Source organism: Pinus tabuliformis, chromosome X, assembly GCF_031772625.1.
Source record: "Pinus tabuliformis cultivar Carrire ecotype Pingquan chromosome X, CPIR1, whole genome shotgun sequence".
In the NCBI taxonomy this organism is placed as follows: Eukaryota; Viridiplantae; Streptophyta; class Pinopsida; order Pinales; family Pinaceae; genus Pinus; species Pinus tabuliformis.
In genome coordinates, this window is record NC_142308.1 from 585,415,722 (window position 1) to 585,487,810 (window position 72,089).

At 37.4% G+C, this 72,089-nt stretch overlaps 1 pseudogene; it reads right to left on the reverse strand.

Annotated features, from left to right (window-relative positions):
• Positions 1-21,261: 21,261 nt before the first annotated feature.
• Positions 21,262-37,170, reverse strand: LOC149141369 (alpha carbonic anhydrase 7-like; annotated as a pseudogene).
• Positions 37,171-72,089: the final 34,919 nt, after the last annotated feature.

The window sequence follows — 72,089 nt, forward strand, 5'->3', positions numbered from 1 at the left end:
TGGTCAAATAAATTCATTAAGAGAATAAAATGGTGAACTACTTTATTAACTATTTTATAAAGTTCTCAACACACAAATTACTATGTTATATTCATAAAAGACTAAGAAAACTAATGAAAGGATAAGGAAACAGAGTAAGAAAATGTGTCAATTCTGGAGCCCAACATCTCCCCCTTGCTTACCTGTTTGCATGACCTCATGCAAACAAATGATTAACATGAAGAGAAGTTAAAGAGTAAGTTGGGTGAGATTCCTCTCCATAATTTCAGAAACCATTCCTACTTCGGACTTCCTAGAGAGCGACATACTTACCTGCTTCAGTCAATTCATACTCAACCTTATAGTAATTTTGAGGGCACCAAATTATTAGATACCTGTATCTACATCCTATCCAATTAGGACCCTCCTCTAATACCATATGGGTGTAATCCTCTGCCCTATCCATTGCAGCTTCAAAATTTCGATGATTGAAGGGATCCCTATTTTTTATTTCCACGGTTGAGGCCTTCCACCTCTGTTTGGCTCCCTGTAGAGCCTCAGACTTAATATCCAATAAATATTCTAACCCTAACTTCAGTACATCATTATGAATGGGTGCTAAAGCTTTGACAACTCTAGTCTGCTCCATGAATATCTTGTGATGGATGAGTGTGCGTAAAGGACTTTGTGGTTCCCCTCTAACCTAGAGGTCGAGGCCAAGTTCTCTTCTCTAGAACATGTTGTAAGTTTTTTCCCATTTAATCTGATTTTTGGAAAATGATATGAAATCTTGAAATTGTACATCCCCTATGAAAGGGGTAGGGTTCTCATCTCTTTGATATTCGATAAATAAATTATGCATATATAGTTCACAAAGGAAATATCATGTGTTATCATCTTGTTTATGAAAGGAGTCAATGAACTCTGAAACATTACTAAATTCATAAGGTTTCCCCGACCAGATAGCTTTGACCTTGAGCAACAAGTATCGCTCCAACAAGAATAAAGCATAGTTCCTAGCTGGGGACCTGCATGCCAAGGCGTCTGGGTATAGAGAACAAACCTCTTTTGTTTGTTCTATAGATTTTTCAAGTTCTTTTTCCAGAGTTTTAATCTTCCCCTTTGCTACTCACAATTTGGCATATGTTTCATCTTCTGTGACTGTTAATGCCTTAAATTTTTCCAATAACTCATGATCTTCTTTCTGGGGAACTACCTCCCTCTGATACCATGTTATGGTTTCTCGTTGTTCCTCTATTTTCCTATTCAAGACTTGGATTGTGGCCTCCACAATCACAGGAGTATATGGAGGGACATGTTTGTTTTTATTTCTCTTGTAGTAGAAGTTTGTGTCTTTGTCTAGGTTCCCACTTCAATAGTAGGCATTTCTGGCTCAATTTGGGTCCCTACAGTGGAGGAAACAACAAGATTCCCATTCTCAGTTTGGGTCCCAATTTCTTGAATTTCTTGATTCCTTTTCCTCTTCTCATACTGCCTCTGAATTTTACCATTTCGCAACCATATTTTGATTTGTCAGACCCTTTTCTTCAATTTCTTATTTTCTTTCTTCAACCACTCCATTTCTTCAATAATCTTGTCTTCTCGTTTGTTCCTTAGCCCACTATTAATTATTTGTGTAAAGTTTCTAGCTAAGGTAGCTAGAAGAGAGGGAACGACAACAATGGTTGTTGGTTTTTCAATCACTAATTCCTCAACGGGATCAATTATATTCTCAAACATGGGTTCAACAAGGCTTCTACCATCCTGGGATCCCCTGAGAGTCATTATTGGTTTTTTGTTCCCTGTTTTCCTGAGGAGACTGTATCTCTATGGAAGGGGAGGGTTCCAAAATGGTTGCGGACGAATCCACATAATGTTCTTTAATATTTTTAGGCTCTCAAAAAGGTTCCAAAATAACAGTAGAAATGGAATCAGTAGGAGAGGTTGGAGGTACAGGTGATGTCATTTGTTTAGGAGAGTCCTTTGAACAACCTGCAATAGCTTCTAGGTCTATTAAATTCAAAAAGCTTTCCAAGACCTCCAAGACGTGGGTTGCTTCTACTTCATGTTCTTGAGGGGGATATTACTTGTGAGTTTGAGGTTCAACACCTTCCAACAACTATTCTACAACTTTTATGGAGTCCCGGGGTTTGGCCAACCTTGCTGACCTTCTTTTTTAGGGAAAAGAGACCAAAATAAAGGTCGCCCTCTTTTCTGCCCTTGTGAATTATTGAGAAGCAAGGGTATTTGGAGTTTCTTCCATCTTGAAATCCTCAGTTTCTTCAAGTTCTCCTGATTTCTTATCATCAACTAAGATATGTTAGGGTTCTTCGTTGGGTGCTTCTTCTCTTCGAAAAGTTTCTAGGATTCCCAAGAATTCCTCCCAATTTAACTGTGATTGGTTCAGGTTTTTGACAATTATCAATTTTATCAGTCCATGGTGGCTTACCATCGAAGGCTGATCCTTGGACCTTCTAAGTCTCACAATAATTTCATGTAGAAGTGAACTCAGAAAATAGGGCAAGTTCAAAGTTACCTTTTGTCTTAATGTTGTCAAAAACTTTAGGTTTCGCCCCCTTACCATATCGTAGCGTTTGTGGCATGTGATATATCTTTGGACCACTCCTACTAGTTCCTTCCATGGTTCCATCAATGAAGTAGGGTTGTAGCCCTTTCCTTTTCTTACTAACTCTTCCCCATAGTTTAGAAATAGAGATGTTGCACTCTATAATGGAGTGTGCATTTCAAACCATTTCTCACCTTCCGAAGGTAGGCCTGTTGCTTCAGCTAGTAATTTTACATTCACCTGAATTTGTCTGCCTTTGATTGTCGTCATTCCATCGTTCAAGTTCCTTATGAATTCTAAGGCCACTTCACCATCAAAACTCTGCAATCGGAGGAAGTATTATGTCCATCCCACCTGATCCAAAATGTTTCGTGCCTGTTCTGAAACCCGCAATTGTATAGGTTCGCTGCGAATTGAGTGACGACCCATTTTCATCATCTCTGCAAGGAGAAATCTTGGAATAAACTAGAGACAACAGGCTTTAACAAATCCAGGGTCAAAACACTGTGAAGTGAAACTTCAAAATACCATAATATGCAATGATTATTTCAGAGTTTACAAATAGCTGTTATATTTTTAATATTTTAACCAACACCCCCCACCCCCCGAGGTAATTAAAGGTCATCCTCGACCATTTATTATAATTGGTTTGGAAAATAATCGACATGACTTATGGAGATAGGATCACATTTATTTAACATGATTAACCACCAGGAAAAAAGAAATAATGGTGAGGCATGCGACTCACTTATTGGAGGGATTAATCACAAATTTTGCTGATGAAATGGGATATTTGTGACACCCAAGGTATATAGAAAAAAATGAAATAGTGTGTGGAAGATACCTTTAAGCTCTAACCATGGGTAAAATGAGTTTACAGAAAGACCACCTTTGGAAGAAAAAGGTAAAAGAGATTTAAATTTTTTCATTGAAAGATTGCCTTTAGTGGAAACACAAAAAGGGATTCAAAGTAGATTTTTCTACTTCCTAAAGATTTATATTCCTAATATGTAGAATAAGAAGTAATTATTGATACACATTCATCGTTACCACCTTTCGAGAAAAGAAATAAGCTCCTTTAGTAATTCAGTTATTTCCTATGTTATGATTAAGTGAAAGAAAAATGGCTTGTTTTCCTTAATGGTAATTTGAAATGTACTCCAATACCACAGGCATGTCCTCTACTACTAGTAGGCATCTATAGCCTTGACATGGTTTCCTTTTAACCCAATTATTTTCCATTATCCCATTTCACCTCTTGAAAAAAAATTCACGTAATTTTAGTGTTTCTTTAATTATTGACAAAAGGCCATTATTTTGGCATGGTAACCAGCTGATAACATGCCATTCACTAGAAATAATGGGATGAACAAGCCAACTCGTGATGATACCTCTTGTCCTATGATCTAATGATCAAAGGCCATTGCCATGGCTTGGTGACCAGAGTGGTAATGTCGCCACATTAGATCCTATGATCATGGTAGGTCGGCTCGCGATGAGACCTCCTATCCTTTGTCCATTTTATTCCTTTATTGCCTTAAGATGATAAGAGATTAGTAAATGGGGTGGATTATCAAGTCCTTAAGAGTTAAGGACAGTGTAAAAAGTATCACAATGATTACCTTCTTAGTTTTCCATTTTGCTTCCCAAAATTTATTTTTAAGGAGATCAAAGAGTTACAGGAAATTTTGAAAAAAAAAATCTTCTGATGATATTTTGAAGAAGTGTAGGGTAAATATCTTTATAGACTTAAAATATCAGGATTGTTTGAGAGGTTTGGAATTTTTTCGAAATATATTTGAAAATTTTCTTAAAATATATTTTCTAATGGCAATCGTTCAATAAAGTTATTGATTTTACCATAATTCAAAAGAGGGATTCAAAAATGAAGGAAAGAATTCTAAAGAAAACAACTAAGTAGTTAAAAAATGGTTAAAACTAGAGGGAACAACAATATTGGTCAAAGAAACAACAATTGTAATAAAAGAATAGTAACTGTGACTAAGGGAACAATTGTTATGACTAAGGGAACAACAGTTCTGACAGGGGAACAACGGTTGCGACCAAGGGAACAAAAACTGAGATTGAGGGAACATCGGTTATGACTAAGGGAGAAACAACTACAACCTAAGGGAACATTAGCCATGACAAGCGAATAATGACTGCAACCAAGGGAACAACAATTGAGACTAAGGGAACAATGGCTACGACTAAGGGAACAACAACTGCGACCTAAGGGAACAACAACTGCGACCTAAGGGAACAACAACTGCGACCTAAGGGAACAAAAATTGTGACTGAAGGGAACAACAAATACGACCTAAGGCAACAATAAATTCAACTAAGGGAATGACAACTGTGGCCTAAGGGAACAAAAACTATGACCTAAGGGAACAACAACTGCGACTAAGTGAACAACGACTGCGACCTAAGGGAACAACAACTGCAACCTGAGGGAACAATAACTGCGACCTAAGGGAACAACAACTGTGACCTAAGGGAAAAACAAATGTGACCTAAGGGAACAACAGCTGTGACCTGAAGGAAAAGCAGCTGTGTCCTAAGGTAAAAAAAACAATGACTTAAGAGAACAAAATTCCCCCATATTTTATTACATTTATTTATTTATTATTAAAAAAAATAGCAAATATATATATTATGTACAAAATGAAAAAAATTTCAAAAAAGGATGCTTTAGTGGGTTGTAGCTGTGGGGTTACTTCCCCAGTCAGCTAAAACCTACAAATTGAAATCATTATTTACCTCATGAAGAAAAGACTCTCGCATAAGCAACTAGTGATATAGGCGTAATCGGTGTCCATTAGTAAGGAGAGATATGCCAAATCCATCAATGGTAATAAGGCTCACTATGCCATTGTCATGAACTTTGGTGACGTAATATGATCCTAGCCATCTAGCCTGAAGTGTCCTCGGGAAATCTTGGAATCTGGAATCGTACAATAGTGCCCAATTTCATTTTTGGAAAGCTTTCTTTTTGATGAGGAAATCATGCCATTTGGCCCTTTTGTTGTTGAACAATAGTTGTACGTTGTAAGGATGCCACATGTATTTCATCTAATTCAATAAGCTATTGTAAGCAGTTTTTTGTGCCTCTGTCAAATCCAGTCTAACTTCCCTTATGACTTTGAGAGTCTTAATTTCAAATTCTATGGGGAAATGGGTTCCTTCCTAAAAATGAGTTGGTATGGTGAGTTACTAGTAGTATTCTGCCACGTTGTTCGATAGGCCCATAAGGCCTCAGGAAGCTTGGCGGCCCAATTCCAGTGATTGGTGGATACATTTTTTGTGAGGATCGCCTCTAGAACTTTATTAATACTTCCACCTGCCCATTTTCTTGTGGATGGTAGGAGGAAGTAACCCTATGTTTTATGTGATACCTTTTCGTTGTAGCAGAAATATTATGGGCAGTGAATTGTGAACCCCCATCTGTGATGATCTCCCTGAGAAACCCATATCACATGAATAGTTCAAACATGAAGCCAATAACTATCTCTTATGTGGCTTTTGAGAGAGCTACTGATTCCACCCATTTGGTCACATAATCTGTGTAGACCAAAATATATGTCTTTTGGTTTGAAGGTAGGTTAAAGGGGCCCACAAAATCTAATGCCCATCTCTCAAAGGGTTCAATTACAACTTGATTCTATAGGGGCATTTCCTTAACTAGAATGGGACGACCCACCCTCTCACAGTTATTGCAGTTGTAGACATATTTGTTTACGTCTTTAAATATCATGGGCCAGTAGTAGCCCATCTGCAATACTTTATGCCCAATCCTTCGATCAACAAAATTCCCTCCACATGGTTCATCATGGAAAGCCTTAAGGATATCGTAAATATCATCTTCCCTGATGCATCTGTGGATTTGAAGATCTAACCCCATATGAAAGAGATATACATCAATCCAAGAAAATTGTGCACTACATTGAATGATAAGCTTATTTTCTTGAGATGGTAAATGTGTTGGCAGTTTTCTTGATGCCAGGTAGTTTGTAACATCTTCATACCATGGTGTTTTTACCATTACAACAAACAAGTGTTCATCTGGAAACTGATCTTCCACAGGTGACGAGTTGGCTATTGCAGGGATTCTAGATAAAAAGTTTACGACCCGTTTATCCTCCCCTGACCTATCTTTTATAGTAATGTCAAATTCCTGTAATAACAACAGCCAGCATGTTATTCGTCCATTACCAATAGGTTTATTAGCTAAATATATAATGGTTGAATGATCAGTGTATAAAAAATGGGATATCCTATTATATAGTGACGGAATTTATTAATAGAGTAAACAACACGTAAAAATTCTTTTTCCATCACTGTGTAGTTCAACTCTATGAGTGTGATATTCTTGCTAATAAAATAGATAGCATATGGCTTCTTGTCTTTTGGTTGCCCAAGTATGGCTCCTATTTTCGTATCAGATGCATCCATTGAAACATGGAATGGAAAAATCCAATTTGGTCCTTGTAACACAGGGGTTGTTGAGACCAATTTCTTAGGATCTCCGAAACCAACATCGCATTTTTCAGTCCATTCGAATTCTACATTTCTTGTTAACACATACAAAGGTAATGGATTTGAGGCTTCTGCGATCTGCATTATGTGGTGTTATATCTTTCGGATCCATCGAATTCTACATTTCTTGTTAACACATACAAAGGTAATGGATTTGAGGCTTCTGTGATCTGCATTATATGGTGTTATATCTTCCAGATGCATTATGAACCACAAAGGATGGTTCGAAACGTCGATGCATAAAATAACAAAATGCGATGGATCCGGAAGATATAACACCACATACAAAGGTGTTGATATCTTTGAAAAATGTGTAATAAAGCGAAGGTAATAACCAACATATCCAAGGAAACTGTGTACCTATGTCTATGTACGCAGAGTAGGAAACATAAGAATTACCTCAATTTTTGTTGGATCGACTTGAATAACTGTAGCGAAGATATAATGTCCTAGAACTACACCTTCTATCATCATCATATGGCATTTTTCATTGCTAAGGCATAACCTAGTGATGACACATCGTTGAAGAACTTTCTCCAAATTTTGTAAGGCTTGCTCAAATTCATTGTCGTATGGGGTAAAATCATCCATGTAGAGTTCAAGAACTTCACTAATTAGATCGGAAAAAAATTCTCATAATTTCTCTCTAGAAGGTGGCTAGCACATTACACGGCCCAAATGGTAAAATCATGTATTCAAAGGTTCCCCATGGATAGTTAAATGTGGTTTTTTCTTGATCTTCAGGAGCAATTTGGATTTGATTGTATCCACTAAAACCATCAAGAAAAGAAAAATATTTCTTCCCAGCAAGAGTATCAAGGAAATGATCTACAAAAGGAAGAGAGAAATGATATTTTGTGTAGATTAATTCAATTCCCTATAATCCACACAAATTCTCCATTTGCCATTTTTCTTAGGGATCACAACCAGAGGTGAAACCCATTGGCCATCAGAAATAGGATATATAAAATTAACATCAAGAAGCTTTTGTAGTTCTTGTTTTACTATGTCTCTAAGGTGTGAATTCAACCTTCTTTGTGGTTGATGAATGGCTCGGGCATCTTTCTCAATGTAAATATGATGTGTACATAATTGAGGGTTGATGCATTTCATGTCGGAATACTCCTAAGTGAAAGCGTGTTTATATTTTCAGAGAATCTGAATCAATTTTTTATGTTGCTTTTCATCCATATTAGTGTTGATGTTCAAATTATTTCCTGGCTCAATTTCAATGGGACTATTGTTGTGAAATATGGCTGTGGGTATATGATCATGATTTTAAACATTTAATGGGTCTCCTTGGGCATCATTGTCGAACATCTCTTTTAACATTTGGCACACTAGATTCCAATAGTGGGTGGCTACTTAATATATCCACTAATCAGATCATCCTTAGTTTTCCTTTTAAAAGTAAGAGCTTAATCTAGGGTAAGGGTAGGACACAGATTTTCTTCCTGATATTTTGGAGGAGATGGTTGGTAATTATTAACGGATAGCCTAGGTCTAGCAGGTGGATATATGATAAGGTTTTTAACAGAAATTCATTTTGCAATTGTCATATTTCATGTTCAACACCTGATATACGCATCAATAGTTGTCAACCATGGCCTTCCTAATATCAAAGGGTGATCATCCAACTGATTTATGGGGTTAATAACCAGGAAGTCTACTGGATATTCCAAGGAATCCATAGAGACGATAATGTCTTCTAGAGTACCTTTTGGTCTGACTATCGATCTGTAAGCTAATTCCAACATAATGGTGCTTGGTTTAAATGTTGTAATCCCAAGGATCCCACAAGTTTCTACGGTTAAGATATTTATTGTAGATCTTAAGTCCACAAGGGTGTTTGGAAAATTATGCCCCTGAATTTTAAAGGTAATTACTGGGTTCCAAGGGTCGTCATACTTAACAAGTGCGTGCTTCCCTAAAATAAGGTCAAAAAGTGTTCCCAACACATGGACTATAGGTGAGTCTTTTGGTTTCCTCCCTGGCTTCTTAACACACAGTTCCTTAATAGTTTTGTCATAAATTGGAACATCTCAAATGTCCTAGAGAAGAGGAATTTTAATAGATAAATTTCTCAGCTCCCCTATGATATCAAAGTCAGAATAAATCGGTGGTTTAATTACAGTAATTCTATCGGGGTATGGGGGGGAACATCCGTAGTTGTATCCAGTTCTTTCTATTTCGTTAATTTGTTAGGTGCTTCTGTTTTAGTGATAACTACGGGTGATGAAGAATGCTCTGTTAAAGGTTGCCCTTCAGTGAGGTTTTCATTGTCTACCTGCCCATGTTTCCCTTCATCATTTTCTGAGAATATCATATGTCCATATCTTAACCGCATCTCATTACATTCAAAGGGAGTAGAGTCATAATGTGAATTTTCTACAAGTTCCACATATTGAACAGGTCTATTATTAGGATTAGGATTTGACTGGGTAGGTAGTTGAGGGCGCAATGTAGGTGGAACATTTGCGGGTAACTGGAGTGGATATTGTAATGGTGCTTGTGACTAAGACAATGACCTGGCGGATGGGTTTACTAGTCCCGTAGGGCATTGCTAATTGTGGGGCCACATTGGTCCCTGTGTGGAATAATTTTCCCAATGGGATTGGTATGGGTTATTCAAAGATTTTTGCCATGGGGATGTAGGATATTGTTGATTAGGCCACGAAGATCCAAAAAACATTTGATGTGCCCATGGTGGTGCAAAGTATGATTTGGATTTCCAAAAAAGGTTGTTTCCACTATGATCCAGGAGTTTGTTGTTGGATATATTTTCTAGAATGAAACAAAGAAGGATCTTGGATCATGCCTATATGTCATGGTTTCCACTGTCGTGGTTGCACCATAAGTTATGTTGGCTTGAGATCTTCTTCTATCTTTTTGAACACATCTTTCAATCGCAACAAAGGGCAGCATTTTTTAGAGTGATCTTTGGCACATATGGCACATATTTCGACTACATCGAGTGGGCACTCTTTGTGATTGTGCTTCTCTTGACAACGAGGGAAAAAAATGGATAAAGCTTGTTATGCTTCTACTTGTTTATTTTTTGCCTGCAAGACATCTAATTTTGTAGTTAATGTACTCAAAATATTAGTTTTAAAGTCTTCCACGAGATTACCAATCTCTGTGCGAGTCACCCCTCCTCATATAGTTCCACTAGTTCTATTGAGGGGGTCCCATACTCTGGATTTTGCTCGTGTACTTCCTCACGAGCACTGGATATACAGATTTACAATGTCATCATATTCTTCCTTAGAAATGTCACCTTTTCCCATTAGATTACGTGTCTCTATCCATTCATCTTTCATTCCTTTAATTAAAGTAGTTTTTAGGACTTCTCTAGGTAGAGTGGTATAAGGTGATCTTTGCAACTTGTATTGGAATCTTTCAACATATTCTTCTAAGGTCTCATCTTCTTTGGAAATCATTTTAAATATTTTTTCTTTCAGATCCCTATATCGACATTAGTCCTAGTATTTAGTGAGGAAAGCATTTTTCATCTGATCCCATGAATTTATGGTACCTCCTCCTAATCCCATAAACCAACGTAGAACTTCCCCCTTTAAAGTGGAAGGAAACAATTTCAGTTTTTGAGGATCAGCGGTATGGTCATAACCTCTATATAAGACGTCAAATTCAAACAGAAATGTGTCAGGATCCTCAGAAGCCATTCCATGAAAGTTTGGAAGATTCTTTAATGAAATAGCTTTCATTGGTGCATTAGCCTGTGGATCAACAATAATATATTCTATGGTTGAAGTTTGGGTTCCTGGTGTTGCATTTTCCATTTAATAAACAAACTTCCAGTAATCATCAGGTATTTCGTAGTCAAGAGATATTATCTGAGGAACAATGTGCCAACTAAGTTCTAGATTATGAGTAGTTTTACAATGCTACTTAAATTGGGAATTTCATATTCCCCCTTTGTAACAGGTGTTGCAAGAAATTCAGAAGATTGTAGTTGTGGCTCACTTGTTTCACCCCCTCCCTCTCTTAGGTTACAAGAATGCCCCTCTCCGTTACTAGAAGGATAGGAGTTATTAATAAATTTATTTTGAAAACTCTACTCAGACCTCACTGTCTTATTGTGAATCTTTGCGTAAGTTGCAGATGATGGTCCTACTGCTTGAGGGGAAACAGTAGAACCCTTCACATATGTTGTTCAATGACCTATTGGCACTTGAGATTTTGACTGCAGGATGATTTCATCTATACAGGTTTTTCTTCCAAGGCCAGAATGGCCTTGAGTTTTTGTGGTTTTTGAAATGGGTTTTAAATCTATAACTTCCTGATTTACAGTCCTATGATTTTTCTTAGTCATGCACACTAAATATTCTACAAGTATCGGCTGAGGGCATGAACTGGCATGAGCTTTTTACTTGGTGTGTGTGCAAATTCTTACCTTTCATCTTTAATACCCAGTCCCATAGCGATACATATAAACACTTCTTTGACAACCTCCCTGGCAACGACGCCAAAATGTTGGGTTATTTAGTTGCTACTTAAAAAGACCAACAAACCTTTAAACATTAAATTGTCAACCCAGAACATGTCTAGTTGTTTCAAGGTTGTCCACATTGTATGTTTAAAGGATAGTGTTATGTAATCTAGTCTGTATAGCCCTATTGAAAGGTAAATGCATGAAACCATAAGAAACAACTAGGATTTTTGAAAACAACACACAACTACAACAATCAAAAGGCTTATTCAAGATAATAGAAACATTGGAACTTCTAAAAGCAACTTTGTTAAGCACATGATGTTTCCTAGGAAACGACATCAACGAAAAATAAACAACACACTCAAGTTGAATGAAATATGCTGAAGAAAATATCACACCTTGCTCTTAACAATTCACTATCAATCATAAGAAGTAACATAATGAATAATGCTTCAGGAAATCAACTATCAAAGATCTAATATGAATAGTATTAACGATTATAGCAACTATTGTTGTAATGATCAATTCAGTAATCATCAATCAATTTTGGAAGGAAATCGAATAATCACAGAACAAAGAAAAAAAATGAAATGTAAATTTAATGGTACAAAGAGGGCAGTAGTCACTCCGAGATTGGGCACATGATCACTGGAAGTCAACTAATTTAGGGAAAAATTAGTGCAAGAATTAAAACCAAACCATGTAAATCTCCATCAGGGCATAAGCATGAAAATAACAATAAAAAGTCCTCTCCTTTCCCAAGACTTTATTCCTCACTTTTATAATTACAAACAAGTCTATAATTAAAAGTAAAAGAGCAATCCTGAGAATCTATATATTCTTGGGATTTTCAACTTGAGTTACAAAATCTCTTAAGTTTCCTCAGAATATGGGGCAACAATCTCATTCACAGTCGGCCTTCCCATGATAATCATTGATCCTTGCTTATCCGGATCACAACCAGCTTGAGCATCTTCATGTATTTCAATATTATCTGGCTATCTAGGGAACATCATCCACTTATCAACATCCTATCAGTTATCATTTTGAATTGTAAGCGTAACTCATCCTTTCATGGTCAAATCAATTCATTAAGAGCATATAGTGGTGAACTACTTTATTAACTATTTTCTAAAGGTCTCAACATAAAACTATTATGTTATATTCATAAAAGACTAAGAAAATTAATGAAAGGATAAGGAAACAGAGTAAGAAAATGTTTCAATTCTAGATCCCAACACCAACCGTAATTTAATTTCTTCTTCCTTAAAATCAATGATTTTATCAAACTCACTGGCCCATGAAGATCTAATTACGCTCAACTCCATCTATATTTAGTCTTTGGGTATTAACATAGAGTCTCTTATTATTCAAGGTCCTTGAAGATTCCCATCAAATTTGATTGCTTTAAATAAATTTGCTTACTTATCTTATCATTAATTTGTGTACAACTAGAAATGGAGTCTTGCAACATTTGTATTTTGGCAACCCATCCTACTTTGACCTATTTAATTATTTATTTGGAAGGAATCCATTGTTTATCTCTTTGAAATTCACTTAAAATTAAGACACATGCAATGAAAGTGTTTAAATCATTTTCATAAAGATGTTAATCATGTTCTAAATATTTTTGTAAATGTTTAGTAAAGGAGGAAATATGTTGTGGGAGGTTCCTCAAATCCAAACTAACATCCTAAACTTTTAGAATAATATGCAATTACTTATTAATGTTCTTGGCAACACATAATCTTACTCTCCTCAGTAATTTACAATCCTTCTTTATTTTACTTGATGTTTCGTGTGTACTCTACAATTTTTGATCTAGTGCAACTATAGCCAATGGTGGTGTAAACAGAGGTTTAGGACTTAAGGTGTCTTGTATTTCACTTTTTTTTCAACCTCATGTTTTCTAGGCCTTGTTGTGTCACAAAATAAGTGAGAGAATCATCGGTAGTCATATGCAATTTAAGGAGTCCTATAGGTATAACTCTTGAAACAACAACTTCTTAACTCCATTTTTAAGTTAATTTCTTATTTTTAACATGTACCTTTTTAATCTATAGCCTTCTTTTTAATTTATGATATTGAGAATTGTGCATTGTCAAAGAGAATTTTTCAAATATGCTCTTTCTGAGCCAAGTCCTTTGTTATTTTACAACTTTCAACAATTCTCACTACTACCCAATTGAGCACAACAACACTATTAACTTTCATATCATTAATATCTCTTGGATATTCATAATTTTATGACCCCTTTTTACTTGAACTTTTATTACTTTTGGATTGCATTACTACATGAGCCTTTTCAAGATCAATATAAGGAGGTTCATCAACATTGTCTCCTCTAACACATTAGTAATTATTCTCTCCTATTCTCATACTTTATTCTTGTTTCTTTTGTGTAGAAGAGGAAATCTTGTTGGGGAGGAGAATAGGCTTGCAAATTGGTTGCATTATTCGCTCTCTTTGTTCTGGTATGTCATTGTTGAGTATTTGTACTGATTTCAATGGCCAATTCATCATTGCATATTAAATTTTCCCTTTTCTTTGGAGTATTTGGGTCATTATCGCCAATTCTTTATATATTTCTAATGAATAGATTTCCATACTCATAGATGCTAGATTCTTAGAAGATACCCATTAAGGGTAAAAATTTCTAAGGGGCTTAGCTTCCTTTAAATTAAAAGCATTATGTGTCTTAGACACTTCAATTAGATGGGATCCATTTCTTATGGTCATATCGAATACACTAAAAGGTAAAGAAATAAAATGTTTCTTTTTCTTTCTATTAAAAAAAATAGACCATGACTTATATTGTTTAGAAACTTCATCAATGAAATATATATATCATAAATAAATATGGGGAGAAGCAAAGGATTCCCTTCATACCATATAGCCTGACATAAGTATGATTTTCCTCATATATGCAATCTTTTCCCCTTAAGAAAATCCCCTGCTTGCTAAGTTATTCCAATTGGTTCTACTCTACTGAGTATATATTTGAACTCTTTAAGGAAATTACCCTAAATAAGAAAAAATTGGAAATTGGGCCTTGTGCTTCATAAAATAGGATACCATGATTAAATTGGTTCAATTTCAAGATTCAAATTACTTTTTAAAGGTAACCCTTCAAACAAATTGCAATAAATCACCACTAGGGCTAAGTATGCAGTCATTGCAATATACCTTTGAGTCTTCAGATAATTGGCCAATTGGAAAGAAATCTCATTTGAGATTATTTTTTCCCATAAAACACGACTTATTTCCTAATAGAAAAGTAAAGAAAATATAAAACTAACCTAGGAATATAAGAGGTTGAATCTCATCCCATTAATCATGTGAATAACCAAAAGGAAGTATTGATATAGCTCTTGTATCAATTAAATATTGATGGCTAAGAAGTTAGCTAGTATTTCAGTTATTGAATCCATAAAATCCTTCAATAAATTTAAGCTACCACCTTGATAATCCAAAAAAAAATGGGTCTTAAGAAGATTTAAACTTTATTAGGATCAGGTAGTGATAACCTTCTTCTGAAACATTGGGTGTGAATATAATTGGATTATTCCCTTCCACTGTGACTTGTATTATTCTACTTTTCGAATCAAAATAGTGAGTGCACCAAAAAACTAGCTCCCTAAAATCAAAAACCTCAGGGACACAACCAACATCCACTAAATTGGTAACCCAAATTCTATTCTTAAGCTTTTGTTCTATTTTTAGGCTAAAAAAACATTGATATGCAACTGACCACTAGAATTTGTTGTCCTAATAAGCAAGGGAATTAACAATATCCCCACAAAATAGCTCTTCCTTTCTTTTAGTTATCACATTTCTTATTCTCCCATGCACTTTGATATATGTGACACCTTTAGACCTGCTTTAACTATTTAAAAGATTTATATCTCATGAATGGTATTTATTCCAACATCTCTTCATCAGTGTCATATTCTTTGGAGCATGCAAAAATCATAATTGGAAGTTAATTGAAAGAGACACATCTTTCATGGACACACACAATAATTGATTCACATTATGTTGGATCACCACCTTTTGCCTTGTATATTAGGACTCCTTTAATGTATCATTAGTTACCCTCAAAATGTGCATAAAGTATGTAAAATTTCAAAAATTCTACTAAATATAGAGCCCGATAGAAAGAAACCACACTTGAGTAGTTAGACTATGCGGAGATGTGGGTTGTTTGATGTGTGTAGGTGTGAGGTGTGAGGTGTGTGGAGGAAAGGTTTGTGTAGATTAATGGAATGTGAAAAGGAAATGTTTGTGTAGAGGAAGGGCTTGTGTGGAAGCATGGAACGTGATGTTCTCTGCACAAAAATTCTCAAGAAACTAAGTAAAGGATTAGTGTGAAAGGGTAGAATGTGTGGAAAGGAAGCATGTGTGAACTGCAGAACATAATTTCAAAAGAATATATTTCTACACAAGCTTTGAAAAATGACTAAGTATGATGCACTCATGAACCTACTTTATTGCATAGTAAGATATGGATTGGTAGAAAATTAGTAGAAATAAAAGATGTTTCCTTATATAGGAGAAGTTAAAGATTAAAAGTGAGAGATGAAAATCGATCAACATAGTTATGCACATAAATAACATGGAGTAATGAAATTGGCATTTATCATGTTTAGAGTGCACATTGTTAACATTGATGCATTAAACATGTAAAAAGTAAGTGGCCATGGCCTACTACAAATTTTATATAATTCATCCAGCTAATATTGGAGCATTAATTGGTGCATGAAATTATTATTGGCACATCAACATGGTATGGTCCAAGTGTGAAAGCATGCATGTTTAGTTTTGCATGTTACTAGTACATCTATAGTAACTTCACTAACATGGAAATTACATTAGTAAGTGCCACATCTATAGTCACCAATCTAATAGCGACATGTTGGAGTTACACAAAGTCACCAGGAGCACAACCTACCACCTACACTATACAATGTTGTCACATAGTAATTGTGCATAGTTCAAAACATGTGGTTTTTCCTCATATGGAACATTACAGAATAATGTCATTCAAGAACATACACATTGGCATATATAGTGTCACATGTACAAACCCAATACATGGAAAAAAAAAAAAAAAAAAGATTTACCTCACTAAAAAAGTATTCAGTAAAAAAATAGTAAAAGATAATAAAATAATATGCATATAAAGAAAGCGAACTAAATTACTTGGTCTAGTGGTTGCTTATGAGATTTCTTCAAGAACTGAACATGTAGAGTTTTTGGGAATCAATTTCAAAAACATGTCTTCACTATAGTCACAAAAACAAAGAATAAAAATGTCTACTAATGCTTATTAAAAACTCTAATAGAGTATTGATGGTTTGGAGTGAATGCATCATCGAATCAGGGGTGAAAAGTGAACATAAAAAATGAAAATATAGTGTAGTTTTTTACTTTTTACCCTAATTGTGATGTGTTGCTAATATCAATCCACCAACGAGTCTTGTCTTTGAAAGGTAAACATGCTTATGATACTTTTTTTTAATTGTTCAATGCATAGCATAATAATAGATACATTGTATGACATAATAACATATATTCAGTATTATATACACATTATTGATCCTATATCTAGTACAATTTAAGAGATGTTGCATCGTTTATGGCGTATCTAGGAAATAAACACCATACATTGCAACCTAATGCACGTTTTTGAAAATAAATGCACCTCAATGTTCCTTTATGACCCATTAAGAACATCATTATGTGTTCCTTTATGACCCATTAAGAACATCATTATGTGATAGGTTATTTATTATGTTGTTTCCTCTCTCTTGTTTATTGATCCTGGGGACTAATGCATTATTTTATGAAAATCATTAATAAACCTAAGTTTATTGATCCTGGGTACTAATGCATTATTCTATGAAAATCATTAATAGACCTAAGTTAATTAAAATACTATAACCAAATTTTTACAAAACAATTACTCCACTACCATCTCTTTCCTTAAATAAAGCAATTTAAAAGGTTGACTTAATAAGTGACAACAGTAAAGAGATGCATACTATGTACAAATAACCCTATCTAAAGCAAATCAAAGGTGCATATCGTGTTTTGCAATCTTAATAAGAAAATTCAAATTGTTATTCGAAATAATTATGATTGAGAAAGAGAGGAAGAATGATATTTTAAAAAACATAAACTATTAAAAAAAAACATGTGAGAAGTGGAATGATGTGACCTGAGATGATATTTAAAATTATATAAACAAAAAAACATGTGAGAAGTGGAATGGTGTGACCATTTTAAAATCATATAAACTATTTTAAGATATAAGATGTAAAGATGAAATGGTAGGAAAATTATTTAGATTTTTGAAAAAAAGGAAGCGAAGATTTTTAGTTTTTAAAATATATTTTAAAATTAAATATAATGTAATTGTTAATTATATATATAGAGAAGGGTTATATAATGGCTAGTATTTGTTGTTTAGTTTAAATATAGTTTAATGAAATAAAAAAATAAATAAGACAAAGGTTTCATCACAAAAATAAAACAACTAATAAAATATTATATTGTTGAATATCATCACTAACTAGCAATTGTCCCAAAAGGTACAAAGAGAGGCTGATAGGATTATTAAATTGGAATTGTTGAATTTTTCTAGAAGAGTTAATTGGTTTGTGGAAAACCTTGTTTTCTTGGATTGGATCATTGTGCAATTACTTTTCTTTAGATGTTTTGTTTATATCTATATTACAAGGAACACATTGAATGTCTTATTTAAGCTTCTCATCTTATATTATCCCTCCATGGCAAACTCTTCTCTTCCCTTGTTGCAAAATTAATAGGCAGGGCAAAACCATTCAACAAAAACTGCCAAATAAAATAAAAGCACTATCTCTACGGTTAAAGCCCTTGCGATTTTTCCACGGCTTCACCGTAATAAAGAAATAATGGATTGAAACTATTGAAAAAATTGGGTTCCATGCATAGCCATTATCTACCACGCTGTTTTTTCCTGTACAAATTTATTAGTAAAACCCATAGATATTGAAAACCAAAAGCATACCTACTTCTATCCATAAAAAATTTCGAGAATTTCATTCCAATGGATCAAGAATTTCATCTCTATTGATTCTTCTACTCAACATAACAGCAACAAAATAGAATCTCCAGGATAAACCATGTAAACACTCTTTTAAAAAAAACACAAATTAAATTCAAAACAGAGAAAAACACAACGAAAATAAAACACTGATCCAAAATGCATGGCCATGCAACAAAGAAAATAAACTTGAACAAGAAACAAGGCAAGCCAATACAATGCAGAGTATTGAAGAAAATGATGAGATGAAAGTGAGAACGCGCTCTGTGAGATGCTTAATACTAATCAGTGCTTGCCAAAATACTTGGGCATTCTCATCTACTTATTTGAAAGTACAGTGAAAGAAAGAGTTCCAATCCTTTTGAAAATAAATAAATTGATATACATTAGATATCTCTATTACTAGCAAGAAAGCTTTAAAAGTAGGTAGATATGCTTAAAAATGAAAAAAAATAGGCATGTTGTTATGCATAAAATTGAAAGAACTTTAAGAATAAATGCAGAAGTGTTTTTTCTTTAATTTGCAAAATATATACATCGACCTCACCATGCAAAATCAAATATTAAATGTAGAAATAAAATTCCTCTAAGGAAAGAAACAATTATGTAATAATTAATATAAACATAAGGGAATAAACAGTAATGTCATCATCACACCATGGAGGAAAGATTGTGTGTTGATAGTCCTTAAATAGAACTAGAATTAAAGTCTAAAGAGACATTTTATAATAAGTGGCAGAGTTCCGACAGTAAGAGAAACCCCAATTCAAAAGTTGATACAAGCTTCCGTGTTTCTTGGAAAGAAAAGTCATTCTGTCGACCAACCATACTCACTTAATAATACAATGTATGAATAACTATAGTTCAAAACTATTCGAAAAACTTGTTAAATAACCTACCAAGAGGGAGGCTTAAAATAACAAGTTAAAGCAACTCGAGTCATTCAAACCCTAATGACTATAATAAAACCCAAGAAAGGGTCTTGGCCTCGCAATCAAAGAATCCTAGACAAAGATGAATACTTTGTAAGAACTTGAAGAGTGGTATGTCGAAGAATAACTCCATAAAAACATGTGCTCCTTGTGACACTGCCATGTCACCCTATTGATGTGTCGAATTTTAATTCGCTGGAGTAGGCCTATGTGCTAAGGCACTCCCTTAATTAACAATCATGCATGTTGAAACACTATTTGCCACTCATTCCTTCGTATAACCATGCGATCCATTAGATATACACAAAGTTTCATGACATTTAACAAAATAAACTTTGTGCATGTTGGAGCATTGTTTGTTGCTGATCTACCAAAGAACCTTGATCCACTCAGAAAATTGCATGGAATTCAACAAATTTGGGGTTTGTGGGTCTCGACCCCCTGATTAGGCCTTTTTCCCGATCATGAACTTTAAAAAATCACAACTTCTCATTCGAAAAGAATTTGAGCATGTGTGATATACTGCTGGAAAGGTATCGGAAAATTACTTAGTGGACTATTTTTAATAAGGTCTTATTACATTATTCAATATCAATTACCATGTTGGGCCTTATTTATTAATAATAAGCAAAGTATACTTAGTCCATCTTACATTGAATGATATTCGCTATTATTGATATAATGTGCCCTTCACTGCCCCATCACACCCCTAAATCACACCTTCAATTGTCCTAAATGTTTATTATGAAGTACCACCATAAATCAAAGTCCCATGAATACATGTTGATCATAATGTTGAAGTAAGCCTAGGAATTAGGGTCACGTGTACAATGGTTAGTTGTCATGTTGAAGTGGTCTAAGGAGCTCCATCATAAACCATCTTCAACCCCACTACAAATTTGTATAGTTTGGACTGATTCATGGGCTTCATGCATTTTGTGTATTTGGTGCTCCCTATTGAATTGTACTATATGAACTTTTTTGGGGGGATGGAATTCTTCTGCTTTAAATAACCGTTATTTGATATACTTTTGATAATCCATAGCAAGCTCAAGAAAATGTGCAAAAAGAATTTGTATCTTCCACATAATCTACATGTAACACTAGATAGTCCTCACTAATAAAGGATAATATATCCATGTAAGAAAAAGTTATTCTAATTATTAGAGATAGGGTTTTGAGACTAGAAATTTGAAATAACAATTTTTTTTTTTTAATATTTATTAAAGCTTTGATTATAACTAAATTATAAAACTCAATGGCCATCAGATCTATAGGCACTAATCTAGGTATAAATATTGGCACTCTACCAAAAGATACATGCACAATATCTTCATTGAAAGCCATAAAATCAATGACTATAAATAAACGATATCCTCACTTTCAATCTTGAATTTTAATGTTATTTGTTTTAACATAAATACTTTTCTTTAAGAGAAACTCATCTTTTCAAATATTAACTTATAAATGTTGCCATCTTCTTTTTTCTTTTAAAAAATTGCAAAATAAAAATTAAATTAAATTAAAACATTCTCTTACCAAAATAAAATAAAATAAAATACTCTCGTACCAATGGTTAAATATTTTAGAATTTAAAATGCTGCTAGATAATTTAGGTCGACTAGATTATATAAAAATATTTAAAGTAAAACACCATACAACGCTATTTTCATATAAAAAATACACTTCACTTATAAAGATAATACACTTACTTGGCGTTTAAAGATGAATGACCACTCAATAACCCAAGTTTCAAATATAATACTCTTCCACACGTCATAAAAAGGACTTATCTTAAGACTTCATATTTATTTATAAGTAATATGAAGATGATAATCATAACAACCTCCCATATACCTAATCTACCTTATTTAATAAAACTATTACATGTACTGTATATTAACTATACTTTGTCATGCTTTCTTAATTTAAGAAATAGTTATGCTATATAAGGCACAACATTATTCCTATAAAGGTACAACATTTTTCCAATTCAAGAAGAAATCCATTCTTGACTGTAAATGCCAACAACTCTTCCATTTAAGGATTGGATAGGTCTAGCATTTTGATCATAACCCTGCAAAATACAATAAATTGAATATTAATTCACTTCAATTTATAGAATATATATATTTTTAATTAAACATCATAATATATTTATCTAAAATAACATAAATGCATAATTTTAAACTTACTATTCTAAAACAATAAATATGTGAAATAATAAATCTGTGTAAACATTAATAAATCTGAGCTTTAGTGATAACGCAAACTATAATATTATACAGTTAATTGTATTTCGCCATAAATTAACAAGAAGCGAGTACCGAGTACTTACATCATGGACAGCTGCTTGCAGGGCCCTCACTTGGTCTTCCGACACTGTCTTTATCTGCACATAGATTAGTCAAAAAGTCTCAGGTCACAGGGTCGATACCCATGAACGCACATTTGTGTTTCGGCGATAACGAGAAGGGGGATCATAGAAATACCTCGTCAATCACGGTCCAATGACTCCCTTGGTGCACGCAGGGGTGGTGAGAGATCCCATGTACCTGTAATATCTACTGCCATCGAATTTTATGTCATTCGGATTCACCGGACCAAGGGGTTCCACTGGCGGTTCCATATGCGCAATGGCGTGGATCACATCCATTAACTGTTCGTTATACCCCCAACATAGTCAACACAATATAATCGCTTCATAATTATATATATATAGAGAGAGCGAAATGAGATTTCACAAATATACCTGCGACAGGAAAGGGTCAGACGGGCCATCCCTGTAAATGATTCCAATCACGGAAATTTCGTTGTCCTCCGCTTGGTGCACCAGATGGATTTCTAGTGGATGCCTGTAATTTCAATGCAAAAGTGTGACCAATGCCTAAATAGCAGAGTATAATTTAGTGTAGCAAAGATGGAAAAGACGGTTTTGTGATTGTACTGCTCTCCATTTATGGTGTGCTCCGCCAGGTGGTGCCAATGGCATTGATACAGTCTGAAGCTTTTCCCTTGTATCTCAAGACTACCGGTGCCTGCAGCCCAGTTCACCTAATGCAACACAACCATAGGAGTAAGAGGGAATCGAACCCGAAACCTTTCTGCAGAAGCTTTAAAAAAAAGGTTGCATTACTCACCATGATGTCGTGACCCCTGTTCACAAGGATTGCATTTTCAGGGTAATAGTTTCTGTGGAGCGTGCCGAGGTCCGGAGATAATATGGCGTTGCTCTTCACCACATCAATGGGAGAACAGTGCGTGTCAAAAGCCAGGGAAGAAGAACAGCAACAACAACTAGTAGGGAAAAAACAATGAAAATATCTTGAAGAGTGAATAAAAGAATGGGAAAAAGCAGTAAGACAACTCAACCGATATTTGGAAAAAGCAGTCACACTTCAAATCAACGGTTGAAAGTGTCTCCCCTGATCCAACGGAGTAGGATAAAAGTGTTGACGATTGTTGATGCATAGGAAGGCCTATCGGCCTAACAACGGAGTAGGATAAAAGTGTTGACGATTGTTGATGCATAGGAAGGCCTATCGGCCTAAAAATTAAAAAATATGATTAACTAATATTGTTTATATTAATATATATATCTATAGTTGTATGTTTTATTTTTATTAACATTTATAATTGTCTATAATTAAATTTATTAAAATATTTTTTAATATAATAATAAGTCATCTTAAATTGAAAACATTGTGAAAAAAAATATAATTAATGAAAATAGAAAAAATTAGAAAAAAGAAAAAGAAAAAATCAAAAAGTTAAGTAAAAAATAAATAAAACTAAAAATTAGTAACTAATAAAAATAGAAGTTACTAAACAACCCATAATAAGACTTCAACCAATCACCTTACAAATTTATTCCAACCACCTTACAAATAAATAAATTTCAATAATATTAAAAACTAATAAAAATTAAATTTTCAATATTAAACTATGGATAAATATCATAAATATTTGGTCAAAGATAAACTAATACACAGTCAAAAACTAAACTAAATATGTTATACCATACCTACAACAAATATAATAATATAAAAAATTATATATATATATATATATATATATATATATATATATATATATCACGGTTAACAAAATTAAATTAAATTAAATTCAGAATTCAGAAAATAAAATTTATTTTATATAGAGATATTTTTGTTGAAAGTATTCCATGGTCAATAATTATATGCATGGTCAATAATTTATAATTGTTTACCTAACGTGTGGTGTTTACTTTTAAGACTTCTTGGAATATTGTATTTCACCACATCTTGGTATGATGTGATGGGTTGGTGTGATGTGATTTAAGGTTTTGAATATGTAATGTAATGTGTTTTTTAGTTGGTTGTTAATTTTTTCTGTTTTGATTAATATGCGGTGAAGTATAAGTTTTGTAATTTTAAATTGGATAATTGTATTTTTTTAATGTGGAATAATTTGTCTTACTTTTTTATTAAATTTAATGTTCTAGATTTTTAGGTGAGTTTATTTTTAGGGAACGTCTAGATTCTTGAGTAGATTGATGTGGATTAGGGTAAGCAAAATCTTAGGATACATATAATAATTGATATGGGAATGTTTTGGTGGTGTCCGTTAGCAGAATTTTGATTGTGATTGTTAATATAATTTTCTAGAGTTATTTAAGAAATATATTTATTTAATGTGGTGATTATTATTTAATGTTAATATAATTATTATTAATGATTTGTAAATAGTATTTTTTAATTAATTATTTATTAATTTTATGATTACTTATTATCATAACATTTATATATAAATTATTATGATATAGGTCGTTGTTTGTAACAATAATAACTTATATCATAATTATTTTTTTATCATAATTTTTATATATAATCTTTATTAATAATGATGTAAAACCATTATGAGTTGAAATAATTCATTTAAGAATATTTTTATTATTATAAGTTAATATGATTATAAACTTTAAGTTAATGTTAAAAAATTGATTTGTTGTTATGAGTGGTATGATTTATTAAAGGTTTCTAGGTATAACTGATGATAAGGCCTTCATCACGGTTTATATTGTTTTTTCTTTTTTCAATTTCTATGGCCTCTTTAATTTTTTGTTTTAGGTAATGCTCTTCCTTGATGACAAGTTTAGCTTCTTCCATATAGATGTAGTGTGAGGAGGAGAAAGCATGTTCTGCAAGAGCGGATTTTGATGTTCTGTTCCTAGATATGTCAGCAACATGCTCTTTAAGCCTAATGTTTAACGATCTATCGGTTTCGCCTATGTATTCTTTTCCACATGAGCAAGGGACTATGTAAACCCCTTTTTGTAGTCTAGGGTTTATAGGGTCCTTTGTGGAGTCTACGATTTTCCTAATAGTGTTAGGGGGAGTGAATGCAATACTGATGTTGTGTTTGTTTAGGATTCTTGAAATTTTATCTGTTGTTCCTTTTATGTATGGTAAAGAGATTTTAGGAATGTCAAAGGTTTTCTTTACATTATTTTTATTTAGGGTTTGATGGATGGTTTTGTTAATGATGTTTTTATTATATCCATTATGTTCAAAGACTTGTCGAAGGTGGTTTAGTTCATGTTTTAGGTGATCTGGGTCAGAAATTCTAGAAGCTCTTGTAGTTAGGGTTTTAATAATTCCATATTTTTGCTTGGGATGGTGATGAGAGTTTGCGTGAAGGTATCTTTCAGTGTGGGTTTTCTTTCTATAAACTTTGGAGCTAAGCTTCCCATCTTTTTTGGATAAGAGGATGTCAAGAAAGGGTACCCTTTTCTACTTCAATGGTGAATTTAATGTGACTTGAGACACAATTAATGTGAGTTAAAAATTCTTCAAGCTTGTCTTTACCATGACTACATTTTGCGAAAACATCATCGAAAAATGTTTTCCATTCTTATGGGGTATAAGGAAAGGATTTGAGGGCTTTCTATTCAAAATGTTCCATGTATATGTTCACAATTATAGGAGATAGAGGTAACCCCATTGCTACTCCATGAGTTTGTACATAATGTTTTCCTTTAAATCTAAAATATGATGATTTTAAGTAATTTTCTAGGGCATCTACAGTTTCGCTATTAGTGATTGATTGCATAACATCGATGGCTTCAACCATTGGTATCATAGTGTATAAGGAAACAATGTCAAAACTTACCATGAGATCTTCGTCTTTCATTTCAAGGTTTTTGGTCCATTAAACGAACAATGCAGAGTCTTTTATATAGGATGATGTGTTTCCTGCTAAGGAACGTAACTTTTTGGAAAGATATTGAGCAAGGAGGTAGGTGGGTGAACCTATGGTAATAACTATGGGTCTTACTAGGATGCCTTCTTTATGAACTTTGGGAGCACCATATATTCTTAATGATGGATGATTATTATTTATTATTTAGGGAATATTTGTGACATTTTCATTAAATTAATGGTTTAGGTTTAATTGTTTAACTATTTTATTTATTTATGTTTAAAGTGGTTTGATTTAATGGTGGAAAGTGAGAAGTTTTTACCTTAAGTAAGGTTCAATTCTCATGAGGGCTTCTCTGGAGCCATGGAGCATCTTGAGGTAGTGGTAAAACATGTGGTTGCACTCGGAGAGACCATATTAAATGGTTTCATGACCTGTCTACACATAGTGGATCAAAGTCCACCCCCATGTCCACCTTTTATAAACGAAGAATAAATAATCAAGGAAAGAACTGAAGAAACCGTAGTCGCCTTGTCGATGCTCTCAAGTTATGGAGGTCCTAACCCTCTGCTTCCTCCACATGATCTTGATACCAATGCTTTCAATACACCAGTTGTTAGTGATCTGAGGTTCCAATCCCCCAAGCCAACCCTATTTGTGAAGAAATCATAGGATGTTCCAAAAATTGTAGTCCATGCCAATCAATTCTACGTAATGGCTCTTATGCTAATGTAGAGAGGCTTGATCAAACAATTTATGGGCTTATGGCCCTCGCTACACTCTTTGAATATTTTGGTAGATTAAAATTGGAGACCCATGATTGAAGGACGTTTTTCTATTTCCTTCTATGTGAGGAGGGTTTTCTCCTTCCTTTTAGAAAAGAAGGTAGATCACGATCTAATTTTTTGAAGTAAGCCATATTTCATGAGGGCTCAAGGTTTATATCTAGATAGATGGATCCATATTTCAACCCAAAAAATGATGTTCCATCTATTGTTCCTATTTGGGTTAGATTTTCATATTTTCCTCTTCATTGTTAGAACGAAGATACCTTTAGGAACATTGGAAATGATATGGCTTGATATATCGATTAGGTAGAACCACAAGAAGGTATTCAATCTTGTGCCAAAATTTGTGTAGAAGTGGATCTTGATAAGGGACTCACGACAACAATAAATATCTAACTTGAAAATTGGACTAGTTATCAAGAAGTGGATTATGATTAGTTACTATTTAAATCTAAGAAATGTCATGAGTGTGGGAATTTTTCTAGGAGATGGCCTAAAGTGGAAGAAATCCATACATATAATGAGGAAGGAGAACAATGGAAGCAACCAAAAATAATAAGTGTGCCCTCCTACTAAAATATAGCAACAAGGACATAAGAAGGAAATGGATTGGGGCCTAAAGGCCCTCTCTCTCCAAAGAAATCGGTTTCCAAAGGTGAATAATTCTCCTAAAGCAAGAACAAAGGTTTGGTAGGAAACAAATATGATGCCCTCAATCACGAGAACAGAGAAGGAGAAATCACTTATCCATTGCACCAAGAGATATAGTTAGTCAACTCCCAAAACATGAGTTTTGAGGGGAAAAATGGCATAACTCACCTTGAATATGTTCTAACTCAAGAAATTTAGTCACAAAGGAATAAGCTACATCAAAAGAGGAAGAGGTATTTCAATCCCCTAGAAACACTAGGACCCATCAAGTATATTTGGCTTAAGGATCAACAGATGAAAAATTAGAGGGTGAAAAGGTAATTCGAGAAAAACCACATAAGAAAGTGGGTCGCCACACTAATAGAGATGTCAGAAGTGCATAAAAGAGAAGGATAAAATTCCAGGCTATGAAAGGTCATTGGAAGTGCCTTTTTAACAATCGCTAAACAAACCCCAAGACAAGGACTCGAGGGATGAAAAATAAGCCACGCCTGCAAAAAAAGAAAAAAAGAAGGAAGAAGATTTTTCACCTACAAAAAAGTTTGAAGGTGGTACTACCTGTACTTGTCCATCATTTTCAAAAGTGTTAATGAAAAGTTCATGTTTGTCCCCTCCTTTGACGAGAGATAGGACAGACTACAGAGAAAGAAACTCCAACTCCTAAAAATCTTCATGGTTTTCTGAATTACCAAGAGTGCCTTTTGATAATTCTTGATTATACTCTATTTTGTATCAATTTGTATAAAGGTGTCGAAGTTGTAATTGTACCTCTTGCTAATTAGTATGCATTGTAAATTTTGTCAAAATTTACAAGTATTTCGGCGTGTTTACATATAGAGGCATAATGGTTTAGATATCAAAGAAATCAAGTTTTTTTATTCACTAGGTATTCCAAGGAGTCATATGTGTGAGTCAACTAGCTAAAATAGCCCCTCTTTTAATGTAATTGTTGTGTCGACAAAGTAATTTTTTATAATTATAATATTATTGCTTTAGATATTTGAAAAAAACAACAAATTTACTCATCTCCATTAAATTAATAGTTCATATTTAATTATTTAACATGTGTAATTTCCCTATATTATATGTTACTTATCTAGTTGGTATTTGATAACTTTTTTTAGCCTTCCTTTATGCTCAAGATTTTGGGACATGCCCAAAGGCCACATAGAAACATATCATTATATGAATTTTTAAGTGAGGTTTCATAATCATTTGTATATATGGAATTTTTATTAAAAAAACAAATTTCGCAAGACCAACAATGTATCAATCAATACCTTTAGCATTCACCAACCCAGAGTTAAACAATTGTGCTAGTAATAATATATTGTTGAATTTATAATTTTAGCTAATATATGGGACGTCAACATTAACTCCATCCTGCTGCAAAATGAATCTATCACCAGAATCAAGGGATTTCTCATCAATTCTTGTCCTTATTAATTAACATCCTATGCCACTTGTGGCTAATGCTCATAGCCTAGGAATGTCATATGTTAATATAACTTTATATATTAGGAGTTGGGGATGTTTTTTGTTGTTATTGTAGGGTGTGAGATTTAAAGGATCCATGTGGAGATGTATCCATGTGCCATTATGTAGGATGTTCATCGGTTACTTGATCATTGATTTGGATGATACCTTGACTTAAAATAGTGCCTTCATTTGCCTTTTTTTCGGTTGCTTCATTTTTTTCCCTTAGAACATGGAATCCCTATAATCTTCTGAATAGCTTTTTATAAGCCCCTATTCTCTTCCATATCTAATTAAAATATTCATCCACTTAATCCTTTTTGAAATCTTGGATTGCCCATTTTGAGTCTCAAATGATGATGACTTCCTTGATTCCATCTCTAAAGAGTAGATGAAATCCCTTCCACAGAGCTAAGACATACGCATCATTGTTGGCATTAGAAAGAGATTTGCAGTAGGGTCTTTATTCAGGCCTCCTGTTCCAAGTGGGTTAATATTTCCCTTAGAAGTCCCATTAAAATAAAGGATAAAGCTTCCCTTATTTCTTTCCCACTTCTCTAAATCAACTTGACTTAATTTTAATTCCTAGATGGGAGGGATCTTTGGTTTATATATTCTTGTGTTGGCGATGCTTCCAGGTTTGAGCCCTCAAAGCCTTACTAAATCCCTTATATTGAGGTTATCCTCCCAATTAATTGGTATTCTGACTGAAGACAGGGCATCAAACAAGAGAGATTTTGCTTCTGTAGCAGAGAGAGGTGTTGGGAGCAACATATTGTTAAAAATGGCTTTGTTTCTTGCTAACCAAATTCTCCAACAAATGTATTTTGTGAGAGTGTTGACTATTCTTTTAAGAGTCGTTTTCCCCATTAGATTTAAATCGTAATCTAGATACCATTTCTAGAACATATAGTTCCAATCTTTAGGAATTTTAGTGAATATCTATAGCTCTTCCAGGGATGACTGCCAAGTGTCTTTTGTGTAGCTAAATTCCATAAATAAATGAGAAATGTTCTCTTCTGAGCTATAAAATAATGCACACCTGGAAGGGCCCTTTATATTTATCCTTTTTATATTTTCATATGTAAGGATTTTTCCTTGAATTAGTGACCATCAAAAGATGTTTACCTTAGGGATTCCATCCTTTTTCCAATTGTTTTCTATATTACCCTTGTGTGAGAATTTGTAGATTTTATCTTTGCTAGATCATAACAAATTTTTTATAGAGAAGCCTTTATTCTCTTCAATCCATCCTCTTTCATATTCAAAATGCTTGCCTACAGGGGCATGGCCTTTCAACACACCCAGGAAGGAGAGGTAAGAAGAGTTTAACTCCTTTAAAACTTTGAGATTAATCTAGTTTTTCCATAGACCTCTACTTTCATCCCACTCAGATATGTCCCGGACATGCACAAAATTGTGGTCTTTCATCCACATCTCTAGATTTGTGGAATCGTGTATTGTTTCTAAGAGTATTTTGACACTTTTAATGACCTCCCATAAGTTGATTTTCTTTTCATTTTCTGGAGTCCAGCTTAAATGTTTCATTATTAATTTTATGCTTTTTAACATAGGTTCAAAGTGCAATATCAAGTCTCCTTCCAGTTTATGAACTCTGACCTTTCCACATTTGTATTATGCAAGTATTTCCTTCTCAGAGCTTAATCCCACTAAGATTTGTCCTCTTTTAGTAGTCTCCACACTAGTTTTTCTCCTAGTGTATGACTCAAAAGTATAGTCGATGACGTTGAGGCCACCTTCTTCTATATCCATCTTAATTGTTTCCTAGTTTACTAGGTGGTATTTTTTCTGATAGTTTTTCCTCCTTTCCATGTGAAATTTTTTATGCTTTTGTTGATACTGTCAAGAATACTTTTCGATGCCAAAAGAGTTGAAGCTGGTAAATTTGGAGGGTGGATAAGGTAGATTTTACCAGGAAAACTCTACATGTTATATTCAACCTTTTTGCACCCCAAGAATTGATTTTTTTCTTGATTTTGGAGATGATACTTATCCAGTCTTTAGGTTTTGTACTTTGAGGGAAATGAGTAGTACCAAGTAGTTGAAACCATACCAATATTTATCCCATTTAAAACCAAGGACATTTTTTATTTCCTGCATTTTATTGTCTAAAGTGTTCCACCCATAGACCTTGATTTTTTCAGTATTAATTTGTTCTCTTGAAGCCAATGTGAAGTCTTGCAAAATTTTCTTGAATCTCTTGGCTATGATTGCAGATGCTCCACCAAGAAAAATTGTGCCATCTACAAATTGAGTGTGATTCAATGTTTTAACCCCTGTGACAATTTGCAAGTCTATCAAATCTCTATTAAGGCGGGCGATTTTTAATCTTCTGCTTAGTGATTCTTCCATTATAATGTAGAGAAGAGGAGACAAGGGACAAACTATCCTTAGTACCCTTGAAGCTTGAAAGAACTGGGTGCGTCTTCCATTTACTATAGGATCTATCCATGGTGAGATTATGCAAGAATTTATCCATTCAATAAATTGAGAGATAGAGCCTATTTTTTTTCAATATTCTAAGAAGAATGTCATGATCAACTCTGCCAAAAGCTGAAGCCATATTAAGATTTATTTCCATGCCTTTGATTTAGAGGCACTGCTGGTATGAATTTTTTCCTTAACTAATATTATGTTGTCTATAATCTGTATTTTCCCTATAAAACCACTCTCATTCTATGATATCAGTTTGTTTATGACATTTTGCATTCTGGTGGTTATAACTTTTGAGAGAATTATATAAGAGGCATTGCATAGGCTTATTGCTTAAATCTTGCAAAGGAGATTGGATTAACATCTTTAGGGATCAAGGACAAAAATGTAGAATTAGTTCCTCCCCTAACTTTCCTCTTCTTTCTTACACATTCCAACATTTTACATAAGTTATATTTTATTAAAATATAGAAGGCTTTGAAGAAGTGAATGGTGAAACCATCTGGCCTAGGTGCCTTGTCTTCTTTTGAGCTCCATATTGCTTCCATTACCTCATTTTATTCTATGGGTTTGCATAATACTTCATTTTCTTCTTTGGTTGTGCTAGTTGGAATTTTCTTGAGCATCTTGTATACATTGAGATTATTACCCCTTTGCTCATAATATTGTTGTTTGTAGTATTGGTGGGTTGCCTGCTTTATTTCCTCATATCCCTTGCTTTTTCCCCTTCAGAATATTGAATTACCTTTATCCTATTTTTCATTTTTCTTACTTTGGCTTATTTGTGGAAATATTTTGTGTTCTTGTCTCTATCTTTTAGCCAAAGACTTCTTGATTTTAACCTCCATTTTTCTTACTCTCTCCTATTATAGTTCTGGATTTTAATTGTAAGCTCTTTTTCTTGAGTTGTATGTTCTTCAAAAGGATTATTTTCCATTTGATGATAGAGCTCCTCTAACTAATATTTTAAATATGATTTTTCTCTGTTTGTTTCGACGTATTGATCTTTTGCCCAATCTTTCAAAGATTTTTTGACCATTTTTAGTTTTGTTTCCAACACAAAATATGGTGACCCTTCAACATAATTGCCCCATTGTATTTGTATTATTTCTACTACTCTCTATTCTTCCAACCATATTGGGTTGAATCTTAAGGGGATTGGGCCCATATGCTCTTTCTATGTGAAAGATAAAGATATGGGCTAGTGATTTGAAGTCCAATTTTGTATTCTCAGATCTTATGTCAATATCTTCCAATAATAGGTTTCCTGATAGTAAAAATATATCAAGTCTAATTATTATGTTATATTTACCTGTTCTTTTGTTGGAAAAAGTGAATACACCTTTCTTTGGCACTATATCCATCATGTCCCACTTAGCCATTAGATCCTCCATGTTCTCCCTATATGAATCCTTGATTAAGTTGCCTCCTTTTTTCTCCTTGGTACAGATTGTTGTGTTAAAAATTCCTCCTATTGTGACTTCTTGATAAATATTTGAAACTGTTTTATTGTCTAATGTGTTCCAAAACTTTGTCTTATTTGCATACAAGGTTGGATAATATACATTGTATATTATCAATGTAAACTTTGAAACAGGAACTGATACTATTACCCGTTTCACAGAGATAGCAAAAAAGTGACCTGATTTTGAAAAGGGGTGATGCAGAACACACATGTTTTTTTTAGAGCATAGTTTTTGGCATTTTAATTTTTTTATGTACATTACATTTTAGAATGGTAGTGACTTTCATGCTGATTTGAAAAAGTGGGTATTCTGCATCAAACCCCTTTTTTAAAATGTGGCTTTAAATTTTCTAATGTATAAAATGTAAATAATTATTTTGTAAATTTGATAATTTTTGAAGTGGTTGTTTTCTTCATATTTTTTTGTTTTTTATTTTAAGTTTAATTTTTTTGTAGTGAGGTTTTTATTGTTTTGCATTTTTAAATTAGAAGGTCGATATTTTGAATTTTTGATATTCTACATATTTATACATCCTTAATTAATTTTTGAATCCACATGAAATAATTGTTTCTAAAAAACAATATTTTTAACAATGGACATAAAAATAACCATTTTTAATATAAATATAACTAAAAAACTACACATTTTGATAATTTTTTGCTAGAATTGACATGTCAAAATCACAATTTTTATACGAAAATTTTAACTAAAAATGGTTAAATAATAGTTTTTTTTTTATGAATTTCATGTCAAAAAAATAATAATAATCACTTTTTTTTTTTCAAAAAATAATGATTAACTTAAAAATCAATGCGAAAATCACATATTACAAATATTGAACGCATAACAACCCTAATTGAGTGTTTATTCTTCTCATAAAATGTCAAAGTCAAAACATTGCAAAGCTTGATTTCCAAGCATAACTTAAATTTAATCAACAATGTCACGTAATCCAAACTCTTCGTCCTCTAGAGTTTCATCATTGTCTTCTTCCACAATATTTTTTGTTTCCTTTTGCTCATTTTCCTCTTCTAATGGATCTTTGATGTCTGCGAATCTCCCAATGTATGTTTTTCCAAACATTCCATGTAATGGTGGTTGGGGTTCCTTTTCCTTTTTTGCAGCACGTGATTCACTAAAGTCCCCTTTCTTTAACCCAATTTCTTGCATTGCATCTAAAAGAAATTGAAGAACATTAATTTTTTGCTGAATGAAATTGCACTATACTGGATCTTTTTCAATTGCAATGCAATTTCTTCTTTTTTGAAGGCAACATGCTAGTGTTGTACCTAATTATCAAGCACAAAAGAAATAATGAACTAAATTAGTACAATGAAATATTAATTAAAAAATAACATATTGAAATTTAATTTCATATAATAAAACTTACCTGATGTCGAGCCGTGAAAAGGGTCTTTTTCACCTGTAATTACCTCACATTAACTTGTCAATCTAGGAAGGATTTGTTATCTCAAAGAGTGTACTCAGTTTGAGGCTGTCATTTGTCAGAGTAATGCTAGTAGTATAGCTCAAGAAAATAAAAGAGTAAATGGATGCTTAAAACAAGGTCTACTTACAGCAAAATACTTTAAAAACTACATCATGCACTTGGAAAACTAAGCAATTTATTAGTCAAGGGTCCAGTAACAATAACTCATCCCTTTGGAAACTGATGTAACTAAAGGTAATCAAGGAACAGATCATCAATATGGGGACTAGACAACAAAGGCCAATGTCCATTACAGTTTCAAATCGTTCTGCACACCAAAGCAACAATAACGCAGATAACAGGAAATGGAACAGCAATTAAGAAATGGAACAACAACTAGAAAATGTAATAGCAACTAAATCTGATGAACAGCAACACCGTAATCTACAGGAACAAGTGCAACAATCGTATCCTACAGAAATCAAAGGGCAACCTTTACTTAAAGGATGAATCGGACATCAAATAGAAATGGAACGGCAACCAATTACCAATGAAATATGGAACAACGCTTAGAGTCAATTGTGAATACACAGTATCGAAATAAATAACACGCACAACACACAGAGATATTAAGAGAAACAGTAATCTGCGACAGATACCACAAATATTGATCTCAGTTAGAAAGGATAACGATCACAATTCATAATGGAACAACAATGTCAATTGAACAACAATCGTAATGAAGTATAAACCATAGACGAATACAGTAATACCAACTTAAAAATATTACAGCTCGGTTACTCTACAATTGAACAGCAATAACATTCTGTAAAGAACAGTAATGTTACATTAATGACTTAAAGGAACAACAATATGTTATAAGGTCAAAATGAACAATACAACTTTCCTGTTGCAGAGAACGATATTGTAAATATAACAGAGCTGTGATATAAAATAACAAAACACACCAGATTACCGATCAAAGCTGATAACGAAAACCACACACGAACTAAAGATAATGATACAGGAGCAAGTGTTCCACCGGGGCCAGGCCCTTAACCTCCAGTGACACACCGCTTGAAATTATTCCAGGATCAAAGATGGAACAACAACCAGATTTGTATTAAAGCATTAAAACAGAGTTACAGTGGATCACTTCTCAATGAGAGTGGATGATCAAAGTTTCAAATACAGAGCAAAGTTACACGAAAATTAACAGTCCCCCTCGGGCTAGCAGTGCTACCCCTACTTATAACAGTTGAAGCAGAGATATCAAGGATGCGAAAATAGTTAAAGCAGCGATCCCTCAGGATCAAAGGATCCTTAGGGATTCGCCAAGTCGTTAATTCTCAGTTATCCAGTCATTTTCTTGTTCCAAGTCGATATCTCCTTTTCCTTTCCTTGGCTGAGATGTTTTAATTTAGATCGTCTTGTTTGCATATGGTTCCTTGCCAAAGGGACAGCAGTTAGCTTGGCCCTGTCTTTTTCTTTTTGAGCAACAATCTTTAGTTTTTCCCTTTTCCTGCATAAGAAATGGCAATTATTAGCGTTTTCATGTTGCATATAAATCTTTATAGATTTTTCATGATTTCCCATTATCTACCTAGTTCATGATGCAAAGATGTTACGAGTTCTAAAGAAAAGATGACAAAATAGTCAATAAAAATATACCTTCTTCAGTACTCCACACACCCCCCTGCTTACCCTTTTTCATGCCCTCATGAAAACATTGTAGTTGACATGTAAGGCAGTGAGAGAGTAGGCTCAAGATGGGATCTCATGTGGTGGTCTACAACCATGATGCCTAACTAGGTGTTCAAAAAGATGGCCTATCTGACCCTCAGGCTTTTCATACAGGGCTTGGTATCCAGGTGCAGGGTCCGAAACCTATATCCTAACCAAGATGGCCCTCCCCTCAAGATAATTTCGCCATAGAGGTTCAAACGATCAACGACTAACTTAAAGTTCTCGTAATTAAATGGTTCCCTGAGTTGGATGTTCAGATTAGAGGTCTGATATCGAAATTTAGCAGCTGCAATGGCAAGGTCCTTAATGGTAAAGAAGTATTCTATCCCTTGCAGATTGATTGTTGTATGAATGGGTCCTAACGCGTCAATCATGCCCGGAGTCATCATGAGGCTTCTGTGTTTATTCCATAACTGTAATGGATCTCTACGCTCAGCTCTTACCCATAAGTCTAATCCATTTTCTTGTCTTTGGAAGGCATTATAGGCTTTAATCCATTTGATTTGATTAACTCCAAATGAAATAAATGCTTGCAGTTGGATATCCCCAACGAAAGGACCGGGGTTCTACTCTGTCTCTTGATCTAACACAAGGTTATGCAGATAGAATTCACACAGTAGTCTTTGAACCTTTACTCCATAATGCTTACAACAATTTATAAAATCGTCAATAGTATTAATTTGTATAGGGGCTCCTGCTTTGACGGCCTTAATTTTCGATTGCAAATATCGTTCCATTAAAAACAAGGCATAATTCTTGGGAGGGGCTCTACATGCTAGGACATCAGTGTACAAAGAGCATAAGGTATCCATCTGTCTGATAACTACATCTAATCTATGAGTTACCTTTGCGACTTTTTCTTGTTCTTTTCGCCATCCTTTAAAGGCCTGGCTTTTGGATAAATTGACATTCCTTAGCTGTTGTTGTAACTCTTCATACTTTTCTTTAGAAACCGTTTGTTCCGTGAGTTTTTCTACTGCTTGCTGAACTTGCATCAAACCCTCTCGTAGGGTTACTGTCCTCGGATCGCTATCCCACGTAGTAGTGGCCAGTGGAAGATTTACTTGAATCTTCCTATTGTGTCGCCTTGTGTTTATAGTCTGTATCCCTTCAGAGGACTGTGCCTCTGTCTGAACTTCCTTGTCACAGGCCGGTATGTTGTCTGTTTGCACTTCAACATGAGCAATAGTGAAATGATGTTCCTTTTTCTTTTGAACAACAGTCTGCATTTCAACAAGGGTTTGAACAGTAGTCTGCATTTGAACAGTAAACTGTTCTTCAACAGCGGTTTGAACAATAGACTGTTCTTTGAAAAGATTTTGAACAGAAAAATGAATAGGGGTCCTTCGAACCTTTTTCTTGGGGGGTCTCACCGGAGTGGCTGCCTGTCTTCCCCCTGAAATTATTTTTGCTCTCTTTCCCATTTTCAAAACCCTGATTTGCTGTCAAAGTTGAGCTATCACATTTAGTAATCTTTGTTGTTCTTTTCGTAATCGTTTAATTTCTTCTATTTTCTTAGAAGGAACAACTATCTGTTTACTCGGGCTTGGACTGTCATCTTGGCCAATTCCCTGGTTTTCCTCTTGGGGTGCTCCTTCGTTGTTCTGTTCAGGTTGCTTAGGAGTAGAAACCCTAGCTGGCTTTGTTATTTCCTGGGTAACTTCTTTGTTCACCCCTTCTTATTCATGCAATTCTTCCGGTGTAGTTTGGCTGGGAGAAGATTGTTCCCCTTCTATATCTTCATCATTTTCTTCTCTTGTCATACTTGCAGAATGATTCTCTTCGTTTTCTTCCCCGTCGCGCAATTCTTTGGGTGCATTTTTGTCCTGAGCAGAATGCTCTTTTGGTTCTTCCTCAATCTGGAGGCCTAGCGGGCTGAGAGGCTGGCCATATTCACCCATATTGGCCAGAATTTTGGCCAATTCATCCTCTTGCAATGGATTTTGCAATGGACTCTCTTCGCATTGTTCTGCCTCCGCCTCCACCTGCTCAGGTTGCTCGATCTCTTCCTCTGTTTCTCCTTCCTCATTTCCTCCCAATTCTTTCTCATTCTCTTCTCCTTCCAATTGCGGGGGTTTCTCGTCCCCTGAGTCGTCTATCTCCACAGGTTGGTTGGTACTCCCTTGGGGGTTTTCCAACCTCCCTCTAATCCATGCCAATCTAACTGATTTTCTCCATTTTGATGGTCTATTTGGTGTACTGACAGTATGCTTGCATTTTGTGGCTAGCGGAGTCGGTGCCCCATCTATCATAGCAATTAGCTCTTCCCAGTTGCTCTGTTGTTAAGCAAGACTGTGGCTAACTATCAGCCGTATCAGTCCATGGTGACTTACTACCGATTCTACATGTTGTGACTTTTTCATGCTTCGGGAAACATCATGAAGTAATGAATTTAAAAATGCAGGTAGGTTCACAGAGCATTTCTCTTTTAATACAGCTAAGAGTTTAAGGTGTCGTGGTCTTACCACGTCTTTCCTGCCTTTGCAGATGATGTAGCTCTGGATGATCCTCGCCAATTCTTCCCATGGCTCTCCTAATGCTACTGGTAGGACTCCCTTTCCTCTGACTGTCAGGTTCTAGCCTTCATCCTAGAAGATCTTCATGATCTTTTGCAGTCTCTCCTTCTTTAGAGTCGACATAGGTCTAGTGGCTGGCAGTCCCGAGACCTCTGCAATTACGTCATCGATAACTGCTATGTGTTTTCCTCTTACTGTGGAGTGGTATTCTTGCAAGTTCTGCAAGAATTCTATTGCCACGGTCTCGTTGGATTCTTGTAAACGATTAAGATAGACTAACCATCCTGCCCTTTCTAGGCGTCAGAAACTGTCAATACCTATGGTTCTCTTCGAATTGACCTTCCTCCCATGCTTTAGTTCACTGTAAAAATGCAGAGACGACAATGGAACAATAGGTTGTTCAAATTGTTAGAAACACAGAGAAAATAGCAAAATTGCAAGGCTCGTTCAAATCTTACTAATTGTTGCAGACTATGATACAGAAATATCTTAGGAACAGCAAGGCATGCAAATTGAAAAACGAGATACCGTTAAGCCTTGCTATTCCCGAGTAAGAGTTTGTCAAATAATAGCCTGACACATATGTCAGCAAATTATGAAGTCAACCCCCCCGCCCCCCCCCGCAATGTGATAGGACATCCTCGGCCGTCAAATGAAGGAGCGGTGGGCCGATCTGTTCTGGTACAGGTTCATAAAGGAACAGTGTATGCTAAGATGCCATGTTTACAAAAGGAGCAAGGTACCGAAATCGAGGTGTATAACATGATCGCTTAATAAATAAGAAAATGTGGTTAAATGATGTGAGGCTGAGAGGATAGGACAGCTGACGTGCACAACGAGTGTAATGCGATCATTGTCTACTTTTTCCGTTAGGATCAGTTATGATGGATTTTAATGGTTCGGGGAAGTGATATGCATAATTTTATTTGATAGATTACAAAGGTATAAGACAGATAAGGGTATTAATAATTACTATTGGTGTACATAAGAAATGTGACTTCAATACCATTAACAGAGCTCTGCTGCCGACAAGTGTCCATAACCTTGGCAGAGTTGTTTGTTTCACCCATGGAACCATGATCCTTTGCGTATGCCTAGGAAGTATTGTTCAGTGTCAAAATGGAGGTCATTATGCTAGCGCAGTAACCAGTTAAATCATAATGCCATTCACCAGGAAGGAGTGAAAGGTGGGCAGGCTGGCTCGTGATGAGACCTCCTGTTCCAAGGACTCTTTATTTTTTCTGATGTGCCTCTTGGACCATATCCCTGGTGTGGTGGCCATAGTGGGAATGCCACTTCACTTTGTTCCTTATGATCATGGTAGGCTGGCTCTTGATGAGACCCCGTATCCTGCATTTGACAATTCAAAGATTCTTCTTTTTTTCTTTTTTAATAAAATGCTTTCCTATTTATACACAAAGGGTGGTTTGGCCCTCCTTAAGAGTAGGAATGGTGGAAGAAGTCTTAACATCTCAATAGAAAAATGTAAACCCTTTGTTCTTATTCCCTAATAACGATCAGAAAAGATTATGGGAATTTAAAAAGAACCAGCATGATAAAGATGATCAATCATGTCAATATTAGTAGGGTAATGTCAACAAAAGTGATGAATAAGTGTGTCCTTTCTTTATTGCTCTTTATCAATTCACAGCAATTTCTTGTAAAAGTAGTGATTTTATATAATTTGCTGATTTCAGTATGCTCTAGCTTTGTATTCATTGCATGAGTGTATAGTTGTGCTCCAAAAGACCTGAAACAAGAGGAACAACAGGTATTTTTGAGAATGTTATCGTTTGAAAAAAAGGAGGGGCAAAGGAATAGCAAAAATCAAAAGCACCATTCTTTTGGAAAAAGGAACATCAGAAACCGAACATGCCGTTCCTTTGGAAAAGGAACAACAAAAACAAAAAAGTGTCGTTCCTTTGGAAAAAGAATAGCATAAACACAAGTGATAAACAACAAAAACGCAAATGTTGTTCCTTTAGAAAAGGAACAGCAAAAATAAAAAAGTGTTGTTCCTTTGGAAAAGGAACAACAGAAAACTCAAATGTCGTTCCTTTGGAAAAGGAACAGCAAAAATCACAAGTGTTGTTCCTTTAGAAAAGGAACAGCAGAAAAGTCCAATGTCGTTCCTTTGGAAAAGGAATAGCAAAAATCAAAAGTGCTATTCTTTTGGAAAAGGAACAACAGAACACTCAAATGTTGTTCCTTTGGAAAAGGAATAGAAAAAATCAAAAGTGATGTTCCTTGGGAAAAGGAACAGCAGAACACTGAAATGTTGTTCCTTTGGAAAAGGAACAGCAAAATGAAAAGTGTTGCTCCTTTGGAAAAGGAACAGTAGAACACTCAAATGTCGTTCCTTTGGAAAAGGAACAGCAAAATGAAAATGAAAAAGGAACGGCTGAAATGAAAGGTGTTGTTCTTTTGAAAAAGGAATAGCAACAACAACAAAAGTGTACACAAATGCTGTCCCTTTAGGAAAGGAACAGCAAAACAACAACATTGTTTCTTCTGAAAAGGAGCAGCAAATATAAAAATATATACAGAACAAAGAAATTATGTACAAAGTATAAAAACAGGTGAATCACTTAATGAATCACAGGTGAGGAAGATTGATCTTCCTCCTGTAGAATTTGCATATCGGAGTCCTTGCGTAGTTGCTGGCAGAAGGATTCCCGAGTAAGTGGTTTGCGGTATAATCGAACTTGGTGGCCATTTACTTTAAAGGTATGTCTGGATCTTTCAATAGTTACTAGATTTAGGGTGCCATTATCATGTACCTTCTGGATTTCATATGGCCCCAGCTAGTGAGTCTGAAGTTTCCCAGGAAAATCTTGAAACCTGGAATCGTATGAGTGCCCAGTCTCCTTCACAGAAGGCTTTGTTTTTAATGAGAGCGTCATGCCATTTAGCTCGCTGCTGTTGGATTAATGCAGTATGTTGAAGGGCAGAGAGCTTGATTTCATCTAGCTCATTGATCTGCTGTAATCTATTAATTTGTGCCTCGTTGAGATCTAGGCCTACTTTTTGTGATGTTCACAATGTTTGGATTTCAAATTCTATGGGGAAAATAGGTTGCTTTCCAAACACCAATTGGTATGGTGAATAGCCGGTAGTGCTTCTCCATGTTGTTGTATACGCCCACAAGGCTTCCAGTAGTCTTGTAGCCCAATCGTGTCTATGTGACGCAATGGTTTTTGTCAAGATTGCTTCTATTATTTTGTTGTTGCTTTCTACTTGACCGTTTGCCTGTGGGTGGTATGGAGTAGTAATTTTATGCTGGATATGATAGTTCTTAAGTGTTGCAGTGATCTTGTTACCAGCAAACTATGGTCCACCGTCTGTAATTATGTCCCTTGGAAGCCCATATCGCACAAATATATGAAACAGGAATTGTATGACAGAATCCTCTGCAGCTCTCAGTAATGCTTCTGCTTCAACCCATTTGGTGACATATTCTGTTGCTACCAGAATATATGTTTTCTGGTTCAAGGATGGGTTAATTGGACCAAAAAAATCAAGTGCCCATCGCTTGAATGGTTCAATAACTAGTTGTGGGTTCAGGGGCATTTCGTCGGGCTGGCCAGGGCGTCCTGCCCTTTGACAACTATCATTAGTTTGAACGAAATTCTTTGCATCTTTGAAGATCGTAGGCCAATAATACCATGTTTGCAGCACCTTATGTCTAGTTCTCTTATCGGCAAAGTGTCTGCCACATGGTCTGTCGTGACAAGCTTTCAAAATATCAAACATCCTCCCGGACACATCTCCCGATGTGCATATCTTCTCCTGTATGGAATAGGTAGCCCCCGATCCAGGAAAATCGAGCACTTCGCTGGAAAATCTGTTTTCATTCATTGGGGGTCAAATGTTTTGGTAATTTACCTACTGCTAAGTAATTCACAACATCAACATACTAGGGTGTTTTAACAGTGACAACAAACAAATGCTCATCTGGAAATTGATCTTCAACTGCTGCTGCGTCCATTGGTTTTGGCATCCACGAGAGAAAGTCAACTACATGATTTTCTTTCCCAGGTATGTCCTTGATTGCAATATCAAATTCCTACAATAAAATCAACCATCTAGTTATTCTACCATTTCTGATTGGTTTATTTGCTAAATATTTTATGGCAGAGTGATCTGTATACAAGATAACAAGATATCCAGTAATGTAATGCATAAACTTATTGACAACATGTATTATATCTAGAAATTCCTTTTCAGTAACAGTATAATTCAATTCAGCATGGGATAAGTTCTTGCTAATATAATAAATTGCATATGGTTTTTTATCTTCTTCCTACCCAAGGACTGCTCCAATAACTATATCTGAGGCATCTGATGAAATTTGGAATGGCAGGTCCCAATTTGGTCCTCGAAGGACTGGAGTTGTGGACACAAGCTTCTTCAAATCCTGAAAAGAACGGTCACATTTTTCTGTCCAAAGAAAGTCAACATTACCTGTCAGTGCATATAGAGGTGCAGCAATATGTGAAAAATGTTCTATAAACCTTCTATAATAACCAAAGAATCCGAGAAAATTGCGTACCTCTATTTGAGTGGTAGGAGTGGGAATTAGCAAAATTATTTGAATTTTGGTTGGGTCTACTTGTATGCCAGCTGCTGAGATATAATGGCCTAGAATAAGTCCTTCAGTCATCATCATATAGCATTTTTCATGGCTTAAGCAAAGCCTGGTGGCAATGCAGCGTTGCAGGACTTTTTCCAGTGTGTCCAATGCTGGGTCAAAATCATCTCCATATGGTGTAAAATCATCCATGTAGACTTCGAGCCCCTCATTTATTAGGTCTGAAAAAATGCTGAGGATAGCTCTTTGAAATGTGGCAGGAGCATTGCATAAGCCAAAAGGTAGAACTCTGTAGGCAAATGTTCCCCAGGGACAAGTAAAAGTGGTTTTGTCTTGGTCTTCAGGGGCAATCTGAATCTGATTGTATCCATTGAAGCCATCTAAGAAAGAAAAGAATTTCTTTCCTGCTAGAGTGTCTAATACTTGATCAATGAATGGAAGGGGAAAGTGGTCTTTTTGTGTTGCTTTGTTTAGTTCTCTATAGTCTACACAAATCCTCCACTTTCCATTCTTCTTTAGCACCACAACAAGTGGAGAGACCCATTTACTCTCGGAGATAGGGTAGATGAAGTTAACATCTAAAAGCTTCTAAATTTCAGCTTTTACAACGTCTTTTAGATGAGTATTAAGTCTCCTTTGTGGTTAGCGAACAGGTCTCGCATCCTTTTCTATGCAAATGTGGTGTGTACATAACTGGGGGTAAATTCCTTTCATATCAGGGTAGTCCCATGCAAATGCTTCTTTATGTTTCCTCAATAATTAAATGAGCTTCTTTTCTTGTTCGGAAGTCAGGTTGGCATTAATGTTTAAAGTCTTTCCTAGCTCAATTTCCACAATTTTGCTATTCGAAACAGAGGTAGTAGGTATTGTTTGATCATTTGTATCTTTAAGAAGATCCTCTTCTAATTCATTATCAAATGCTGCTTCTATCATGTGACATTGTACGTGGGATCTGGGTTCAGCTTGGCTAATGAAATTATTAATGGCATCATCTTCCGTTTGGTCTTTGAAATCGAGGGCTTCTTGTATGGTTAATGGAGATCTAATATTTTCGGTGAGGTATGATACAGGATGCTTGTTAGTTTTTATTATTGTAACACTTGGCTACACTGGGGGTATAAAGCTAGATTCTTAATATTTTTCCCCCTAGTAATGGTCATATTACCTTGTCGGCAGCCAATATAAGCATCGACAGTTGTGAGCCAAGGTCTGCCTAAGATCAATGGATGTCCATCAAGTCGGTTTTTGGGATTTATTATCAGAAAATCGGCCGGATACTCCTAGGAGTCAACAAATACCATAACATCATGTAGTGTGCCCTCTGGCCTAACTACAGATCGATCAACCAATTCTAATAAAGTGGAGGTCGGTTCTACTGATGTAATGCCCAGTTTTTGGCAAGTAGTGGTTGTTAAGATGTTAATTGCAGCTCCTAGATCAACTAAGGCATTTGAGAAGGTTTGACCATAGATTTGTACGGTTACTATTGGATTTCCTGGGTCTTCGTATTTAACGGGTGTTTCTTTTCCTGATAATAAGTCAGATAAAGTGCCAACTACTTGGACTTTTGGGTTATTTTTTATTTTCCTCCTTGGTTTCTTTATACATAGTTCTTTGATAGTCTTTGCATATATCGGGATGTCTTGAATGGCTTGGAGAAGCAGGATTCTTATGTATAGGTTTCGTAATTCTCCCAGAATGTCAAAATCAGGATATTGTATAGGTCGAGGTATAATTAAGCATTCTGGGAATGGAGGAGAGGATGTGGTTGCTGGATCATGAATTTGTTGTCTGGTCACGTCCTCTTCTTGCAATGGTTGTTCTACAGGCAACTGATTTTCAACTTGAACTGTTTTATCTCCCTCTGTTTCAATGATACGCCCAGATCTTAATTGAAGGTCATTACACTCCCTTAGATCGGCTCCTATCTCTAGTGTTTTGATTATTTGAATGGACTAGACTAGTCTGTTATTTGGATTGGGGTTGGGTTGGGCTGGGAGTTTCGGCCTTAAGTTAGACTGGGGGTTTTGTTGTAGGGTTGGCAATGTAGGTTGAGGGAGCGGGATGGTTCCTACTGGCTGATTCATCGGTCTTTGCCAGTTTGTCTACCAGGTTTGACTCTGTGAAGTAGGAGGAGTCCATTGTGGTGGAAAAACATTGTTTTGCCAATATGGTGGGGTATAGGGAAAATTTGGCCAATTGGGTTGGCTTGCTTGATTCGGCCATGGAGATGATGAAGGGAATGATTGCTATGACCAATTCGGGAAGGGATATTGATTTTGCCACATTGAATTATATTGTTGAGCATGATATTGCGGAGGCTAGAAAGAAGAAGCTGGGTCTAAAAACATACCTGTTTGTCGTGGCTGCCATTGACGGCGCTGATTAAGTAGATACACCGATTCTGGCTCTTCTTCTGCCTCCTTGTATACTGCTTTCAATCCAGGAAGTGAGGGGCAGCTTTCTGTGGAGTGGTCTTTTGTACAAATGGCACAAACTTGAACTACATCTAATGGACACTCCTTGTGGCTATGTTTCTTTCTGCATCTGGGACAGAAGATTGCCAAATTTTGTTCTACTTCTACTTGCTTTTTTTTGGCCTGCATAATATCAAGTTGTGTTTTCAGCGTCCCCAATATGTCAATTTTAAAATTTTCTAATAAATTTCCAATTTCTTCACGAGTTAATCCTTCTGCCGAAATTCTATTATCTCTTACAAATCGATCATGTTCGGCTGGTTTTAGCCTTGTGCTGCCTCTCGAGCTCCTGATACATAAATCAATAGTGTCAGCAAAATTTTCTTGATAAATATCTCCTTTCCCCATAATGTTTAATGTCTCAATCCATTGTTCCTTCATTCCCCTAATTAATGTTGTTTTTAATACATTATTAGGTAAAGGTAATGATGCATAAGGAGATCTTTGAAGATTATACTGGAATCGTTCAACATACTCTTCTAATGTTTCATCTCGTTTAGCTACCATATGAAGTATTTCATCTTTTAACTCTCGAGACCTGCAATAGTCCTGATATTTTTTTAGAAAATACTCTTTCATTTGATCCCAATTATTTATAACACCACCACCTAATCCCATAAACCATCTTAAAGCAACTCCTTTTAAGGTAGAGGAAAATAATTTCAGTTTCTAGGGATCGGTGGTATAGTCATATCCTCTACACAGCATATCGAATTCAAACAGAAATGCATCCGGATCTTCTGATGTAAGGCCATGGAATGTAGGGATATGCTGGAGGGGAATTGCTTTCATAGGTGCATTAGCTGCAGTATCCACAATGGGGTATTGCAGTGTAGAGGTTTGGGTGTTAGGCTGATTCTAGGCCATTTGGTCAAATATGTGCCAATAGCCTTCTGGGATATCTAGGAGGGTATTCCTAGGTTGTCGAGGGGGAATGGCTCTAATGGGGATGGCCTTGACAACACTTCCTTTATCTGGGATGATGAGAGTGCCTAATGTCTGGGGGGATTCAGGTTCTTGAATTTCATTATAAATGATTTTTGCAACACTTCCCTTATCTGGGCTGCTTAATGGCTGAATTACCCTAAGAGGAGATTTTGGTTCTTCAGCTTCTCCTGTTTCTCCTCTTCCTTCACAGAGATTGCTAAGGTTCCCTTTCTGTAATGATTTTAGGCTAGAATTTTCAATTTCTTGAAAATCTTGCTCTTCGGTTTCACTATGCACCTCAGCAAAGGCTAAAAATGGTGATCCTGTGGCCTAAAAGGAACTAGTAAGCTATCTAGAAGTAAATTTTCTAGGTCCTACTGAAGGCTGAGATTCTGCTTTCTTAAGGATTTCGTCTATAAAGGTCGATCGGCCAAGGGTCACCGACCCCTTAGCTTTATCAAACTTGGGTAGAGGTTTAGGATTCTTTTCTGGCTTTTTTTGCTTAGTCATGCACACCAATCAACTGCTAGGTTCTACCCAAACAAAACAGCAACAAATCTGCAGGAAAGCAAGCAGGGGAGCAGGGTTATTACATACTCCACATGCAGGTTCTTACCTTCCATTTTTAAAACCCAGTTCTTTCCTAACAGGTTCTTACACTACTCTGGAAAAGAAACAAATGGCTACACTCTTCCCCAGCAATGGCGCCAAAATGTCGAGCCATGAAAAGGGTCTTTTTCACCTCTAATTAACTCACATTAACTTGTCAATCCAGGAACGATTTTTATCTCAAAGAATGTACTCAGTTTGAGGCTGTCATTTGTCAGAGTAATGCTAGTAGTATAGCTCAAGAAAATACAAGAGTAAACGGATGCTTGAAACAAGGTCTACTTACAACAAAATACTTTAAAAACTAAATCATGCACTTGGAAAACTAAGAAATTTGTCAGTCAAGGGTCCAGTAACAATAACTTATCCCTTTGGAAACTGATGTAACTAAAGGTAATCAAGGAACAGATCATCAATCTGGGGACTAGACAACAAAGGCCAACGTCCACTACAGTTTCAAATCGTTCTACACACCAAAGCAACAATAACGCAGATAACAGGAAATGGAACAACAATTAAGAAATGGAACAACAACTAGAAAATGTAACAGCAACTAAATCTGATGAACAACAACACCGTAATCTACAGGAATAAGTGTAGCAATCGTATCCTACAGAAATCAGAGGGCAGCCTTTACTTAAAGGATGAATCAGACAGCAAATAGAAATGGAACAGCAACCAATTACCAATGAAATATGGAACAACGCTTAGAGTTAATTGTGAATACACAGTACCGAAATAAATAACACACACAACACACAGAGATATTAAGAGAAACAGTAATCTGCGTCAGATACCACAAATATTGATCTCAGTTAGAAAGGATAATGATCGCAATTCATAATGGAACAACAATGTCAATTGAACAGCAATCGTAATGAAGTATAAACCATAAATGAATACAATAATACCAACTTAAAAATATTACAGCTCGGTTACTCTGCAATTGAACAGCAATGGCATTCTATAAAGAAAAGTAATGTTACATTAATGACTTAAAGGAACAGCAATATGTTATAAGGTCAGAATGAACAATACGACTTTCCTGTTGCAGAGAATGATATTGTAAATATAACAGAGCTGTGATATAGAATAACAAAACACACCAAATTACCGATCAAAGCTGATAACGAAAACCACACACGAACTAAAGATAATGATACAGGAGCAAGTGTTCCACCGGGGCCAGGCCCTTAACCTCCAGGGACACACCGCTTGAAGTTATTCCAGGATCAAAGATGGAACAGCAACCAGATTTGTATTAAAGCATTAAAACAGAGTTACATTGGATCACGTCTCAACGAGATTCGATGATCAAAGTTTCAAATACAGAGCAAAGTTACATAAAAACTAACAGTCCCCCTCGGGCTAGCAGTGCTACCCCTACTTATAACAGCTGAAGCGGAGATATCAAGGATGCGAAAATAGTTAAAGCAGCGATCCCTCAGGATCAAAGGATCCTAAGGGATTCGCCAAACCGTTAATCCTCAGTTATCTAGTCGTTTTATTACACCGAGTCGATATCTCCTTTTCCTTTCCTTGGCTGAGATGTTTTAATTTAGATTGTCTTGTTTGCATATGGTTCCCCGCCAAAGGGACAGTGGTTAGCTTGGCCCTGTCTTTTTCTTTGGAGCGGCAATCTTTAGTTTTTCCCTTTTCTTGCATAAGAAATGGAAATTATTAGCATTTTCATGTTGCATATAAATATTTATAGATTTGTCATGATTTCCCATTATCTACCTAGTTCATGATGCAAAGATGTTACGAGTTCTAAAGAAAAGATGACAAAATAGTCAATAAAAACATACCTTCTTCAGTACTCCACACCTGAGCCAAAAAATAAATCTAGAACCCAATCTCCTTCATTTGAACATATGTCTATAAGATAGTTAATCAATAATTGTGGTTTTTTATAAATGTTAACTATCTCTCCTTTTGCTTCTTTGTCTTCATATGTTAGTTTTCTCACAACAGCATCATAAGTCAGTATTTGGCTATGACTCTTTCCATCTACCCGATTAAAAATCATAGACATATGGATATCATCTTTTGCCCAACTATCAATATGAATGAACTCACAATCATTTATAAATTGTTGATATTCATTGTTAAGAAGATTTGACTTTTCCCTGTAACATGAAATACTAAAAGTTCAATTAACTTGAACATGAATAAATTTTTCAACATTAATCAAATATACATTTTAAACGTATTACCATGTAAGCTATATCCTTGAATTTTTTTCCCCTTGAAGCTTGACAATATCATTGCCAATTGTGTGTCTGAATGAAATGTCACAAATCTCCATAATGGTGATGACGTGACTTCTACAAATCCCGCAACCACTTTACTAAGAGCTTGATAAGTATAAGGGTCACTATCATAGTCAATGTTTGGAATAGTGAAACCATGGGGAATATCTGCAATGACTAGGGCATAATCCCTTTTAGGTATGAGTTTAGCAATGTCTTCACAGTCGCCTCGTATTACTTGATATTGAATAGTTTCTAGCCCATTCCAAATGAAATGATTAAGAGTTGGATCAAGTTGAACATTCTTAATACATTGCTTCCTCAATCTTTCGATCTTTATTTTTTCAATAAAGGTTTTGAAACTATCCGGCACTCCATTATCATCCTTCCTCATCTTTTATAAAATAAACAAATATATGTGTAAGTTATAAATTAAAAATCGTACACAGGTGATAAAAATGAATGTATAAATCAAGATGCCTTTTTAAATGCAAGATAAAAAGCTTTTAATGTTGATGTAGAACTTGAATCCGGATAGTTGCGTACAACATCATCCCAACTATCTTCATTCAACAATCTAACCATTTGTTCTTGAATTTTCATGTAAACTTTGTGACTGCATAGATAAAGTAACAAAAAGTTAATATAATGATATGTATAACAAATACTACCAAGAACAACATGTTTTATTTAAAATATAATTATAATCTAGAAATAAATAAAAATAATTCAACAAATTTACTTTTGAAATTCTTCAGACATTTCCTCCAATGATAATTCCCCTGACCTCACACGAGATAATATTGTTTTGACAATTTTTTCATCTTTCACTCCTTGCATCGCCCTCCAAGGTGTGATAGTCATATCGTCTGGAAGCTGCTTCATTTCAAGAGCTGATTTACTGTTGCTACATATCAATGGCTTAGACTTTTTGACCCTCTGGTTTTTAATGGTAATGTCTTCCCACATGCTAAAAATCTCATCAATCAACTTCCAAACATCTCCAGTTCTAAATGCCAATTGGAAAATGTTATCAACACCTCTGAATAAATCACTATTTTTGTTGCCTTTTCCACCTTTTGAGTTGTTTTTCTCTTCAATTTGATAGCTTATTTCCATACAACATTCCTTTCGGAAATTTGCAATAACATTTATCCTATCCCCACCACATTTTTCTTTAAATTCACTATGAATAAATCTAACCCTTTGGATGAAAGTCATAGACATCCTATATTCATTATCTGAATTATGATCCCATGCCACTAAGTTTGCTTTTGTATATGATAAACCAGCGTAAATGATACATTTCATTGTTTCAAAACGTGGGTTATTAGGATATTCCTCCGTCAATTGTCTTTGAGCTTCTACATAATGGTTCCCCCCAAGCACATAATAATTGTATTCAAAAAATTTTGACTTATCAAATGCTTCTTTGTTGGGAACTTGCAGATGATGTGGCTTTCTAACTTGATATTGACATTGTCCTTCACTTGCCTTATAGGTTTGCCTAACATTAAGCTGAACTGTATGACCACCATCAATTCAGTTTCTCTTTTTCAAATTCTCTCGAATGGCATTTTGTTTTGTTTTGATAATGCCATCCTCTAAATCGGCTCCTGGTGTAATGATTTCTCAGCTTTCTTTTGAAGTTTCACTAGGTTCTTGACTATTGGTAATGACTGCTTCAAAATCTTCAACTTTACTTTTCTTTGTCATAACATTCCCAACAGATTTATTCTTGGGCATTGTTACTTTTGGTCTTTTACGGCTCTTCTTGGTTCCAATGTCATCTTCAGTAATGGCAACATATGCTTCACTGTCAGTTTCAACTTCATCATCCTCAAAAGTAACTTGTTTACCCTTGCTAGATTTATCCACAAGAGGCCTTTTTTTCTAATTCTTTGTATGTAGTTTTGTAGCATTATCAATTACTACATTCTGCTTGTTTTCCATATCTTCTTCTGACACTGAGTAAAAACTGCTGACAACTTTCATGATATCATGCTCTATGAAATGAATGCCTCCCAACCTAATTGAACAAATTTCAACAAAATTCTGCCAAACAAAATATCATATGTCAATAAAAACAAAGTTAAAAAAATATAGTGAGACACTTTCAAGAACGCAAAATACAAATATAAATAACAATACTTACGATGTTTTGTGTCATCTCATTTACGATTTCTTTACACAACTTTGTAGATACCTCTCTCGTGTCATACAATGAATATGATAGTCGGTATTTAATCCTTTCATGTGACTTGGGAGCTTTTGTAAGTATGTAAACAACTTCAGTGTCTGGTACTGAACACATATCTATGATTCTTCCCATCATCTCAAAAATTCCATTGTCATTCGGTATATCAATATATAGATATATATTCACATTTGTGCTTTCTCCTTCTTTCACAAACTAGATTCATGATGGAAATTTCACCTCTTTTGAATTCTTCCAGTCTAAAATCATCTTCTTATCACTTGAGGCACTTGAAAGATTTGTAGCCATGAGCTCAGGTGGAGTTCGTTCACCAATGTTTCTTGAAGATGCACCTTTAAGAGTCTTTGGTCCAGAAAGATTCACAGAAATTTTCTTTGATGCCATTTTCCTGAAAAATAGAAACACATAAATTAGTAAATAACAAAAACATATTAACTTAAATTAACAACGAAAATATATCATAAATTTTTTATTTGTATAATCAAAATCGCCCAGCCACCCCTAACAGGCAGGCGGGTGGGTCGGCGTCGGGCGAGTCGGTGGGCAGGCGGGAGGTCGGGTGAGGGACGGCGGGATGGGGTGGGCAACCGGGCAGGTGAGGGCGGGCAGGGTCAGCGGGTGGGCCAGGTGGGTGTGGGTGAGAGGGTTGTGCGGGTGTGGGCGGGCAAGCAGTGGGTGGGGGTGAGCGTGTGGAGGGGGCCAGGCGTGGTGGGCCAACCCCCAACCTCCCCATCCTCACCCGCACCCAGCCCCCTTGACCCGCCAACCTCCCGATCCCCACCTACACCTGGCCCCCTTCCATCCCCACGCGCCCACACCGACCCTCTTCCCTCACATCCACCCGCCTCTCTCCGACCCCTCTCACCCACCCTCACACACTCCCTCACCCCCTTACACAAACCCACCTCTCCCCCACCCCTCTACCCCCCCCACCTACCCGACCCCTCACACACTAGGCACTCCTGCGCACCCCTGCCCACCCAACATCCCCACATAGCCCCACCCATGACCTCCTCCTCCCTGCCCACCCTTCCACCCACCCTCGCCCTCCCTTTCCCTCCCCTTCTCTGCCCGCCCCCTCACTCGCCCCCTCACCCGCACGCCCTCCTCGCCCACTCCCGCCAAAGCCGGCACCCTCACCCGCACACCCTCCGCCCACCCTTTCACCTGCCCATGCCCTCCCCCTCACCCGCACCCCCCCCCACCCTTTACCCCCTCACCCGCACCCCCCCCCACCCTTTACCCCCTCACCTGCCCTCCCCCACCCACATCCGCCCTGCCCACCCCAACCCCACACTCGCCCACCCACACCCACCCTTCCCCGCCCCCGCCCACGCCCAGCCCCTCACCTGCACGCCCTTTGCACCCCCTCACCCACCCTCCCCACCCACACCTACCCCCCGACCACACCCGCCCTCCCTTCATATGTTCACCCACCCCGCATGCCACGCCTTCCTCACCCGTCCTCACCCATGCCCATGCCCACGACCATCCCACCCACTCACCCGCCCGCTCAACCTCACCCACACCCACGCCCGCCCCACCCCCTCACCCAGCCCCTCACTCGCCCACTCGCCCTCGCCCACACCTGCCCCACCCCCTCACCCGACCCCTCACCCACCCACTCGACCTCGCCCACGCCCACACCCACCCCACCCCCTCACTCGGCCCCTCACCCGCCCTCTCGGCTGGCACCACCCCGGCGGCCTGCCCCCCCACCCGACCGGCAGCTGAGCGATTCTCAAGGTCGGCGCCACACCAGTAGCCCACCCCCCTGCCTAACCAGTCGCCGGTTAGGCTGGGGGGCGGGCCACCGAGGTGGCGCGGCCAGCAGCCGGGCGATTCCCGGCAATTCCGAGAATCGCCCAGCCACCAGTTGGGGGTGGGGGGGGGGGCAAGCCGCCGGGGTGGGCAGGGAGGGAGGGAGGGCGGGGGTGCGCAAGAGTGCGTGGGAGGGAAGGGTGGGAGTGCACGGGAGGGAGGGAGGGCTGGGCGTGGGCGGGGAGGGAGGGTGGGCAGGGAGGGGGAGCGTGGGTGAGGGGGAGGGGTAGGGGGAGCATGAGTGTGGGTGAGGGGGAGGGCGGGGCGTGGGCGGGGGGGCAGTGGGGAGGGAGGGTGAGGGGGAGGGCATGGGTGGGGTGGGTGAGGGGGAGGGCATGGGGGGGAGTGTGGGTCAGGGGGGGAGGGCACGGAGGGGAGGGGGTGGGGAGGGTGGGTTAGGGGGAGGGTGTGTGGGTGGGAAGGGCGTGTGGAGGGCATGCAGAGGGTGGGTGAGGGGGAGGGCACGGGGGGGAGTGTGGGTCAGGGGGGGGGGGGGCACGGAGGGGAGGGGGTGGGGAGGGTGGGTTAGGGGTAGGGTGTGTGGGTGGGAAGGGCATGTGGAGGGCATGCAGAGGTTGGGTGAGGGGGAGGGCGTGCGGGTCAGGTGAGGGGGAGGGCGTGTGTGGGGAGGGTGCATGAGGGGGAGGGCGTGTGGGTGAGGGGGCATGGGTGGAAGGGTCGATGTGGGGTGCGTTCAGGTGGGTGTCGGGGGATGAGGGTGAGGGGGAGGGAGAGTGGGTGTGGGTGAGGGGGGAGGGGATAGCATGTTATGGTTGAAAACATGTTGAGTTTATACTTAGGAAAGAAAAATGATATTCTACCAAAAAAATTAATCTGTTCTTTTCCTCATAAACAACTTTGTTTGGCACATAAAAATTTGGTTTTACTAGCATTTTTTAAAAAGTTTGAAAATTGACCCTAAAAAAAAATTATTGTTCTAGTATCATCACTTTCGTTTTGAAGCTATATTTTGCATGAAAATTTCGTAGTAAATTTCATAGTCACTACCATTTTTAAAACATGTTCAAAATTGACCCCTAAAAAATAAAATCATCGTTCCAGTATACACACTTTCATTTTTAGCACTGTTTTTGATGTTTTTTCGGGGTTTTTTGGCCAGAGTTCCCGTTTTGAGTTTATAGTTCCCATTTCAAAGTTTACATAGTTTATTACATAGATCTGACTCGAGGATGGGTCTTTCAAAATAGTTTCAGTCCAGAACTAATTAATTGTTGTTTCTAGTTCTTGATATTTGTATGGGTTTGAAAAGGTGGAAAGACCTCCCGAGGCCCCTCTCGCACTAACTATAGCACTTTTATTGTTGGCCCAAAACTAGTATTTATCCTTTTCAAATTCACTTGCATCCATTTTTTATTTCCTGTAGGAATAAAATGTATGTTTTCTCACTCTTGATTATCTCCTTTAAAACTACGGTTCTGATGGGGTTCCCTAAACCTCTTATGTTCCACGAAATTATTTTCATTGAGAAGTGTGTAAGGGTTCTTTTTTTCCCTCGTTGTCTTTATGTTTCTTTGATTCCTCCCTTGAATTTTGCTAGTTCTTGTATTTTTGTTCTAATGTTTTCTACTTGCCTAATATTTTGTCAATGGTAGTGACTTCATTTCATTTCTCCTTGTTTGGTTTTCTTCCCACTTTTTTGTGTCCTTTTTTAAATTGTTTCAAATCTTCTTCATCAATCTAGGAGTCTACTTTTTCCTACTCAAAGGTTCGATCTTTATTCCTATCAGGATGTAGAAAGGGATACCCTTCATTATGGAGAGGCTTAGAAAGTGAATACTTCTTGAAGTCCTTGAGTGAAAGCTAAGAGGGTTGAAGGGTAACAACTTGAGTAAGGGAAAGAGAAGCGCATTCAATTGCAAAGGAGATAGTAGGGTCTCAGAGAGGGGGGCGCTTCCATACCCATAAGAGGTTTTCTATTTTTTAAAGGAGAGGAAGGGATGAAAAGAAAGGGTACTTGAGGGTTGGCTAAATCAACTAAAGGGTCATCAGGTTCTAGACATACTTAATATGTTGTGCAAATAACAAGCTTAGGGATGATAGAGATAGGTTTTAAAGGATTGGATGAAGGGTCAGGCACAACCACTTTCCTAGATGAAGATCCAGCTTTGACAGACCTTGCAGCTATTTTCTTTGGTGTTTTCCAATCTCCTAAGGGTTCAGACCCTCCTGCAGGAGAGCTTTTGGCCTTGCAATCCTTAGAAAAATGGACATATTCATGGAAAAATTTTCACTTATAAGGGATTTGTTTATAGTCCAAAATATGCTCATGAATCCAATCTCCATTTTTAAGGATTATTTTCTCTAGTAATATGTTTTCTAGATCGACTTCTACACAGATTCAAGCATAAGAAAATTGCTTACCCTTAGGATTAGAGTGATCCAAAAACTTTCCAAGAGATTTACCTATAGAGATGAGACTATCGGCCTACCAAAAAGCCTAGAGGAAGGCGAGGAAGGTGAACCTAGATAGGAATAGCTAATGGGATGTCATCTTTTAGGTCAAACTCAAGGGTCCATTTGTTTAAATAGAGGCTTCTTGGGCCCATAAAATATAGTCCATTTTTTAATATCAAGTCCTTGTCTGCATTGGAATTGAACAAGAAAATGAAGTACCCTCTACCATTGGAAAAAAAAATATTATGGGGCTAGAGAAAAGCCTAGCCCAAGATTTCTCAATCCAATCTTCAACAGTTTTAGGAGATGGCCACATACCTATGAACTGTCCTATCAGGCCTCTTTCTGCAGGAGAAAAAGTTATGGATTTCAAATTTGTGCACCTTCTCCAGTACATCATGAATACACAATAGGATATCCCTTTGTGTTTCTGAAAATTCCATTAGAACCTACCCCAAGAGAGCCTTGGTATTCCAATAGAAATCAATAGTTTGCAAGTAGCATCTCTTCTTGGTTTTGGTATTTCCCACATCCATAATATAATTCTTGGTTTCCATTTCAATATGTTGATCTGAAATGTAGTATTTATTGAAGCACACTTTTTCCTCCATGTTAGAGATGATACTGTGAATTTATACATGATTGGTATCATTATATTTGGCCATAGGTATTTTGGCATCCATTTAAGCTCTAAATTGTACAGGAGGATTACCCCTCCTACCGCATCTACTGTTCGATGGAGTTTGTTGATGTGTCATGTAGATAAGAAATAAGACCAAAAGAATTCCACACCTAGGAGCAGAAAAACTCAGATAGCCCCAAGACTAAAAGAATGAGACGACACATACTTTCCCAACCTGCTTGGAAAGCATGACCACTCATCATTGAATAATTTAATACAACCCAATATGCTTGATATTACAACAAATGGGAACCAATGGGTGTCTATGAACTTGAACAATAAAATATAATTGATTGTTTAGAACAATTGAACCACCAAGTTGAATAAAAGAGTTAACCTTATACCACACTAGGCCTTTGTGGTCACTTAGAAGAGAGAACCTAACGCTTAAAAGGAAAAAATAATTCAGACTAGGGTAAGGAACCCACAAATAAATTAATATAATATCACTCCACACCTTCCTCCTAAAGTGCCTGACAAACCCAAGAAATTCCTTTACCTTCCAAGGATAAGAAAACTTACAACTTGAAGAGGTTCAATGTTGAACGAGAACTCTATCACCCTGGAGAATTGACACTACCCAATCCCTCTGAATTTGAGTGAGAAGAAAGTGATATCAACTAACATAGGTTGAGTTCTCAAATCCATGATAGATCCACACCGATACCAATTAAAAGCCTTAAGATAAAGCGAGGTAATAATCAACCAAAGAAACAAAATTGAGTAACTAAGAACATCCCTAGGCCAAAGTAAAACGAAGAGCCAATGAAATTGAAAGAAATCGCCTAATTTCTATCTCAGACTGCTATGAGGAACATCCATCTTTTGGAAACACAGATAAGTCAACCCCAAATTTGAAAAATTCCAGGACGAGAAAAAAACCCACGAACTATTGACATCTTGAGAGGAAAGATAGAAAAAAAATTATTCTAGAAGTAGATAATACAAAGAAAGATTCCCACAATAGAAATTACAAGAAGTGAAGGGAAAAAACTGAGAGGAAAACTAGAGCTTTGAAAAAAGGGATTACCATACCAAATAACTAACCTTTTCTATGCCTCCATGCAGGGTGGTCGCAATTTAAATTGTTTGATGTAACCACTTCATGTCATGACACCTCATTATCTTCATCTTAGTTTCCATATTTCCCTGTGCTTGGAGGGAAGGATGAAACCAAGGGCTATCTCGAGCTGAATACTAATGATTAACTCCCACATTGCACCATAATCAAATTTTGTATGCCACATGTGGGGGGGGATGAGCCCCCTCTTAACTGTCTTATCCCACATTTGAGGCGAGGGATGGCTCCCTCAATGGAAACCCATTGTGGGGAGATTAATCAACCATTTTATTAATATAATTGGAGTATTATTATTATTTTATTAAAGGCATACTTGTTAATTATTGTATTATTGTTATTTTATTAAAGGCATACTTGTGAATTATTTTTTACTTTTATGATGGTATGAATTTATATGATAATAAACCGTGATAATAAATAAGATAATATGTAGTCATGTTGAGTTTTTTGAATAGTTTTTGCAACTTTAAAATCTACTCTCATTTTGATATGATATGTTTGTTGCTAATTGGTTAACATATTTTTTTTATTTTAAGGAAAAATTTGTAAAAAATCTAAGGCTTGGATTGCGTCCTCCACAATCACAAGAGTATATGGAGGGATAGGTTTGTTTGTATTTCTCTTGTAGTAGAATTTGGTGTCTCTGTCTGGGTTCCCACTTCAATAGTAGGCATTTCTGGCTCAGTCTTGGTCCCTATAGTGGAGGAAACAACAAGATTTCCATTCTCAGTTTGGGTCCCAATTTCTTGAATTTCCTGCTTCCTTTTCCTCGTCTCAGACTGCCTCTGAATTTTACTATTCTATAGCCATTTTTTGAGTTGTCGGACCCTTTTCTACAATTTCTTATTTTCTTTCTTCAACCACTCCATTTGTTTACTAACCTTGTCTTATTGTTTGTTCCTTAGTCCATTATTAATTCTTTGTGTAAAATTTTTAGCTCAAGTAGCTGGAAGAGAGTGAACAACAACAATGGTTGCTCATTTTTTAGTCACTAATTCCTCATCAGGTTCAATTATATCCTCAAACATGGTTTCAACAAGGCTTCTACCATCCCGGGATCCCCTGGGGGAGTCATTATTGGTTTTTTGTTCCCTATTTTCCTGAGGACACTGAATCTCTACAGAAGGGGATGGTTCCAGAATGGTTGTGATGCAATCCACATAATGTTCTTTGATATTTTTAGGCTCTCCTGAAGGTTCCAAAATAATAGTAGCAATGGAATCAGTAGGAGAGGTTGGAGGTACAAGTGATGTCATTTGTTCAAGAGAGTCCTTGAACAACCTGCAATAGCTTCTAGGTCTATTAAATTCAAAAAGTTTTCCAAGCCCTCCAAGACTTGGGCTACTTCTACTTCATGTTCTTGAGGGGGATCTTCCTCATGAGTTTGAGGTTCATCTTCTTCCAACAACTGTTCTGCAAGTTTTATGGAGTCCTGGGTTTGGCCAACCTTGTTGACCTTCTTCTTTTTTAGGGGTAAATAGAACAAAATAGAGGTCGTCCTCTTTTCTTCCCTTGTGAATTGTTGAGAAGCAGGGGTATTTGGAGTTTCTTCCATTGTGACATTCTCAGTTTCTTCAGCTTCTCCCGATTTCTTATCATCAACTAAGATCTGTTCGGGTTCTTCGTTGGGTGCTTCTTCTCTTGGAAAAGTTTCTAGGATTCCCAAGAATTCCTCCCAATTAAACTATGATTGGTTCAGGCTTTTGACAATTATCAATTTTATCAGTCCATGGTGTCTTACCACCGAAGGCCAATCCTTGGACCTTCTAAGCCTCACAGCAATTTCATGCAGAAGTGAACTCAGAAAATAGGGCAAGTCTAGAGTTACCTTTTGTCTTAATGTCGTCAACAACTTTAGGTGTCGCTCCCTTACCACATTGTAGCGTCTGTGGCCTGTGATCTATATTTGGACCACTCCTACTAGTTCCTTCCATGGTTCCATCAATGAAGTAGGGTTGTAGCCCTTCCCTTTTCTTACCAACTCTTTCCCATGGTTTAGAAATAGAGATTTTGCGCTCTATAATGGAGTGTGCATTTCAAACCGTTTCTTACCTTCCAAACGTAGGCATGTTTCTTCAATTAGTAATTATGCATTCACGTGAATTTTTATGCCTTTGGCTATCATCATTCTATCATTTAGGTTCCTTGTGAATTCTAAGGACACTTCACCATCAAAACTCTCCAACCGGAGGAAGTATTCTGTCCATCTTGTTAGCCTTGGAGGCGTTTGGCCCAAAAATGGACCCAAAACACTCCCAAAGTCTCCAAGGTTTGCTAAAAATCATCCCAAGGGATCCAAATATGCTCCAAAGCACTCCCTAATTCTTCAAAAGTGCTTAAGATCATCTAAAGATTGAAACAAGCAAGGGAGGAGAACCCTTGGAAGGGAAAAAATGCATTATCAGGAGGCTAAAACACTTCAAAATCACAAAAAAAACCATTATCACAGGCTTAAAACTGAGAAGGCACAGCAGCCATCAAATATGGCTGATCAACAGCCCAGATCTAAGCGGAAATTCACATCGGCAAATCTGATAGGCACAGGCGGGCAGTGGCAATTGGTGCGAGACACCGCCGATCAATGATCGCCGATGATTGGATCTGCGAGTCGCAATTGGCAGAGGCAAGTCGGTAGTTATTGGCACAGACCAGGGGGAATGAGTGATTGCGATCGATGATTAAACATGGACCATCGATTGCATGCGCAGATTGACGACTGACGTCGCATCGTCAGATTGCTATCGGCAGAAAAGAAAGGGGCGGGGCCTTTACATATACATGCATGTGACCCGATGATCGTGAAATATATATATTTTGAAGTCCGCCAAAGGCAATTTTTCATGTTTTCCAGCATTTTTCACGAATTTCCAAATACAAAGGGAAGCGAGGGAACCGGCCGGCTGCGATATGCGACAGCGACCCGAAGGGCAGACTCGATAAAGGAATTAATCATGTTTATGGACTTTTTGAAGTCCGAAAAGGACAGAGAGGGGCAGGAATTCTCAAAATTGTTGTGCTTTCTGTTCATAACAGAAAGCAGTCACTATCCGCATTTTAAAGGGATTTCATAGGCCCGAAGAGCCATTCCACAACAAAGTAGTCATGGATCCACAGCACGCGCAGCTAGCCCGCAACAAAAGTGATTAAGGAGCATATACAGCGCAACACTACCAAATCAACCCGAAACGATCATGGAACCACATCACGACACAGCCAGAACAAACATAATGATTGTGGAGCATCTCTAACATGAGAGAGCTCCCAGACAATGCAACAATTACCCAAAATATCTGAATGTGGTTATTCCTCTGTCAGAAGAGGAAAACCTCTGAGCCATGCTTGCCGATTGAGGGAATCAAACAGTTAACGAGATAGAGGGACAGATCAAGACCTCTAAATCTTCAGAGGGCTCATCATCATTGTAAAGAGCTATAAATAGTTGAAAACTAAATGTAACAGAGGTTCAACTTTTGGAGATTATTCCTCCTCTGTTCCTTCAAGTTCTCATCTTCATTCTAGAAATACAAGCCCCTTTTTCCATTATATGTTCAACAACCATTCTCTTTGTTGTTCTATTCTTTCACTTGAACAATTTGTTCATGTTTCCTTTGTGTCTAAGGCCAGATAACTCTCATCTTATCTCTGCTTTGATAACTTAGATTTGCAAGCTTCTTTGATGCCTGTAGCTAACCATTGATATGTGGTCATATATGCATCTGCCAGTACAGTCAGTATTCTCTTTCGTTATCTGTAGCTAGTCATTCATTTATGTTTATATATGCAATCTACTGATACAGTTAGTATTCTCCATCTATCCATTAAATCTATAAACTATTGAGCATTAGTGGTTTAAAGCCTTGTGTTGTTGAGAGTGTTCATGCATGCCTTGAGTGGGAATAGAGCTAAAATGGTCATCTAACTTGATCCAAACCATCATCCATTCCAATAGTTCTAAGAACAATATTGAAGATTATATGTTACCAGGAATCTCCGAGCTACAACCTAGGAGAGTTTCTTGGAGTGATAACATAATTGGCGTTGTTGCCGAGGAGAGGAAACTGAAGCTCAGCTTCCCTAGGAAATGACATAGATCCAGCTTTGATGATAGACAAAGTCTGGGCACTTTTTGGTTGTAATCATCTATCTGGTGACTCTACTGGAGGCCGAACCTCTTGGTGACTCCACTTCATAGTTATGGCTTAGTTTGTGAGGCATACTCGGAGAAATCCTCAAAAGCTACAAGCTGACCCAATACCTGACCCTGAAAAGATCATCAAAGAAAGAAATTTATCGCAGAAAGGAGCATTAGGTTCAGGTAAAACTAAACAATCTCCTATATCTCATCAAGAAAGGCTTGTAATAGGACAAATACATGTTGAGAGTATAGCATATAATACTAGCAGTGAAGAAAAACTTTCAGTGATTCATAAAGCTCCCTATTCTTTAGGTTCTCCTTTTGCTTTAAGCCCAAAGGAAACTGTTAACTACCTATACCAATAGGTTTCATATTTCATGATTGGCAAATAAAAGTTCCAAATATGCTCTGCTTTGGTGATTCAAAGATCCCATATTTCCATGAGAAGACAAGGTGTGTACATAAGCTTGATGTTGTCTCAATTTTGATGGATGGTCCAACAGCCTAATCTGGATCATTCCATGTTTCAATTTTCTGTTGTAGAATAGAGAAAGAAGTCTGTCCAAACTGTGTAATCTTTGCAGACCAGTAGCTAGGTAGAGAAAGTAAGGTTTCCAACTGCTTAATCTGGGACCTTGGAAGCAATAAGGGTAGCTTTAGATAGAAAGTCAAAAGAAAAAGCCAAAAGAAAAGAAAAGGCACATAAGGGTCTGCAAGTCTAAGTGCACCCTCCATGAAGAAACAAAAAATGCTAGACAAGTAGATGGGTAGGTAGATGAGCTTGCAGAAATGTTATTACTTTCAAATGAGTTTTGCTGGTCTAGCATAAAGGAACATCAATGGATAGAGAAGGTCCTCTTCTCCATCATGTTGCAGTAAAGCAAAGAAGCATGACTAACTTCCTTTTCCCCTTTCACATTTATTACTAACATCCCTTCCTCAGTTGTGTTCATCAAAGAATTCAAGGTTTGATGTTGGTTCTTATTCCTTTAAAAGCCACATTTCTTGTCTAAAATTATTTTTATTTTGATCTACTCCCTAAGCTAAGTTCTTTTCATATAAACTTAGTGATATCACTCCTCAGTCACTTCTTCCATTCATATTAACCCCTAACTTCTTATTATGTAAATCCCCTATGTTACCCTTTTTCCTACTATTATAAACACTATGGTGTATAAACCCCAAGCATTCTATAAATATCCCTTCCCCCTGGCATTATAGCCATATGTTCACAATCAGGGATTAAATTGACATCTGGTCAGTTTAAAAACCCAAAGCCTTACCCCTCTTTCCCCTTCAGAAGTTTTCTAAACCATGAGACCTTTCATTTGTAAAAGAACCTTGTGAAAAACCCCCATTTGCACCCCTAACCCGCTTCATTTGAAAAAACATATGAAAAAACCCACTTTTTCATTTTACCCAAAGTTCGGGCGCTATGAGCATTTTTATGAAAAATACATTGAAAACCATATGAATTTGCCAAAATCCTAAGTCCCCGCCGGGCGCACTTACCAAAGAATATATTATTTTATTCTCGCCCCCTTCCGTATTGACCTGGCATCTCAATGATCCGTCAACCGTCAGATCTTGCCTTTTTCATCCGACGGCCCACATGAATATCGGAGCGGCCCCGACGTCCGTAGGTTAGCTTCCGATATTTGTCAGAGGGTGACGTCAGGCCTCTGCCACGCGTCACCCCCACATCGTATCGGAGCCCCCTCTGACAATTCAGCTTCCGTATAGAGGGCGGTGCGATATCAAACCGCTTACCGCTTCCGGTTTCTGTTAACCCGCTAGGCCAGCGTCACTGCTACGTCATTGCCGCGTCAGCGCCCCCGTTCGCCATTTGCTCCACCTGTCCGCCACCTCATCATCCCCGTGGACCACTCTTAAGCCGCCACGTCACCTGATGACGTCATGCTGACGTCATCCGACCTTGACCCCACCTGATGACGTCATGCTGACGTCATCCAAAAAAGCACCAATGTTCCAAAAATCCATATTTTGGCCAAAAAACCGTGTTTTTTGCACTTTTTGCAAAAACGATTGTTGTTTCTTCTGCATGCATTCTACGTCCAAGCTCTCACCAACCTGCTGAATTCGACCTGGAGACCGTTGGCACGCCAAACCCACCTGCATTTGCCACCATTGCCGCACTGTACCAAGTATTTATCCGAATTATCCTCCCTGCGCCTAAGTTTGTCCATAATTCTCCAAGGATAACTTAAAACACTGAAAAAACACATAATTTACCGGCAAATCCTCTCTGCCTAGTCTCCATTTACAACTGTAAGGTCGAAATTCAACTGCTAAGCCTTGTTTACCCGAGTTTTCACAAAACCTACATGTTGTTCGTGCAATCGTGAACGGAGAACCCGAGCTGCACTAATTTACTGTGAAAAAAGAGTTGTAAGGGCCAAGCATTAGCCCTATCAGTTCTTGTGCAGTATTTCAATTGCTACCACTGCCATTTTACCCTCTGTTTCTTGCAATTCACCTCTCTATTGCAAAAATACCCCTTTGGTATTGTTTTGTTCATTAACACCAGTGCACATACAAACAGAGCCCTAAAGCAACCATGGATGCACCAGTAGCTCCTGTAGCCCTGAACATTGCCCCATTAAACACCCCTCAGAGGGAATTGGAATGGCAGCCATTAGCAGACCTGGATTATCAGATATCAGAAGAAATGCTAATGCACAACAAGTACCACATTCACTTGCTGAATGAGTTGAAGATTAAACATGAGGCTGGAACAGATGTATTGGGCATTTGGGATTCTTTCCTCCCTCTCTTCAAGCTCCCTCGGGTCAACCAGTTTCTTGACCTAATCCACCTATGTGCTGAATCCTACGACGCCACTCAGAGGGCTGTGATTGACCCTTCAGGCTCAGTTGTTTTCTATGTCACCCCTGAAGCCATCAGAGAGATGCTGCACTTCAAAACTGAGAAGAAATTAGTCCCTTTATCACTGGCTGATCTGATAAAGCAAGGAGCTAAATTGACAGAGGCTCAGATCACCAAACTAAATCAGTTGTACATTGGGTCTGACACCGTGAAGTACCCTCCCATTTCTCATGTTTACCTCAACCAATTGGGCAGGGACCTTGTAGATATGATCAGTCCCATTCTGGGCTATAATTCTATTGAGTTTGTTGATGAAACTGTGCTGGTGATGATGCTCATGTTTGCCCCTGGCAAGTCTCCAATCTGCTATGACTATGCCACCTACATATCTGACAAAATACATGAGCAACTAATGAACTTGGCAAGAGAAAGGGTGTTCAGATACACCTCTTACATCTATCACTTAATTTTGTATTATCAACATGAGAAGTTTCACTTTGCTATGAAGAGAGTGGATGCACAAGGAAATCCAAGGTCAGTGGTTTATTGGTCCTCTGCCTTCCATTGCAGATCTTGCTCTCCATATACTTATTGTGAGTTTATAGACCTCTTCATCCACCCAGCCATGTCTCTGCTCATGAGCTCACCTCCTCCTAGACTAACTGATGAGATGCAGAGGATTCTTCAGCTGTCCAAGGCATACAACATTGGGGATTGGTACTATTACCAACACCACACAGTCATTAGAATATATGGGTGTGAGTTGCCCCCATACAGATTGCCCAGATATGTGCCCATGAGATTATTTGCCCTTGAATACTTCAGGCAGTTTGGGAATGCTGATATACTACATTTTTCAGGGAAAGGCAAGAAGGCACAGCTCAAGGTAAGAAACCAATTAGGCCACTTCATTTACAACAAAAGGGAGGAAGGTTGGCAAGAAGCGGACAGAATGCTAGAATCCCTTGGCCTACAAACCAGTTTCCTTTGGAAACCTTATGACCCCAATCACTTCATAACTTTAAGAAGGGTCAAATATAGGCTATCCGGTTATGACCATGTAAGGTTGCCTCACATAGAAAAGCATGCAAATCAAATTAAGTGGAGGAGAGGAACCTTAGAGGAGGCTGCTACACAAGAAGAATTAAATCAAAGAGCAGTTAAAAATCTCCAAAAGATGGCTGACTTGGAACTTTGTTCACAGGTATTTTCTCTTCCAAGCACTCTAGTGGGAGCAGCTGCCTCATCCTCCATAGTGCATCAACAAGAAGCCAGAACTACTGATCAAACCTCTAGCAAAGGCAAAGAGAAAGAAATGGAGCCAGAGTAGCCACCTCATGAAGAGGTGCAGCATGAACAGGTACAGCAGCAGGAAATGCAGCAACAACCACAGGAACAACAGCAACAAAGGGGGCAACAAGAAAAAGAACAGCCAGTGCAGCAAGAGAAAACATCACAAGCCCCAGAATCCATCGGGCAACAAGCTTAGGACACCCTGCCTCCTAGGCAGGAGACAACAGTGGAGGCCTCAGTCCTCCAAACCCCACAAAAAGAAGACATAAGCAGAAAGAGGGACAGAGAGACTCCCCTCACAACATCAACAAGTCATGGGGAGAAAAGACATAGAATGAATCCCCTCTCAGAGGAAGAAATGCCTATAGGGCAATCTTTGGGCATGGGCCCACCTAGCATGGAGGCATCTGCAAGTTCCTTCCAGCAGGAACAAGAGAGGATAGTGGGAGGAGAAGTCAGCTCCTCAAGCCAGCAAAGAGGAGCTGAGGTGGGCATCAAGCAGCAGTTCATTGACATAAAGAAAAGGAATGAGCCCATAAGAGTACAGCTATATAATCATTTGTTGAAAATGGCTCCCACTAACCAGCAAAGACTAATGTCCGCATTTGATGTCCAAGAGGGCAAGATGATCATGAGCCACTTCATGCCAGTCGTATTGCAGCCGCAGTCAGCTGCAGATTACATAAGGACCAACCTTGAGGTCCTTGCCAAGGACATCCACCCAATGGACAAAATCGAATTGCATAAGCAAACAGGTGAGATGGTTTATGCTTCCTTGGCAGATAAGACATTGGAGAATTACAGGCTAGAAAATAGCCTAAATAATACAGTTGCCCAACTTGAGTTGGAAAGAGCATCCTCTCAAGCAAAGGACAACAGAATCAAAGTCTTGGAGGAGATAATCATAGAACTTGGGCATGATCCCAAGGACATCAAGGCTGTGCAGGCATTGTTGAAATTGAGAGATGCAGATATGGCAGCATTAAGGAAAATGGTAAAAGTCCCAGCAACCATTCACCCACAAACTGGAGAAGTTGCCCAGCTGAGGCATGACCAAGATGCATCAGCTATGCTGGTGTCCCTATACAAACAGCTCATCCAAACACAAGAAAAATTGGGAGAATCAGAGGCTGCACAGGCTGCACTGCAGGCAACATTACAACAAAAGGAAGGAGGACAAACATCTCAGCCTCCTCCAGAGATAATCAACCTGGAGGAACCTCCTACTGAACAGACAGCACCATCTACATCAGCAACTGCACCAACAATAGAGCAGGCTCCAAGCCTGGATATGCAGAAGCTCAAGAATGAAATCCAAGCCCTGGAAGCCCAAATGGCAGAGCTAAATGAGGCCAGGGAGAGTCTAGCCAAGCTCAATGAAAGATATGATAAATCCAAGCAGACTGTAGCAGAAAAGGGCAGGGAAATAAAGGCCCTTAAGGATAAGATAAAGGAGCTGGAGAAGGAGCTCACACTTGACAAAGTGACAGCTGAGCTCAAGACAGTTCTATGGGCCAACAATGGCCAATCCATAACTGATCAATGGCAATACATTGAGACAATTCATGAGCAAATAGAGCTCATAGGAAAAGCACACAGAGAAATCCAGAGATCAAAGGCATCTCTAGGCAATATGCCTGAGGTTGCCAACAGAATGATCAATGTGCTTAATAACAGAACAAGTGCTCAGCTGGCGACAATGGGAATTACAAGCAGAACCGAGACCATTCAACTGATAAAGAGGGTCCTGACATTAAAAAGCCTGGTACAGACATTGGAAAGAAGAAGCCAGGACATGCAGACAGAGGTTAATAAGTTTATGGACAGATTTGCAGCATTACAAAGCAGAGGTCTTCCTGGCTTACTGAACAGCGCAGGAAGGCTACTTTCTCATGAGCAGTATGCCAAAAGGGTCAATACATTCGCTACTAATCAGATCTTTGAAAGACCCAGTACCTCTGAAGAACCAGGACCAGCAACAGGACAAAGTCTCTACAACAGGGTAGAGAACTTATTTTTCATCATGAATGAGATCAAACATTTGTTTGATGTGCCTCCAAATTTCTATAAATACACAGAGGCAGATGAGACCTTAGAGGCAATTCTGAGACATCAATTGCCCACACAGGAATGGTGGACTAAGACCATACAGATCATATTATAAACAAGAAGCCATTCACTAAGTTTTCATCAAAAAATATAAGTTATCATGCACAGGAAAATTTTGATAAATTCAGCATGTATGGAGAATAATGGGCTGAGCCAACTCAGCAAAACTATTCGGCCACCAAGGCAGCACTGACAGTCACAGGTGACAGGGCCGAAAAGCTACAGGAGGACAGAGCTACAAAGACACGTCATTCATCATTTATAACAGAGCGTTCAACCGACTCAGTGACCTCCAAAGGTCAAAAAGTCTTCTGACAGAATTAAAGAAGCATTTATGTTGTATTCAAAGCTGTAATAACTTCTTATCTGTCGTTCTGTACAAGTTGGTGAAGATATTTATTTCTCAGATGACTCAACGCTTCAGATATTTTGGTATCACCGTTTGTATATATTCCCCCCTCGCATAAGCTTGCAGGGGTTGTTGTTGATTTCTCTTCCAGATTTCTTATGCTGTAAACTTTCAGAGAATTAATACAAAGCTGATGGAATTTCCAAAGCTCTGCGTTATTTGATGCATTGTGGTGTTTAGCTGAATGTTACAGGATTCCTACGTATTTCATGGCTCAATAAGTTTTCTTTAAACTTTTCGTTATGTGTTTTGTCATTTTCTCATATCTCATTCATGTTCTGTGTTTCACAGTTAATGGCAAGGAAAAAGAATAGTTCTAGGATTTAATCACAGATTACCCTGAACTCAATCTATGTTATTATAAATGTTTTCTTCAGCTACAATAATAAAGGTGTAATTCTTAATTGCTGCACCTCTACACTATATCTTTCACAGTGATTATTGTTTCAGGAAATTCAAGTCTGCTTCCTGTGCAGTATATCCCTTTCTCACACTCCCAGCTTAGTGGAAAATTCTTAATTGCTTTCCACTGGTTAAACACACTTCACCATCACAATCTCAAGTTTGTTTCATGAAGTATTTAAATGGCCCTGTAATTTCAGCAACTCAACTCAACATTTCAAACAACCTGTAGCCACAGACTCCATAGCCCAATGGATTAGAACTATATGAAGGTTTCACATTAGGTACAGAAAGATATCCATCAACCAAAACATAAAACAAAACAAACCCTGAACTCATAACTAGCCTAAAATCTTCACAAAACAGAGACAAACCTTAAAGAGAGAGCCCTCTCTGATTACAGTTTGGCTAGAAGCTGTAATCCAAAGATTGGTTAGTGGTTACCCCGGCCGTATTCCCTTGGGAGTCAAAGGGAACAACCTGGGTGTTAACATAATTGGCGACTCCACTGGGGAGTTCCTCAGGATTTTCTAAGTTCTGTATATTTCTTTAAGCTGCTTCAAGTCAATTTTCATGCTAGCTTTAAGATATATACAGTCACTCCAGAATCTTGTCTGGCCCTTTAGACACAAAAAATATTCCAAAAACACACTCAAAAACAAGTTCAGAAGCTGGCTCCCAAGAAGAATCCACGATATACTAGGTCAAATCCTGACCCTAATCCACCAGCTGTTTTTGAAAATCCTAATACAATCCCTAAAATCATCAGAAAGCAGCAAGGACAGGAAACTCTTGCTGATTCAAGTCCTGAGACAGCTTATCCAAACCCTGTTCCAACTCCAATCAAGGTTCTATTTCGGTCTACCCTTGATTCCCCCAGTTCACCGTCCACCTCTCAAAGCCCTCCATTCACACCTCCATCCACTGCACATATTCCCTTGACCAACACCCTAGTTTCTACCGTTCCCACTACCCCTGTTGTACCAGTTGTTCATGCTATCCCTGTCAATCCTATAAATCCTGCAACTATGGCTAATAGATATGCACCCCTGCAGTTGCCTGCTAATGCTGCAGCTCTACCTCAGGACTACCAATCCAAGATCTCATATTTTGACTGCACTGGCCCTTTCACAGCAATTCAGCATGCCAAGAGAATGCAAGACCATGTTGAGAACTATGAAATAGATGATGATAGTGTGAGAATGAGAATCTTTGTTCAGAGCCTGACAGGGGATGTAAGAACTTGGTTTAGATCACTGGCTGTAAATACCATCACAACTCCTGATGAGCTTTATCAAGCCTTTACTAATAGATGGGAGAAAAAGAAAGATCCCCTGCACATACTTGGTGAATATGATACAATCAAATGAGGTCCTCAGGAGACCGTTTTGGAGTATTGTGCAAGATTCAACAATGTATATAACGCAATACCACAGAATTTAAGACCTCCTCCTGATTTAGCCTTGTACAAATTTCCTGATGGTTTTGACCCTGATATGGCATATCAGTTGAAGGAAAGAGCCCCTGAAACCCTTGAAGATGCCCAAAAGGTTGCTTTCACAGTAGAGGCTAACCTGATTGCCAAAAGAAACAGGGCAAGACTGGAAAAGAGAACCACCTTCAAAGAAGAACCCTCAGCCTTTGATAAAAAACTGGATGCAATACTCACTGGTATGAAGAGATTGGGTGACAGAGTAGAATCAGTTGAGAGAAAGTCATCATGGGAAGCACCACAAAATAACCCTATCAGGAATCAAAATTTTAGGAGAAATCAAAGCCCAAACATTGGCAAAACCGGTTTTGATCCAGACATAAGGCCTCCTTTCCAGGAAAACTATACTGAGGCATCCACTTCAAATGAGCAAACAGATGATACCCACATTAACCTGATGGGCCTGAATGATGAGCAGCAAGTTTTTTTGAGTCAAGAAGATCATAAGGATGATGACATTCAGCAATTCCAAACCAGGTCAGGTGAGTCATTCGACTTTAAACAAGGATATGACACAGCTGTTTATGAAGTCCATAAGCAATACAAGCTAAGAAGCAGAACTATAAATGTGACACAGCCTGACAAGACAAAGGACACTCCACAGCCTAAGGAAGCTATTATCACAGAACCAAGTGACAAAACTGGTCCAATTACAGATGAGGTAACAGTTGAAGAAGTAACTCAAACATCCCCCTCAAAACAGCAACCAGTAGATACAACACCCTTCCAACACAACCCAAGCAACATTTCTCAAAAGACAAGTAAGAGGGATAAGCCTCAGGATCAGAAAGAGAATCAAGAGGATGGCATCAAGGATTCCATTGAAAAGGAAAGGGCTATTAACCAAAATACCAAGACCCTATCCGAAAGACCCTTTGACTTAGAAGCTGAAATTGGCAAATTAAAGGTAGTTATTCCTCTTTCAAAACTAGCCAAGCATGACATCTATAGACAACAAATCAAGAAATCCCTTCAAATTACTCGTAATAAAGATAATGTCAATGTGTTGGATGACACCCCAGAATTGCTATTTGGTCCAGAGGTTGATGGAAAGACAGCAGTTACAGGGATTTTACCTTTCTATGTCAGCCTGCATGTTCATGATAAGATACTACACAATGCGATGTTTGACTCAGGTGCCTCTCACAACTTGATGCCTAAATCAGTCATGGAAAGATTGAATCTATATATTACCAGACCATATAAGGACTTATTCTCATTTGACTCCAGCCAAGTTAAGTGTTTAGGTCTGATAAAAGATCTTTGTGTGTCCCTAGTTCAGTACCCAAATAAAACAATTCTAATGGACGTTGTAGTTGCTGACATCCCACCCGAATATGGGATGTTGTTATCAATATCATGGGGGGCTAAACTCCAAGGTTCCCTACAATTAGACATGTCTTATGCAACCATCTCAGTCTTTGGTCAACCCAAGAGGTTATATAGAGAGTCACTTATGAAATACATGGTCAGCAGTGAAGAAAAACCTCAAAACTTTCCCATATATGTTGTCCATTCTGATATAGATTCATATATTCTCTTCAATGATAATTCAGGCCTTATAAATGATGATGAAACCAAGACACTCAAACAAGATCAGAACATTAATGAACAAGCTGCTGCTCTAGAAATAAAGCTGATCCAATCAAGTGATGAGACTGTCCTAAAAAACAAACTAAATGAAAAACCAGAACTGCAACTCACAATCCCAGATCACAGAGAAGTTATTAAGTCTCCCCTAGAAAAAGAGATCCTATGGTTTCTTGAATTTGATGGGTCAGTCAACAAATTAGGGGCAGGAGCTGGAGTTTGGATACATAACAAGCAGAACAATCATGCAGAAGGTCGAGCCTATAGGCTAAATTTCAGATGCACTAATAACGTGGCAGAATATGAATCTCTTTTACTAGGCCTCAAACTAGTAAAATTCTTACAAGCCACAAAGGTTTCAATACTAGGAGATTCAGACCTAGTTGTCCAACAAGTAAAGGGTAATTTTGTCACCAATGATAAAAGACTGAGATCTTATAGATCTGCTACTGCTGAACTACTGAAGTCCTTCACTGA